Consider the following 72089-nt stretch of genomic DNA (forward strand, 5'->3'; position numbering starts at 1 on the left):
TGAAGCACATAGGAGAGAGATGAACCACATAGCTACCGGTACAGCCCCGAGCCTCGATGGAGAACTACTCCTCCTCATGGGAGCAAGCAGCGGTGATGAAGATGGCGGTGGAGATGGCAGCGGTGTCGATGGAGAAGCCTTCCGGGGCACTTCCCCGCTCCGGCAGCGTGCCGGAACGGAGATCCCGTCCCCCGCATCTTGGCTTCGCGATGGCGGCGGCTCCGGAAGGTTTCGTGGGTTTCGTCAATTGGTATCGGGTTTTCTCGATCCAGGGGCTTCTTATAGGCGAAGAGGCGGCGCCGTGGGGGTCGAAGGGCTGGCCAAACCCTAGGGGCGCGGGCCCCCTAGGCCGCGCCAGGTATGGTGTGGCGGGCCCGTGCCCCCTCCGGTCCCTCTCGTGTGTTCCGGATGCTTCCGGGGATTCTAAGATCTTTGGCGTTGATTTCGTCCGATTCCGAGAATATTTCGTTACTAGGATTTCTGAAACCAAAAACAGCAGAAAACATGAACCGGCACTTCGGCATCTTGTTAATAGGTTAGTTCCGTAAAATGCACGAATATGACATAAAGTGTGCATATAACATGTAGATAACATCAATAATGTGGCATGGAACACAAGAAATTATCGATACGTTGGAGACGTATCAGCATCCCTAAGCTTAGTTCTGCTCGTCCCGAGCGGGTAAAACGATAACAAAGATAATTTCTGGAGTGACATGCCATCATAAACTTGATCATACTATTTGTAAAGCATATGTAGAGAATGCAGCGATCAAAACAATGTGTATGACATGAGTAAACAAGTGAATCATAAAGCAAAGACTTTTCATGAATAGCACTTCAAGACAAGCATCAATAAGTCTTGCATAAGAGTTAACTCATAAAGCAATAATTCAAAGTAAAGATATTGAAGCAACACAAAAGAAGATTAAGTTTCAGCGGTTGCTTTCAACTTGTAACATATATATCTCATGGATATTGTCAACATAGAGTAATATAATAAGTGCAATAAGCAAGTATGTAAGAATCAATGCACAGTTCACACAAGTGTTTGCTTCTTGAGGTGGATAGAAATAGGTGAACTGACTCAACATTGAAAGTAAAAGAATGGTCCTCATAGAGGAAAAGCATCGATTGCTATATTTGTGCTAGAGCTTTGATTTTGAAAACATGAAACAATTTTGTCAACGGTAGTAATAAAGCATATGCATCATGTAAATTATATCTTATAAGTTGCAAGCCTCATGCATAGTGTACTAATAGTGCTCGCACCTTGTCCTAATTAGCTTGGACTACCTGGATTATCACCGCAATACATATGCTTTAACCAAGTTTCACAAAGGGGTACCTCTATGCCGCCTGTACAAAGGTCCAAGGAGAAAGCTCGCATTTGGATTTCTCGCTTTTGATTATTCTCAACTTAGACATCCATACCGGGACAACATAGACAATGGATAATGGACTCCTCTTTTAATGCTTTAAGCATTTGACAACAATTAATTCTTTTCTCATTAGAGATTTGAGGATATTTGTCCAAAACTCGAAACTTCCACCATGAATCATGGCTTTAGTTAGCGGCCCAATGTTCTTCTCTCACAATATGCATGCTCAAACCATTCAACTCAGTGTAGATCGCCCTTACTTCGTACAAGACGAACATGCATAGCAACTCACATGAAATTCAACAATGAGTTGATGGCGTTCCCAGTAAACATGGTTATCGCACAACAAGCAACTTAATAAGAGATAAAGTGCATAATTACATATTCAATACCACAATAGTTTTTAAGCTATTTGTCCCATGAGCTATATATTGCAAAGGTGAATGATGGAATTTTAAAGGTAGCACTCAAGAAATTTACTTTGGAATGGCGGGAAAATACCATGTAGTATAGGTAGGTATGGTGGACACAAATGGCATAGTGGTTGGCTCAAGTATTTTGGATGCATGAGAAGTATTCCCTCTCGATACAAGGTTTAGGCTAGCAAGGCTTATTTGAAACAAACACAAGGATGAACTAGTACAGCAAAACTCACATAAAAGACATATTGTAAACATTATAAGACTCTACACCGTCTTCCTTGTTGTTCAAACTCAATACTAGAAATTATCTAGACCTTAGAGAAACCAAATATGCAAACCAAATTTTAGCATGCTCTATGTATTTCTTCATTAATGGGTGCAAAGTATATGATGCAAGAGCTTAAACATGAGCACAACAATTGCCAAGTATCACATTACCCAAGACATTTATAGCAATTACTACATGTATCATTTTCCAATTCCAACCATATAACAATTTAACGAAGGAGAAACTTCGCCATGAATATTATGAGTAGAAACCAAGGACATATGTGTCCATATGCTACAGCGGAGCGTGTATCTCTCCCATACAAGCATGAATGCTAGGATCCATTTTATTCAAACAAAACAAAAACAAAAACACACAGACGCTCCAAGTAAAGTACATAAGATGTGGCCGAATAAAAATATAGTTTCAAGAGAAGGAACCTGATAATGTTGTCGATGAAGAAGGGGATGCCTTGGGCATCCCCAAGCTTAGACGCTTGAGTCTTCTTGATATATGCAGGGATGAACCACCGGGTGCATCCCCAAGCTTAGAGCTTTTCACTCTCCTTGATCATAGTATATCATCCTCCTCTCTTGACCCTTGAAAACTTCCTCCACACCAAACTCGAAACAACTCATTAGAGGGTTAGTGGACAATAAAAATTAACATGTTCAGAGGTGACACAATCATTCTTAACACTTCTGGACATTGCATAAAGCTACTGGACATTAATGGATCAAAGAAATTCATCCAACATAGCAAAAGAGGCAATGCGAAATAAAAGGCAGAATCTGTCAAAATAGAACAGTCCGTAAAGATGGATTTTATTAGGCCACCAGACTTGCTCAAATGAAAATGCTCAAATTGAATGAAAGTTGCGTACATATCTGAGGATCACTCACGTAAATTGGCATAATTTTCTGAGTTACCTACAGAGAATTAGACCCAGATTCGTGACAGCAAAGAAATCTGTTTCTGCGCAGTAATCCAAATCTAGTACTTACTTTACTATCAAAGACTTTACTTGGCACAACAAAACACAAAACTAAGATAAGGAGAGGTTGCTACAGTAGTAAACAACTTCCAAGACACAAATATAAAACAAAGTACTGTAGCAAAATAACACATGGGTTATCTCCCAAGAAGTTCTTTCTTTATAGCCATTAAGATGGGCTCAGCTAGCTTTAATGATGCACTCGCAAGAAATAGTATTTGAAGCAAAAGAGAGCATCAAGAGGCAAATTCAAAACACATTTAAGTCTAACATGCTTCCTATGCATAGGAATCTTGTAAATAAACAAGTTCATGAAGAGCAAAGTAACAAGCATAGGAAGATAAAACAAGTATAGCTTCAAAAATTTCAGCACATAGAGAGGTGTTTTAGTAACATGAAAATTTCTACAACCATATTTTCCTCTCTCATAATAACTTTCAGTAGCATCATGAGCAAACTCAACAATATAACTATCACATAAAGCATTCTTATCATGAGTCTCATGCATAAAATTATTACTCTCCACATAAGCATAGTCAATTTTATTAGTTGTAGTGGGAGCAAATTCAACAAAGTAGCTATCATTATTATTCTCATCAAGTGTAGGAGGCATAGTATAATCACAACAAAATTTACTCTCCATAGTAGGTGGCACCAAAAGACCACTATCATTATAATCATCACAAATAGGAGGCAAAGTATCATCAAAGAAAATTTTCTCCTCAATGCTTGGGGGACTAAAAATATCATGAAAACCAGCTTCCCCAAGCTTAGAACTTTCTATATCATTGTCAACAATGGTGTTCAAAGCGTTCATACTAATATTACTACCAGCATGCAAATAAGATTTCATAGGTTTTTTAATTTTCGCATCAAACAATCCATGTTTTAAATCGAGGAAACAGAATAAGAAGCTCACTCTTGTACATTATGCCAAACTAGTGTAAACAAGAAACAACAAGATGCAATTGCAGGATCTAAAGGAAATAGCTTTGAGCACACACACGACGGCGCCGGAAAAATACTTTACCCGAGACCGGTAGTATGAGAGCCTTTTACCTTTCCTCCCGGCAACGGCGCCGAAAAGTGCTTGATGTCTACGTTCCCCCTCCTTTCCCGTAGACAGGTGTTGGGCCTCCAAGAGCAGAGGTTTGTAGAACGAGCAGCAAGTTTCCCTTAAGTGGATCACCCAAGGTTTATCGAACTCGGGGAGGAAGAGGTCAAAGATATCCCTCTCATGCAACCACTGCAACCACAAAGCAAGAAGTCTCTTGTGTCCCCAACACACCTAATAGGTGCACTAGTTCGGCGAAGAGATAGTGAAATACAGGTGGTATGAATATAGTATGAGCAGTAGCAACGGTGCCGTAAAATAGCTTGCGGCGTGTAGTTGATGGTGGTAGTATTGCGAGTAACGAAGCAAGCAGTAGTAACTACGAGTAAAACAGTAGTAAACAAGCAATAGTAACTCAGCAGTATTTAGGAACAAGGCCTAGGGATTACACTTTCACTAGTGGACACTCTCAACATTGATCACATAACAGAACAGATAAATGCATACTCTACACTTTTGTTGGATGATGAACACATTGCGTAGGATTACACGAACCCTCAATGCCGGAGTTAACAAGCTCCACAATAATGCTCATATTTTAGTAACCTTTAGTGTAAGATAGATCAACGAGACTAAACCAAGTACTAGCATAGCATGCACACTCGTCACCTTCATGCATATGTAGGAGGAATAGATCACATCAATATTATCATAGCAATAGTTAACTTCATAATCTACAAGAGATCATGATCATAGCATAAACCAAGTACTAACACGGTGCACGCATCGTCACCTTTGCACACGTGCGGGAGGAATAAAACTACTTTAATAACACATCACTAGAGTAGCACATAGATAAATTGTGATACAAACACATTGCAATCATAAAGAGATATAAATAAGCACCTCACTATGCCATTCAACGATGAATAAGTATTCTGTGAAATCTAGCCTAAGAGACCCACACGGTGCACACACTGTCACCTTTACACACGTGGGACTAGGAGTCTCCGGAGATCACATAAGTAAAACTCACTTGACTAGCATAATGACATCTAGATTACAAGCATCATCATATGAATCTCAATCATGTAAGGCAGCTCATGAGATTATTGTATTGAAGCACATAGGAGAGAGATGAACCACATAGCTACCGGTACAGCCCCGAGCCTCGATGGAGAACTACTCCCTCCTCATGGGAGCAGCAGCGGTGATGAAGATGGCGGTGGAGATGGCGGCGGTGTCGATGGAGAAGCCTTCCGGGGGCACTTCCCCGCTCCGGCAGGGTGCCGGAACAGAGATCCTGTCCCCCAGATCTTGGCTTCGCGATGGCGGCGGCTCTGGAAGGTTTTCGTGGGTTTCGTCAATTGGTCTCGGGTTTTCTGATCCAGGGGCTTCTTATAGGCGAAGAGGCGGCGCCAGGGGGTCGAAGGGCTGGCCAAACCCTAGGGGGGCGCGGGCCCCCCCTAGGCCGCGCCAGGTCATGGTGTGGTGGGCCTGTGCCCCCCCTCGGTCCCTCTCGTGTGTTCCGGATGCTTCCGGGGATTCTAAGATCTTTGGCGTTGATTTCGTCCGATTCCGAGAATATTTCGTTACTAGGATTTCGAAACCAAAAACAGCAGAAAACGAGAACCGGCACTTCGGCATCTTGTTAATAGGTTAGTTCCGGAAAATGCACGAATATGACATAAAGTGTGCATAAAACATGTAGATAACATCAATAATGTGGCATGGAACACAAGAAATTATCGATACGTCGGAGACGTATCGAGGATCTCCGGGGGATGCACTCGGTCTAATCGGACCTTTGGCCAACATATCATCTATCCGCTTCTTCGGCTCCACAAGCTCTGTTGCGTTCATGCTGTAGGCTCTCCGGGCTATGGGTCCGAGCTTCCGGGAATTAACTCGATGATAAACTCGATATCCCGATCCGGGGGCATACCGGGTAGATCATCCGGAAACACATCAGGGTATCGACAGACGACCCTGATTTGATCCAGAGTTGGCTTGGCTACACTTTGGTTACAAGTGAATTTTCTGGGTAGTTTTTCGGAGACATGCTCTACTAGGATACCGGTGCTGCTAGTCATGGTGATGGCTTTCTTGGCACGAGTCTATCAAACCATGGTGTTTTGACATCCAGATCCATTCCTAGTACGACTTCCAAACCTTTGGTTCCCGAGAATGATGAGATTGGCATAGAATTCTACCTCATGTATTATGATGGGTACATTTTTGCAAAATTTTCTGGCTTTGGTGGTTGATCCAGGGATTTGAACTATCATAACATGCTTCAAACTGAGGGGTTGAATTTTACTTGTTGATGCAAAGTCTTCGGTGACAAAAGAATGAGATGCTCCGGAATCAAACAACACTCTGGCAGGGATGTGGTTGACAGAAAACATACCCAGTACCACATCTGGTGCTTCCTGGGCTTCTTCGGCGTTCATGTGGTAGAGGCGGCCGTTGCGGTTATTGGGGTTGTTGGGGGCGAACTTCTTGCCGGCGGAGACACGGCGTTGCTGCTGAGCAGGTGCAGCGGTGTTGCCGGCGAGCTTGGCAAGACGCTTGGGACACTCGTTGGAGTAGTGCCCCACTACACCACACTCGTAGCAAGTAATGGTGGTCTTGTCCTGCTTGTTCGCGACGGGGACGGCATTGCTTCCGGTTCTGGGAGCGGTGTTGGTGTTGTGGTTGTTGTTGTTAGGGGCTCGGGGTGGAGCGCGGTTGTAGTTGTTGTTGTTGTTGTAGTTGTTGTTGTTGTAGCCTCCTGGCTTGGAGTTTCCTCCACTCCGATTCTGATAACCGGGGCGCGAGTTCTGCATCGGTGGCTTATTGTTTCTCGGAGTGAAACCTCCACTTGAGCTAGGGCGATACTTTTGGGGGTGGCTTGATCCACTTTGATTCGCCATGCGGCGCTTGCGGTTCTTATTTGCTTGGTTTAACTTGCCCTCCATCTGGATGGCGGAGTCAACAAGGGCTTCGAGGTCGGCGAAGGGGATGTTGACGAGGACGCCTCGCATCTCATCATGCAGTCCGTTCAGGAATCTCTCCTTCCTCTTCTCAACGGTGTCGGTCTCATCAGGGGCATACCTCGACAAGGTGAGGAACTTGTCGCGGTATTCCACCACCGTCATGCGACCTTGTTTCAGTTCACGGAACTCATCCCTCATCTTGTTGATAAGACCCGGGGGTACATGGTACTTGCTGAACTTGAGTTTGAAATCCTCCCAAGTCATGAATTGACCTCCGTTCATGGCACGGGTGCTTGTCCACCAAGCGCGGGCTGGTCCAGCGAGATAGTGGGTGGCGAACAGTACTTTCTCGTTGGCTTCTACTCCGGCTACCTCTAGATTGTTCTCCATAGTCTGGAGCCAATCATCGGCGTCGAGGGGTTCCTCGGTCTTGCTAAACACCGGAGGGTTGGTGTTTTGGAAGTTCTTGAGTTTGGATCCGGGGTGGTCATGATTTCCATGGCCTTGGTTGGCGATGTTCTGCAAGGCGATGAGGTTGGCTTGGCGTTCGGCTCTTTCTGTTTCTCGGTCGGCAAGCATGGTTTGCAACAGGTTGCAAGCATCGCGTCGTTGGTGCGATTTAGAGGGGCCATCTGAAGATATAGAAGATCATGAGATAAGAGGGAACATTCTATGGTTCATTTTGGTTAAGTTTGAAAAACATTTGAAAACTTGTAACTTTTTCATGACAAACATAACATTCATTCATTCATGCAACACATGGTACAAACTAACACACATACTTCAATGGTTTTAAGAACCATTCTCTTGCTACGATACAAGGGACGGGATACAACTCACACCTACTATAAGTGAGACTAGTGCAACTACTCCTCATCCTCGACATCGATCGGGACGTAGTCGTCGGGTCCTGCCTCCGGAACTCGTAGTCCTCCTCCTCGGTGTTCTCGTCCTCCTCAAAGTCGTTGTCGTCGCTCAGGAAGGCGTCTCCTCCCTGAATGTCGATGCCTCCATCGTCATCCTCCAGCTGACGAATCTGATCCTCCTGGGCCTTGACAGTGGCCTCGAGTGATGCTATCTTGGCGCGAAGGCGCCGAATCGTAGCGTCCTTCTTGGCACGCTGCTGGCGAAGGCTCTTGCGGTCGTTGTTGAGTAGCTTGATCGCCTCACCCTGCTCGGTGATGTGAGCATGGGTCTGGTTCGCGTAAGCGCGAGTGGCGTCGAGGTCCTTCTGAGTCTGGTAGAGCATGAAATCCAGGTGCTCAGCATGGTGCCTCAACTCCGGGTGCGGCTGCAGCTCCATGGGCACTCCCGCAGCATCACGCCTCACAAGGTGTGCGTAGCGAGACGCAAGGATGCGCACCACGTTCTGTCCACAGAGGCGCGCAAGTGCCTCCTGAAGGCCACGTGCGAGTCCGTCGAGCCAGTTGCTCTCGCGGAAGGAGAAGAGGATCCTCTCCGAGGTGGGAGGCTCCATCTTGCCCCTCAAGTCGGCAGTGATCACCCACTGCAACTCTCCTCCGGCGTGTCGTCCAGCTGAACCCCGTGGAACTCGGGGTGTGGGCGCCCAAGGAAGTCAGAGACGGCGTCGAGGTCGTGCTCGAAGATCAAGCTCCCTCCGTTCCCAAGCTGATAAAACTTGGTGTTGATGGGTTCATTCGGCTCCATCTGAAAGGGAATTGGATGAGTAAGTTAGAGAGTGCAAAGTGTGGCAAAATTTCAAGTTGATTCAAATAAGATAGAACATGATTCATCAAATTTTGGCAAAGTCTCAAGACAAGAGTGTAGTAAATTTTTACAAATATTTCCTTTCATTTGATTTCAAAGTTAAGTTTTTCAGAACGCCCATTCTAACTAAGGTCTTCTAAGGTCAAACAATGGCTCTGATACCAATTTGTCAACACCCGGATTTTTAAGTCCGGATGCCTATTATGTCATACATCGCAATCCCAGGAATATTGTTGTTGCGAGGCATAATAGTTAAGTATCACAGTCATCATTCATTACAAACCATAAGTCTTACAATTTTGGAATCACATGATCCATATTACACGAATAGTTGATCTATCGATCAACGAACACACACAAGTTCATAGTTCAACATAGCGGAAGCGTAAGATACAAGGACTCTCTAGTCCACAGGCCAACGCTTGACGTCGGAAGGCGCTTAGTTGTCGTAGGCGTCCTGTTGGTCATCTCCTTGTTCCTCTTCATACTCTGGCCATTTGAATAGCCAGGGACAAAGCCGTGAGTACTTTAAGTACTCGCAAACTAATACTAATGTAAGTGCTAGACATTCTAGTATGGTTTGCTAAGCTCTAGTTTATTTGCATAAAGCTAGTTTTAGTTCACAAAGTTTGAGAAAAACTTATTCAAGTGCTAACTAACTCAAGTGGGAACATTAGTGTCATTCCCACCATTCATGTGGTGATTTCAATTCAATTCACCACAAGTCATCTCACCATCACCTTTCAACATCATTTTTCAAAGATATGACATCGGAAACTCGTATGGCCTTTCCAACCGTCCGTAACCGTGGACGCGGCTATTCGAATAGGTTTACACTCTGCAGAGGTTGCACACTTGTGCCACAACATTTGATTTCATCCGTCGGGATTACCCCGAATCATCGTAACACGATACGCGGATCATCAACCATAACCTTTCACTTACAAATCCTAGTATGAGCACCTCTCCCCATGAGCTTGGCCTCCCGAGTGAAGACCAACCGTCAACTCGGGAACTGCACAGGGCTTGGCCGTACAATTCACCTCAATTTCACATCATTACTCAACAACGGAGGCAGCCTCAAGCGTAACCCCTATGACGTGTGTTCAGAGGGAACCCATACTAAGATGCATAAACTTCCAGTTAAGCCCTACCCATAATCAGGTATTGTGGGGGTACTTGAGAATTGGAAAGGTATCGCATTCAAACCAACATCATTGTTTATCAAAAATCACCATCTTCTCTTGTTCATATTCCCCTTCAAAAATCATTCAATGGAATGCATCACCATTCCAAGGTTTCAAATTCATTTCAAATTCACATTGTTCCCATCTAGAGTAGTCAAGTTTTAATTCATTAGCACTAGCTCTAATCCATGAGGGGTGCTATCTTGCTTTGCTTGATGGAAACTACTTCACTACTCTAGTAACCAACTTGTACTTTGACCAAAGTTAACTATAAAAGTAACTTATTGAGAAAACCAGTAGAAGCTTGTAAAGTAAAAACTTGGGATAGGCTTATGTAAGAAAAGGTAAGAGTCATGGTGCCTTGCCCCAAGGGGCTTTGCACTTTTCAAGAATATTAGCTTGCCTTGGTAGTTCTCAAACTGTTCCTCCTCCTCCTCTTGGTAGCAACCTTCTTCTTCAGCGTACTCTCCGGTGCTACCGTCTAAATTTGAATACGAGTATAATTACTCACTAATTCAATGGCTATTCCACATATCACATATAAACACACAAACTATTCTATGCACACAAATAATCTACTTAGGGTGCATGGGTTGTGTTGTTTAAATAGCATTCACTTCTTTGTATTTAATATGTAAATGATAGTTTCCATAGGGTTCTTGAGAAATAATTTCCTCTCATTGAAATCTTCTTAAGATTTAATTTCCCAAACAATCATATATGAACTCATATTGACCTAAGTCAAATGTTCATCATCATTCTTTGAGAAAATGATTTGATTGAGGTAGATCACCTCATACCATTTAATATCACTACATATGATTTAAATCTCAAGCAATTCATCTAAGAGAGTTTGGACCAGAGGTACAAACATCCCATGAATGCATGTGAGACAAGTTTAAATGAAGTATAAGACTTCACACAATTTACTTTAATAGTTTTGGACAATATCAACTAGTTAAACTAGTCAAATTATCCATTAATTAAACTATGGCATGATCATGCAAAGTGACCACACCATTTTATTGCATAGACAATTAGTGTAAGTCAAATGTGAGCTATTAGAGTTGGAATTAACTTAATATCTATTTTGGTTGATTTTTAAGAATTATTTGAATAGGGAAAAGTCCATGTCTTGTTATTTTTATCACATTAATTCTACAAAGAATCTGGCCATGGGACCAGTGGCATTTGATAGATAATTTCTCTAGCTTTCCAACAATATAAAGTTCATTAAATTTGGTTGAGGCAATTTAAATCTATTGAATTTCAAAGTGGCAGCAGTATTGAAATTCATTTGGAATTAAATAAATCGAGTTTGAATTAAAATGGCCGGCGGGAAAAACTACTGGGCCAAATCATTTAAACAGGCCCAAGGCCAGCCCAGCCACGGTCCAGTGCCGCGCGGGCTGCCTGACAGCGGGGGCCACCCGTCAGTGGGTGTTTAAACCCGAAACGGTATGGGCGAGTCTGGGGCGTTGGATTAGATCGAGGATCTACGGCCGTGGTTCATCGTCGTCTCCGATGAGAACCCGACGATGCGGCGGCGGCGGTAGGGGGTCGGCGGGCTAACCAGTGCTCCAGCGAGGAATGGCAGGTGTGCGTGATGAAGTTGTGGACGACGGCGGATCTCCCGGTACCGGCGGCTCCTCCCGGAACGGCTCCAATCGACGGCGGCGACCTCCGGCATCCGGCGGCGTCGATCTTCAAATTGGAGCAGCTCCGGCGATGATTCGATGGGTGGAGTGGTGGTTGAGAAGCAGTGAGAGGTGGGGAGTGAGATGGTGTGCTTGGTTCTGTCCAGGGAACTCCCTATTTATAGAATTGAGAGAGGGTGGCGGGGCAGTGATGCGGGCGACCATGGCGCGGCTTCTCCGGCGACTGGTCGAGCTAGGCGAGGGTGTAGAGGTGTTCTACGTGTCCAGGCGAGGCGAATGGCGGCGACAGCTTGGTCGGGGAGGGCCTGGTTGTGTCGCCTCGTTTCCATGTCTGGCGGCGGCGTTCGCGGGGTCTTCTTCCCCGTCCACGGCGGCGGCGGTCTAGGGTCTGGTCGAGGTGTTGTCTGGCGGCTTCCAGGTGGCGAGCGGATGCTCAACGCGTTGCGAGCGGGGCCAGGGCGTGAGCGAGGTGGTGGCGCGGCGCGTGTACTGAGCGTGTCCGTGGCGTGCATGCGCGCGACACGAGCGGCGTCCAGGGCGTGTGCTCGGGCGCGCGTCGTCCGGCGTGTGGTCGCGCGCACCTTCGACCATGGTGAGTGTAGGCGGCGCTAGGCGATGCGGTGGCGCACGGTGGCGAAGTGGCCGGGGCAGGGTTGCAAGGGGAGAGAGGGAGGTGGTCGGGCTCGGCGACATGGCCGGCATGGCCATGCCCTAGCTGCTCTCCTCCTCTCCTTAGCACTACTATGCACCACTTAGGGTTTTAGGGGACCAGGGAACATAATGGTGTAGGTTAGGGTAGTTTAGGTGAGGTAGATTCACTATTTGCAATAGTTGCAAATAGTGCCCGAATTTGTAAATTGCAAAAATATCCAAATTTGAAAATATTCAAAAGGTGAATCTTTTTGAAATGTGTGTACTTAGATAAGTTGTATTTGACCAGAGATGAATAGAGGTGGTGGTGGAAATGTAGAATTCAAGAATTTGCAAAATTGGCTAAGTGAAGAATGTTGCATATGTTAAAAAGTTAAGACTTTGGATGAGCATTGCTCATGATCAAAGATGAATTTGGTATGGTGATCTTTACCAAAGTGGTTCACCTTGATGTTGACTTTGAAATGGTGCAAAGAGTTAGCAAGAGTTGGTTTGGGAAAATTGAATGGCCAAGGCTCAAAGTGATGATCGACTATCATTGTCAATTTTGACCATTATCATATGTGAGCTAGTTTTGTGTTTGAATTTCATTTGAAAAGTGATCCTTTGATTCCAAAAGTTGTAATAAGTGTTTAATAACATTATTCAACTAATGGTGAAGACCAAATAGGTCTAGGGTCAAAATTTATAAAAATGCCATAGGGCATATGTGAGGGTTTTTAGGGTTTTCCATTTAGTGGATTTTCTTCCTCTTTGATTTATTTGGTTGGTGATCTTAATATGATCACATTAGGGTTTTAGAGCATATCAAATACAAGTAATAACAATCATCATGGCATATCACTCAAATGCACAAGTCCTATGCAGGGTACTATATGCAAATTAAAAAGTTTTTGTTGGTTTGAAAATTTGCTCTCTGGAATTCTCTAACTTTCTTTTTATTGAAATTTGGGGTGTTACAAACCCTTCCCCCTTACAAAAGATCTCGTCCCGAGATTGAAAAGAAAGTTAGGTGCTAAAGAGATCTGGGTACTCCTTCTTCATGAAGTCTTCCCGTTCCCATGTGGCTTCATCCTCGGTATGATTGCTCCATTGGATCTTCAGAAACTTGATGCTTCGGGTGCGGGTGGTTCGATAAGCTTCTTCCAGAATGCGAATCGGCACTTCGCGGTAAGTCAGATCCTTGTTGATATCCACCGATCGGTGATCGATGTTCTTGAACACTTCGGTCTTCTCCGGAACTTCAAGGCACTTCCGGAGAAGTGAGATGTGAAACACGTCGTGCACAGCCGACATTTCTTCAGGCAACTCCAATTGATAAGATACTTCTCCTCGGCGGCTGAGGACTTTGAAAGGTCCGACATAGCGGGGTGCCAGCTTTCCTTTCAGTTGAAACCTTTGCATTCCTTTCAAGGGGGATACCTTGAGATAGACAAAGTCTCCGATCTCGAAGGTCATCTCCCGACGTCTCTTGTCGGCGTAGCTCTTCTGTCTGGACCTGCGCCGTCTTGAGGTACTCTCGGATCTTGTGTACTTTCTCTTCGGCTTCACGAAGAACATCTGGGCCAAAAACTTGGCTTTCTCCAACTTCCGACCAGTTCAGGGGGGTACGGCATTTCCTTCCGTACTAGGCTTCAAAGGGGGCCATCTCGTAGGGCCGGCTTGGTAGCTATTGTTGTAAGAGAATTCTGCGTAAGGTAGGCAGTCTTCCCACTTGGATCCGTATTCCGAGACGCATGCTCTAAGCATGTCTTCTAGTATCTGGTTTACTCTCTCGGTCCGTCCGTCGGTCCGAGGGTGATAGGCGGTGCTGAAATTCGGACGGGTTCCTAGTCCTTCGTGCACTTTCTCGCCGTAACCTTGAGGTGAACTCGTGATCCTCTATCTGACACTATCGATTTGGGGGTTCCGTGCAAGGCGACTATTCTGGAGATGTATAGTTCAGCTAACTTTGGGCCTTGATAAGTGGTTTTGACAGCGATGAAATGGGCGACTTTGGTCAACCTATCGACAACTACCCATATGGAATCATTGCCTTTGCTGGATTTGGGCAGTCCGGTGATAAAGACCATTCCTACGGAGTCCCATTTCCATTCCGGAATCTGGAGTGGCTGTAACAGTCCGGCGGGTCGTTGATGTTCTGCCTTGACTCTCTGACAGATGTCACACTTGGCGATGTAGCTGCCGATTTCTCTCTTCATTCCGTGCCACCAGAATTGTTCTTTCAGGTCTTGGTACATCTTGGTACCTCCGGGTGGATTGAGTAAAGGGTGTCGTGGGCTTCTTGCAGGATGACTTGTTTTAAGTCGGAGTCCGATGGTACGCGAGACGTTCTTTGTACCAAAGGACTCCGGCTTCGTCTACGGTGAATCCGGGGCTTTTCCTCGCGGCTATCTCGTTTCTTGATTCCGTCGATGCTAGCGTTGTCCTTCCGGGCTTCCTTGATCTGACTAACCAAGGTGGGTTGCGGTTCTATGCTGGCTAGGAATCCTTCGCTAACAAGTTCAAGTCTCGAACCGTTCAAACTCTTGATGCAAGCCGGGCTGTTCGGTTGCGAGCATGGAGTTCAACTGACACGGCAGCCTACTCAAAGCATCCGCTACCACATTGGCCTTGCCGGGGTGGTAGTGAATCTCCATGTCGTAATCCTTGATCAATTCGATCCATCGGCGTTGTCTCATGTTTAGCTCTTTCTGGGTGAATATGTATTTGAGGCTTTTGTGGTCGGAGTAGATCTCGCATCGATTACCCATGAGGTAATGACGCCAAACTTTCAAGGCTAAGACCACGGCTGCAAGCTCGAGGTCATGGGTTGGGTAGTTCTGTTCATGTTGCTTGAGCTGTCTTGAAAGGTAGGATACAACCTTGCCTTCTTGCATAAGCACGCATCCAAGTCCAGTCTTGGAGGCGTCGCAATATACGTCAAAGGGCTTTGCGATATCTGGCATGATCAGAATTGGGGCGGTTGTCAGTCTACTCTTGAGCTGTTGAAAGCTCTCTTCACACTTATCGGTCCACTCGAACTTCCGGTCCTTCTTCAGCAGTTGGGTCATTGGTCGAGCGATGCTCGAAAAACCTTCTACAAATATGCGGTAATATCCAGCTAATCCAAGAAAAGCGCGGACCTCGGTTTGGGTGGTGGGGGCTTTCCATTCCATAACAGTTTTTATTTTTGCGGGATCTACGGCAATTCCTCCCGTGACAGAGATGTGTCCCGGGAATCCTACTTCCTTCAGCCAGAACTCACACTTGCTGAACTTGGCATACAACTTGTGCTGTCTAAGGGTTTCTAGGACAGTCTCCAAATGTTGTTCATGTTCCTCTTCGGACTTGGAGTATACGAGAATGTCGTCGATGAAGACAACGACAAACTTGTCCAAAAAGTTCATGAAGATCTTATTCATGAGATTCATGAAGTAAGCGGGGGCATTGGTTAGTCCAAACGACATGACATTGTACTCATACAACCCATATCTAGTGGTAAAGGCAGTTTTTGGAATGTCGGTGGCTCGGATCTTCAGCTGATGATATCCCGTTCTAAGGTCGATCTTGGAGAAAACTTTGGCTCCGGTGAGTTGATCAAACAAGTCTTCTATCTTGGGTAGGGGGTATTTGTTTTTGATGGTGACATCGTTAAGCTTTCGATAGTCCGTACATAAACGATTTGCACCATCCTTCTTGTCCACAAACAAGACGGGGATCTCCGGGGGGATGCACTCGGTCTAATCGGACCTTTGGCCAACATATCATCTATCCGCTTCTTCAGCTCCACAAGCTCTGTTGCGTTCATGCTGTAGGCTCTCTGGGCTATGGGTCCAGTTCCGGGAATTAACTCGATGATAAACTCGATATCCCGATCCGGGGGCATACCGGGTAGATCATCCGGAAACACATCAGGGTATCGACAGACGACCCTGATTTGATCCAGAGTTGGCTTGGCTACACTTTGGTTACAAGTGAATTTTCTGGGTAGTTTTTCAGAGACATGCTCTACTAGGATACCGGTGCTGCTAGTCATGGTGATGGCTTTCTTGGCACAGTCTATCAAACCATGGTGTTTTGACATCCAGTCCATTCCTAGTACGACTTCCAAACCTTTGGTTCCCAGAATGATGAGATTGGCATAGAATTCTACCTCATGTATTATGATGGGTACATTTTTGCAAAATTTTCTGGCTTTGGTGGTTGATCCGGGGATTTGAACTATCATAACATGCTTCAAACTGAGGGGTTGAATTTTACTTGTTGATGCAAAGTCTTCGGTGACAAAAGAATGAGATGCTCCGGAATCAAACAACACTCGGCAGGGATGTGGTTGACGTGAAAACATACCCGGCACCACATCCGGTGCTTCCCGGGCTTCTTCGGCGTTCATGTGGTAGAGGCGGCCGTTGCGGTTATTGGGGTTGTTGGGGGCGAACTTCTTGCCGGCGGAGACACGGCGTTGCCGCTGAGCAGGTGCAGCGGTGTTGCCGGCGAGCTTGGCAAGACGCTTGGGACACTCGTTGGAGTAGTGCCCCACTACACCACACTCGTAGCAAGTAATGGTGGTCTTGTCCTGCTTGTTCGCGACGGGGACGGCATTGCTTCCGGTTCTGGGAGCGGTGTTGGTGTTGTGGTTGTTGTTGTTAGGGGCTCGGGGTGGAGCGCGGTTGTAGTTGTTGTTGTTGTTGTAGTTGTTGTTGTTGTAGCCTCCAGGCTTGGAGTTTCCTCCACTCCGATTCTGATAACCGGGGCGCGAGTTCTGCATCGGTGGCTTATTGTTTCTCGGAGTGAAACCTCCACTTGAGCTAGGGCGATACTTTTGGGGGTGGCTTGATCCACTTTGATTCGCCATGCGGCGCTTGCGGTTCTTATTTGCTTGGTTTAACTTGCCCTCCATCTGGATGGCGGAGTCAACAAGGGCTTCGAGGTCGGCGAAGGGGATGTTGACGAGGACAGCCTCGCATCTCATCATGCAGTCCGTTCAGGAATCTCTCCTTCCTCTTCTCAACGGTGCTCGGTCTCATCGAGGGCATACCTCGACAAGGTGAGGAACTTGTCGCGGTATTCCACCACCGTCATGCGACCTTGTTTCAGTTCACGGAACTCATCCCTCATCTTGTTGATAAGACCCGGGGGTACATGGTACTTGCTTGAACTTGAGTTTGAAATCCTCCCAAGTCATGAATTGACCTCCGTTCATGGCACGGGTGCTTGTCCACCAAGCGCGGGCTGGTCCAAGCGAGATAGTGGGTGGCGAACGGAACTTTCTCGTTGGCTTCTACTCCGGCTACCTCTAGATTGTTCTCCATAGTCTGGAGCCAATCATCGGCGTCGAGGGGTTCCTCGGTCTTGCTAAACACCGGAGGGTTGGTGTTTTGGAAGTTCTTGAGTTTGGATCCGGGGTGGTCATGATTTCCATGGCCTTGGTTGGCGATGTTCTGCAAGGCGATGAGGTTGGCTTGGCGTTCGGCTCTTTCTGTTTCTCGGTCGGCAAGCATGGTTTGCAACAGTTGCAGCATCGCGTCGTTGGTGCGATTTGGAGGGGCCATCTGAAGATATAGAAGATCATGAGATAAGAGGGAACATTCTATGGTTCATTTTGGTTAAGTTTGAAAAACATTTGAAAACTTGTAACTTTTTCATGACAAACATAACATTCATTCATTCATGCAACACATGGTACAAACTAACACACATACTTCAATGGTTTTAAGAACCATTCTCTTGCTACGATACAAGGGACGGGATACAACTCACACCTACTATAAGTGAGACTAGTGCAACTACTCCTCATCCTCGACATCGATCGGGACGTAGTCGTCGGGTCCTGCCTCCAGGAACTCGTAGTCCTCCTCCTCGGTGTTCTCGTCCTCCTCAAAGTCGTTGTCGTCGCTCAGGAAGGCATCTCCTCCCTGAATGTCGATGCCTCCATCGTCATCCTCCAGCTGACGAATCCGATCCTCCCGGGCCTTGACAGGTGGCCTCGAGTGATGCTATCTTGGTGCGAAGGCGCCGAATCGTAGCGTCCTTCTTGGCACGCTGCTGGCGAAGGCTCTTGCGGTCGTTGTTGAGTAGCTTGATCGCCTCACCCTGCTCGGTGATGTGAGCATGGGTCTGGTTCGCGTAAGCGCGAGTGGCGTCGAGGTCCTTCTGAGTCTGGTAGAGCATGAAATCCAGGTGCTCAGCATGGTGCCTCAACTCCGGGTGCGGCTGCAGCTCCATGGGCACTCCCGCAGCATCACGCCTCACAAGGTGTGCGTAGCGAGACGCAAGGATGCGCACCACGTTCTGTCCACAGAGGCGCGCAAGTGCCTCCTGAAGGCCACGTGCGAGTCCGTCGAGCCAGTTGCTCTCGCGGAAGGAGAAGAGGATCCTCTCCGAGGTGGGAGGCTCCATCTTGCCCCTCAAGTCGGCAGTGATCACCCACCGCAACTCTCCTCCGGGCGTGTCGCTCCAGCCGAACCCCGTGGAACTCGGGGTGTGGGCGCCCAAGGAAGTCAGAGACGGCGTCGAGGTCGTGCTCGAAGATCAAGCTCCCTCCGTTCCCAAGCTGATAAAACTTGGTGTTGATGGGTTCATTCGGCTCCATCTGAAAGGGAATTGGATGAGTAAGTTAGAGAGTGCAAAGTGTGGCAAAATTTCAAGTTGATTCAAATAAGATAGAACATGATTCATCAAATTTTGGCAAAGTCTCAAGACAAGAGTGTAGTAAATTTTTACAAATATTTCCTTTCATTTGATTTCAAAGTTAAGTTTTTCAGAACGCCCATTCTAACTAAGGTCTTCTAAGGTCAAACAATGGCTCTGATACCAACTTGTCAACACCCGGATTTTTAAGTCCGGATGCCTATTATGTCATACATCGCAATCCCAGGAATATTGTTGTTGCGAGGCATAATAGTTAAGTATCACAGTCATCATTCATTACAAACCATAAGTCTTACAATTTTGGAATCACATGATCCATATTACACGAATAGTTGATCTATCGATCAACGAACAAACACAAGTTCATAGTTCAACATAGCGGAAGCGTAAGATACAAGGACTCTCTAGTCCACAGGCCAACGCTTGACGTCGGAAGGCGCTTAGTTGTCGTAGGCGTCATGTTGGTCATCTCCTTGTTCCTCTTCATACTCTGGCCATTTGAATAGCCAGGGACAAAGCCGTGAGTACTTTAAGTACTCGCAAACTAATACTAATGTAAGTGCTAGACATTCTAGTATGGTTTGCTAAGCTCTAGTTTATTTGCATAAAGCTAGTTTTAGTTCACAAAGTTTGAGAAAACCTTATTCAAGTGCTAACTAACTCAAGTGGGAACATTAGTGTCATTCCCACCATTCATGTGGTGATTTCAATTCAATTCACCACAAGTCATCTCACCATCACCTTTCAACATCATTTTTCAAAGATATGACATCGGAAACTGTATGGCCTTTCCAACCGTCCGTAACCGTGGACGCGGCTATTCGAATAGGTTTACACTCGCAGAGGTTGCACACTTGTGCCACAACATTTGATTTCATCCGTCGGGATTACCCCGAATCATCGTAACACAAGACGCGGATCATCAACCATAACCTTTCACTTACAAATCCTAGTATGAGCACCTCTCCCCATGAGCTTGGCCTCCCAAATGAAGACCAACTCGTCAACCCGGGAACTGCACAAGGCTTGGCCGTACGATTCACCTCAATTTCACATCATTACTCAACAACGGAGGCAGCCTCAAGCGTAACCCCTATGACGTGTGTTCAGAGGGAACCCATACTAAGATGCATAAACTTCCAGCTAAGCCCTACCCATAATCAGGTATTGTGGGGGTACTTGATAATTGGAAAGGTATCGCATTCAAACCAACATCATTGTTTATCAAAAATCACCATCTTCTCTTGTTCATATTCCCCTTCAAAAATCATTCAATGGAATGCATCACCATTCCAAGGTTTCAAATTCATTTCAAATTCACATTGTTCCCATCTAGAGTAGTCAAGTTTTAATTCATTAGCACTAGCTCTAATCCATGAGGGGTGCTATCTTGCTTTGCTTGATGGAAACTACTTCACTACTCTAGTAACCAACTTGTACTTTGACCAAAGTTAACTATAAAAGTAACTTATTGAGAAAACCAGTAGAAGCTTGTAAAGTAAAAACTTGGGATAGGCTTATGTAAGAAAAGGTAAGAGTCATGGTGCCTTGCCCCAAGGGGCTTTGCACTTCGCAAGAATATTAGCTTGCCTTGGTAGTTCTCAAACTGTTCCTCCTCCTCCTCTTGGTAGCAACCTTCTTCTTCGGCGTACTCTCCAGTGCTACCGTCTAAATTTGAATACGAGTATAATTACTCACTAATTCAATGGTTATTCCACATATCACATATAAACACACAAACTATTCTATGCACACAAATAATCTACTTAGGGTGCATGGGTTGTGTTGTTTAAATAGCATTCACTTCTTTGTATTTAATATGTAAATGATAGTTTCCATAGGGTTCTTGAGAAATAATTTCCTCTCATTGAAATCTTCTTAAGATTTAATTTCCCAAACAATCATATATGAACTCATATTGACCTAAGTCAAATGTTCATCATCATTCTTTGAGAAAATGATTTGATTGAGGTAGATCACCTCATACCATTTAATATCACTACATATGATTTAAATCTCAAGCAATTCATCTAAGAGAGTTTGGACCAGAGGTACAAACATCCCATGAATGCATGTGAGACAAGTTTAAATGAAGTATAAGACTTCACACAATTTACTTTAATAGTTTTGGACAATATCAACTAGTTAAACTAGTCAAATTATCCATTAATTAAACTATGGCATGATCATGCAAAGTGACCACACCATTTTATTGCATAGACAATTAGTGTAAGTCAAATGTGAGCTATTAGAGTTGGAATTAACTTAATATCTATTTTGGTTGATTTTTAAGAATTATTTGAATAGGGAAAAGTCCCTGTCTTGGTATTTTTATCACATTAATTCTACAAAGAATCTGGCCATGGGACCAGTGGCATTTGATAGATAATTTCTCTAGCTTTCCAACAATATAAAGTTCATTAAATTTGGTTGAGCCAATTTAAATCTATTGAATTTCAAAGTGGCAGCAGTATTGAAATTCATTTGGAATTAAATAAATCGAGTTTGAATTAAAACGGCCGGCGGGAAAAACTACTGGGTGTTATCACCAGATTTTGGACAAATCTAGGGGTGGGCCGTAAGAGAGATGGGCTTAGAAGACTACACGTGGAAGATCTCTGAAGCGGCCTTGCACGGAGGATTTGGGCTAGTTTGCCCGTGTATCTTTAATTATAGTAGATTATATCTTAGATCGAGATTTAGAGTTTGTATCGCACACGGTGGGATATTCCCACATTAGAAAGTCCCCCGGACTATAAATATGTATCTAGGGTTTATGGAATAAACAACAACACAACGTTCACCCCAAAACAAACCAATCTCGGCGCATCGCCAACTCCTTCGTCTCGAGGGTTTCAATCAGGTAAGCGACATGCTGCCTAGATCGCATCTTGCGATCTAGGCAGCACAAGCTCCACGTTGTTCATGCGTTGTCCGTATCGAAGCGTCTTTGATGGCGGGCAATGTAGTTATCATAGATGTGTTAGGGTTAGCATAGTTCTTCGTATAACATGCTTACGTAGTGCAACCCTTGCATGTCTAGCCGCCCTCACACCTATCTCAGGTGTGGGGGCGGCACCTCGCTTGTTCATTATTTAGTAGATCTGATCCGTTACGATCGCTCCTTGCTCTGCAAGGATTAGTTTAATATCTGCAATAGTTAGGCCTTACAAAGGGGGGGAGGATCCAGCGGCACGTAGGGTGGCGTTCGCAAGTCCTAAACAGGATGTTCCGAGGATCAACGTCATGTTGGTTGTTTGGCCTTGTTTAGGATCGGCTTACGAGCACCGTGCGTGGCCGCGAGGCCCAACCTGGAGTAGGATGATCCGATTATGCGGTGAAAACCCTAAATCGTCGTAGATCTCATTAGCTTTATCTTGATCAAGCAGGATCACCAAGTATTCGTGCACCCCGCACGAATCATGGGTGGATCGGCTCTTTGAGCCGATTCACAGGTAACCCGAGAGCCGATCGAGGCTCGTATTTAATGTTTACGTGTATGCCATGCAGGAGACTAAGCGAGGCATCCCCATCACCTTCCTGACCAGGTATAGGTCGGGTGGCACGCCCTGCACTTCGCATCGCCGCGTGTGACCAGAAGAGCATTGCGGGCCGTCGCTCGGAGGGGTCTCAGCCAGCCGCAGCTCTAGGCTCTTCCCGGCTCTACCTGTGTTGACAGTCGCTGCCCGCCGGTGGGTTTTGGCAGTCAACACATTCTGGCACGCCCGGTGGGACGATCGTCTACATCAACCACATCGCCATCTACATCTGAGATGGCGGCGGACGGCACGCCAGTCACCTACGAGGAGTTACCTGCCGAGCTCAAGAAGAAATATGACGAGATCAAGGTCACCCTCGAAGCCGACCTCATCGGCTCTTTTCGCAGAACCCGTACCCATGGCATCGGATGGAAGGGATTCTCACCACAAGGTGCACTCGATGGGATAGATCTCTCCGCCCCGTCGGAGGAACGCACCCGGGGCCTACGGCAGGAGATCAACTACTTGGTGGCTCACTCGCTACACCGCCACTCGAAAACTTGGTCAACGTGTTGGAGCGTCTCGCTCGCGCGTGATCCAGGAGATCATGAGCCACCAGTACTCGCCGTCGGGACCAGCTCTCGGGACGCATCAAGGAGAGTTGCCACTCCAGTCCCGTCCACCGCTGCCATATGCGTTGGCAGCACCAGCTGAAGTGCCGGCTACACCGGCATTCGTCGTCTACAAGATCGGTGGTGACCCTAGTGACTACCAGTTCTTGGCCGAGGCGCCTAAGGAGATCCCTCAAGGATACGCGTGCACGTATGTGCCGGATTGTGGCAATCGGCCACTCTCAGACCAGGCCACAACGTCGGGGACTCCGGCGCAAACAGGAGGAACGTCGGCAACAGCAGCTTGAGAAGCGTACGTGGCTAACTAAGTACGCCACCCCGACGAAACTCCCGAGCCCGGCTCCTGCAGCTTGGCTCGTAGCTGGAAAAGCAAACATGGCTGGCTAAGTACGCCACCCCGGCGAATCTTCGCAGTGCATCTCCTGCAGCCAAGCACAAGCGGATCAGATCGGTACCATACCGAGAGACCAGTTCGGCATGGTGCCGAAAAGGAGGGCAATCGGCTATTCCAAGCCGTACCCCGACGAGTACGAGATGATCCCGCTGCCACCTAAATATCGGCTCCCTGACTTCTCCAAATTCAGTGGATCGGATGGCTCCAGCTCCATCGAGCACATCGGCCGATATTTGGCGCAACTAGGACCGGCTTCGGTGTCGGATCAGCTACGCGTGAGGCTCTTTTCACGGTCCCTCACAGGATCGGCTTTTGGATGGTATACCTCTTTGCCGGCAAACTCCATCCGGTCTTGGAAGCAATTGGAAGAACAGTTCCATATGCAATACCATTCGGAAGCTTCCGAGTCTAGCATTGCCGATCTAGCACAACTACGTCAGAAGCGCGGAGAAACGGTGACAGAGTACATCCAGCGCTTCAGAGTCTTAGGAACCGATGTTATTCGGTTCGTATAACCGAAAAGGAAGCGATCGAGTTGGCAGTAGCTGGCCTTGCAACACAGCTCAAGGACATGGCCTCCCAAGCGGATTATCCCTCACCGGCGCACATGGTTCGAAACTATCAGCATATGAACAGCGCCACCCGGACTCCGTACCAAGACAAGTTCAAGCGTGCGATAGGTCATGGTCGATACAGAGGAAGGTGAAGTGCCTCGTGGGAGACCAAGAAATAGCAGCGGCTGAGTGGACTCGGGGAGGAACCCCCGTGTCATGCAAATGGGTAAAGCCACCGTGGCCGCCTAGTGGGATTTGATTTTGACGTGACTAAGACCGAACAAATCTTCGACCTCCTGCTCAAGGAGAAACAGTTGACGATTCCCGAAGGTCTCAAGTTCCCCACGGCGCAAGAGCTAAATGGAAAGCCGTACCGCAAATGCCACAACTCGCTCTCCCATGCTACCAACGACCGGCAGGTGTGGCGTCGCACATCCAAGCGGCGATAGAGAACGGGCGTCTAATTTTCAACCGATACGCCATGAAGGTAGACACCCAGCCCTTCCCCGCCGTTAACATGGTAGAAGTCATCTACCCCGAAGGTTGCCAGCCAGGATCCCACGTTCAGCATCAACATGGTAGGACCTGGGAACCACTCTGGCAAAGATGGAGATGAGGGCAGCTTGCTCTCATAGCAAGGACACAGAGGAGGCCGCTCCACGCGATCGGCTCCATCATGATGGCAAGCGCTACGTCACGAGGGAGAGGTGAAGAACATAAGATATCAACGACCCTCTCTGATCACCTCCTCAACAAATATGTGAGTCAGTATGACCAACGCCGACGGTCCAACTATGATGATGAAGGAGATCGTCTGGCTAGAGAAGCCAGAAGACATCGTCGGCATGATCGCGATGAGGAGGAGCACGAGCGCCGTGCCAAAGAAGAATCAAGGGAGCAAGATGACAATGCCAGGCACTGGGACTGCCCCTTCTTCAGACACTGCTGGGATTCAGGAATGAGCCGATTGCCCACAATCGGCAATTGCCCAGAATGCAACCAGAAGAAGAAGGAGGCAGCCAACGTATCTGTGTTCGAGCGCCTAGGGCCTCTCCCACCACAAAGCAAACGCGCTGAGTCACCTCGTTGGGCAGATCTTGAGGATTCAGAAGACGAGGGACAAGAAGAAGAAGAAGACAGGTACCGCCGGCCAAGGTGGTGCCCTGACGGACTCAGCCGTTCCCAAAAGCGCAGGGTTCAGCGGTTGCGCGGCCTGGAGGAAGCCGAAAGGTTATACCTACATACGCTAAGGAAGGCACGACCTGATCTGGCTGCAAAAGTTCAGCGAACCCTGGATGAAGAGGGTCGTCCACGGAAAATGGAGTGGCGCCCCAAACAAAGGAAAGCCGATGATGAAACATCGGCTGGCACAAACATGGTGCTCGTCCTTCCGACAGAGCTTAGTGCTCCACGATTCTACGATGCACTCAAGGTGGACGACAGCAGTCGCATCAAGTCAGAGGTTGGGTTGGTTTTATCCAGCCTGACCGAGTAGCTGGAGCAAAGCAATAAGCAAGTATGGCGAGGCTGATCCTTGTGATCGGCCCCAAAAATTTATGAGGGAACATTACAGAACCTTCAGTCAGCGCTCCAATGGATATGGAGGCCGATTCCGGCAATCGGCCAAAATTACCTTCACCACATGTTCTGCTTGTGTTCAGCACCGATCTACCGAGCAGTGGCCACGTCGGCAGATGAAGGCAGCACGAATTTCTGTGGAGCCGACGTACAAGTGCAGTGCCCTGGCTAACCATACAAGCCGATATCTGTAGTCATCTGACAGATATCGGCTCGGGGGGCATATAGTCAGATGAACATGTGCAGATAAACATGTGTAAACATGCGTGCAGTGAAACATGTAGGGGGGCCGATTAAGAAATGATCGGCACGAAACTGTCTTAATCATGAGCCAAATAAAGAAAAAAATTTGACGCACAGAAGCGAAGCATCGATGCATGCAGCCGATAGCTCGACTCTAGGGACAAGCCAGCACAAGGACCAAGAACTCCTGCTCGGGCTATATGCTCAAAGTTCACGTCGACATGCGACGCTTGATGGAGGAAGAGCTCTGGCTCGGCGAGCTCTGAGCACTCGTCATTCGTCGCCTTGATTAAGGCTCGGGGGGCACCTCGCCCTGAAGGTTCTCCGCTCTGGAGAGCCGATTTTGTTGAAATCGGCTGGCTCTGCCACATGGCCTGGGAACCAATGGCGACACGTTTGGTTAGCCCACTGCTATGCTCGCCTTGATTAAGGCTCGGGGGGCAATTAGCCTGGCAGATGCTCGGTTTCTTGGGAGCCGATTGAAGTCGCATCGACTGATCCTGCGCCGTGGTCTTCTCTGAAAGCAGCTCAGGTGTTGCAAAAGGGGAGCTGCTAAAAGCTATGGAGAGGGGCTGGATTCTCAAATTGCCGATGAATAGTCATCGGCTAAAGGGTTGTGAAGAATTATGATTAGATATCAAATCACAGTCTGAATTTGAGAAGTACTTGATGGCGGTCTGATCGACATTTGAGTCTGGCTTCACGGGCGTTCAAAAGAGAAGAAATCCGATACGTTGCTATCGGTCCTGGCATGACAGGCGGAAGGAATGAAATTGGAGTGATTGAAGGATGCATTGAAAGAACAATTTCATTAGTTCAAAGAAGCGGCTTTACAAGAAAGAGCCGATGGCTCTCAAAAGAGGGATCTGGTGCCTAGTACACTGCTACTACTAGTCCTATGCTACTAGTCGTCGCTGTCCTCGTCATCGCCGCTGTCGGCGTCGTCGGCGCTGCTCCCCGGGAGCTCCTCGTCGCTGCCGCCCCAGCCCTTGGCCGGAGCCTCTTCCTCCTCGTCATCATCGTCATCCTCGCTGTCCGCCCAGGAGCGGAAGCGCTTGGTTGGCGGATATCCAGCGGAAGAGGAAGATTCATCTTCCTCCTCCTCTTCCCCTTCTTCGTCGTCATCTTCGTCCTCGCTATCCGCCCACATGCGGGAGCGCTTCCTTGGCGGGAGTTTGGTGGAGGGGAAGGCCTTGACCTTCGCTACTTCTCTTTCCTTCTTCTCATTGTTGGAGGAGAGGGGGTTCACCTCGGAGTGAAGGTTGTCCTCGTCCTTCTTCTTCGGCGAGGATTGGGGGAAGAGGTTTGAGAAGGAAGAGGAAGAGGAAGACATTGCTACAGAAGGGGAGGGTTTTTTGGTGCCGATGGCTGGGACAGAACAGAGGATAAAGAGAGCTAATCAGTCGGCACGGTTAAATGATGAGAAATCTGGTGGAGATTTAATGCCATTACAGTTTCCAAGGAGTCGATGCCAAAGTTATCAGAGTTTACAGGGAAGCTGAGAGGACAGGGCATAACGATGACGGATACTGCAACAGCTCTGCTCTGCCACGACATGACCCGACGAAGGAAAGCATAATGATTTTGGAAAATTATTTCCAAAACCAGGGGGGCATGTGTTATCACCAGATTTTGGACAAATCTAGGGGTGGGCCGTAAGAGAGATGGGCTTAGAAGACTACACGTGGAAGATCTACCGAAGCGGCCTTGTATATCAGGATTTGGGCTAGTTTGCCCGTGTATCTTTAATTATAGTAGGATTATATCTTAGATCGAGATTTAGAGTTTGTACCGCATGCACGGTTGGTGATATTCCCACATTAGAAAGTCCCCTGGACTATAAATATGTATCTAGGGTTTATGGAATAAACAACAACAACGTTCACCCCAAAACAAACCAATCTCGGCGCATCGCCAACTCCTTCGTCTCGAGGGTTTCAATCGGGTAGCGACATGCTGCCTAGATCGCATCTTGCGATCTAGGCAGCACAAGCTCCACGTTGTTCATGCGTTGCCCGTACTCGAAGCGTCTTTGATGGCGGGCAACGTAGTTATCATAGATGTGTTAGGGTTAGCATAGTTCTTCGTATAACATGCTTACGTAGTGCAACCCTTGCATGTCTAGCCGCCCTCACACCTATCTCGGTGTGGGGGCGGCACCTCGCTTGTTCATTATTTAGTAGATCCGATCCGTTACGATCGCTCCTTGCTCCGCAAGGATTAGTTTAATATCCGCAATAGTTAGGCCTTACAAAGGGGGGGAGGATCCAGCGGCACGTAGGGTGGCGTTCGCAAGTCCTAAACAGGATGTTCCGAGGATCAACATCATGTTGGTTGTTTGGCCTTGTTTAGGATCGGCTTACGAGCACCGTGCGTGGCCGCGAGGCCCAACCTGGGAGTAGGATGATCCGATTATGCGGTGAAAACCCTAAATCGTCGTAGATCTCATTAGCTTTATCTTGATCAAGCAGGATCACCAAGTATTCGTGCACCCCGCACGAATCATGGGTGGATCGGCTCTTTGAGCCGATTCACGGGATAACCTCGAGAGCCGATCGAGGCTCGTATTTAATGTTTACGTGTATGCCATGCAGAGACTAAGCGAGGCATCCCCATCACCTTCCCCGACCAGGTATAGGTCAGGTGGCACGCCCTGCACTTCGCATCGCCGCGTGTGACCAGAAGAGCATTGCGGGCCGTCGCTCGGAGGGGTCTCAGCCAGCCGCAGCTCTAGGCTCTTCCCGGCTCTACCTGTGTTGACAGCCGCTGCCCGCCGGTGGGTTTTGGCAGTCAACACTGGGCCAAATCATTTAAACAGGCCCAAGGCCGGCCCAGCCACGGTCCAGTGCCGCGCGGGCTGCCTGACAGCGGGGGCCACCCGTCAGTGGGTGTTTAAACCCGAAACGGTATGGGCGAGTCTGGGGCGTTGGATTAGATCGAGGATCTACGGCCGTGGTTCATCGTCGTCTCCGACGAGAACCCGACGATGCGGCGGCGGCAGTAGGGGGTCGGCGGGCTAACCAGTGCTCCAGCGAGGTATGGCAAGTGTGCGTGATGAAGTTGTGGACGACGGCGGATCTCCTGGTACCGGCGGCTCCTCCTGGAACAGCTCCAATCGACGGCGGCGACCTCCGGGTACTGGCGGCGTCGATCTTCAAATTGGAGCAGCTCCGGCGATGATTCGATGGGTGGAGTGGTGGTTGAGAAGCAGTGAGAGGTGGGGAGTGAGATGGTGTGCTTGGTTCTGTCCAGGGAACTCCCTATTTATAGAATTGAGAGAGGGTGGCGGGGCAGTGATGCGGGCGACCATGGCGCGAGCTTCTCCGGCGACCGGTCGAGCTAGGCGAGGGTGTAGAGGTGTTCTACGTGTCCGGGCGAGGCGAATGGCGGCGACGAGCTCTGGTCGGGGAGGGCCTGGTTGTGTCGCCTCGTTTCCATGTCCGCGGCGGCGTTCGCGGGGTCTTCTTCCCCGTCCACGGCGGCGGCGGTCCAGGGTCTGGTCGAGGTGTTGTCTGGCGGCTTCTAGGTGGCAAGCGGATGCTCAACGCGTTGCGAGCGGGGCCAGGGCGTGAGCGAGGTGGTGGCGCGGCGCGTGTACTGAGCGTGTCCGTGGCGTGCATGCGCGCGACACGAGCGGCGTCCAGGGCGTGTGCTGGGCGCGCGTCGTCCGGCGTGTGGTCGCTGCACCTTCGACCATGGCGAGTGTAGGCGGCGCTAGGCGATGCGGTGGCGCACGGTGGCGAAGTGGCCAGGGCAGGGTTGCAAGGGGAGAGAGGGGAGGTGGTCGGGCTCGGCGACATGGCCGGCATGGCCATGCCCTAGCTGCTCTCCTCCTCTCCTTAGCACTACTATGCACCACTTAGGGTTTTAGGGGACCAGGGAACATAATGGTGTAGGTTAGGGTAGTTTAGGTGAGGTAGATTCACTATTTGCAATAGTTGCAAATAGTGCCCGAATTTGTAAATTGCAAAAATATCCAAATTTGAAAATATTCAAAAGGTGAATCTTTTTGAAATGTGTGTACTTAGATAAGTTGTATTTGACCAGAGATGAATAGAGGTGGTGGTGGGAATGTAGAATTCAAGAATTTGCAAAATTGGCTAAGTGAAGAATGTTGCATATGTTAAAAAGTTAAGACTTTGGATGAGCATTGCTCATGATCAAAGATGAATTTGGTATGGTGATCTTTACCAAAGTGGTTCACCTTGATGTTGACTTTGAAATGGTGCAAAGAGTTAGCAAGAGTTGGTTTGGGAAAATTGAATGGCCAAGGCTCAAAGTGATGATCAGACTATCATTGTCAATTTTGACCATTATCATATGTGAGCTAGTTTTGTGTTTGAATTTCATTTGAAAAGTGATCCTTTGATTCCAAAAGTTGTAATAAGTGTTTAATAACATTATTCAACTAATGGTGAAGACCAAATAGGTCTAGGGTCAAAATTTATAAAAATGCCATAGGGCATATGTGAGGGTTTTTAGGGTTTTCCATTTAGTGGATTTTCTTCCTCTTTGATTTATTTGGTTGGTGATCTTAATATGATCACATTAGGGTTTTAGAGCATATCAAATACAAGTAATAACAATCATCATGGCATATCACTCAAATGCACAAGTCCTATGCAGGGTACTATATGCAAATTAAAAAGTTTTTGTTGGTTTGAAAATTTGCTCTCTGGAATTCTCTAACTTTCTTTTTATTGAAATTTGGGGTGTTACAAGTCACTTCATTCATCTCATGTGCTTTTTAATAGTATGATCAAGGTTATGTAAGTAGCATGTCACTACAGAAATTATTCTTTTTATCGTTTACCTACTCGAGGACGAGTAGGAACTAAGCTTGGGGATGCTGATACGTCTCCAACGTATCCATAATTTCGATGTTCCATGCTTGTTTTATGACAATAGTTACATGTTTTGCTTGCACTTTATAATGTTTTTATGCGTTTTCCGGAACTAACCTATTAACAAGATGCCGAAGTGCCGTCCTGTTTTCTCGCTGTTTTTGGTTCCGTAAAGGCCGTTCGGGCAATATTCTCTGAATTGGACGAAATCAACGCCAAACATCTTATTTTTCCCGGAAGGCCCCAGAACACCGAAGGAGAGTCGGAGGCGAGCCGGGGGGCCCCACACGACAGGGCCGCGCGGGCTCCACCCTGGCCGCGCCGGCCTATGGGGAGGAGGCCCCGTGGCCCCTCCGACTCCGCCTCTTCGCCTATTTAAGCCCTTTCGACCTAAAAACGCGATACCTTTTGACGAAACTCCAGAAAGACTCCAGGGGCGCCGCCGCCATCGCGAAACTCCACTCCGGGGACAGAAGTCTCCGTTCCCGCACTCTGCCGGACGGGGAAGTGCCCCTGAAGCCATCTCCATCAACGCCACCGCCTCCATCATGCTCCGTGAGTAGTTCCCCCATGGACTACGGGTTCTAGCCGTAGCTAGTTGGTACTCTCTATCCCATGTACTTCAATACAATGATCTCATGAGCTGCCTTACATGATTGAGATCCATCCGATGTAATCGGTGTTGTGTTTGTTGGGATCCGATGGATGATACATTATGATGAGTCTATCTATAAAGTTTGTGAAGTTATTGTTGCCGCAATCTTGTTATGCTTAATGCTTGTCACTAGGGCCCGAGTGGCATGATCTTAGATTTAAGCTCTATAATTATTGCTTAGATTGTATCTACAAGTTGTATGCACATGTCACCGTCCGGAACCAAAGGCCCCGAAGTGACAGAAATCGGGACAACCGGAGGGGATGGCGGTGATGTGAGGATCACATGTTTTCACCAAGTGTTAATGCTTTGCTCCGTGACTCTATTAAAAGGAGTACCTTAATATCCAAAGAGATTCCCTTGAGGCCCGGCTGCCACCGGCTGGTAGGACAAAAGATGTTGTGCAAGTTTCTCATTGCGAGCACGTACGACTATATATGGAAAACATGCCTACATGATTAATAAGCTGGATGTTCTAACTTAATGCTTTGAATCCTATCAATTGCCCAACTGTAATTTGTTCACCCGACACTTGTTATTGGAGAGTTACCACTAGTGTAGATAGCTGGGAACCCCGGTCCATCTTTCATCATCATATACTCGTTCCACATGACATTGGAAGTATTATCAACTATTTTCTGGTGCCATTGCTCTCATATTACTGCTACTGCTGTCGTGTTACTCGTTACTATCGCTCTCATATTATCGTCGCTTTCACATCACCCCGTTACTAGTGCTTTTCCAGGTGCAGCTGAATTGACAACTCAGTTGTTAAGGCTTATAAGTATTCTTTACCTCCCCTTGTGTCGAATCAATAAATTTGGGTTTTACTTCCCTCGAAGACTGCTGCGATCCCCTATACTTGTGGGTTATCAATAGGATTGAAATAGCATTAAGACAGAACATCAAGATTATTAATCATGTAGGCATGTTTTCCATATATAGTCATACGTGCTCGCAATGCGAAACTTGTACAACATCTTTTGTCCTACCAGCCGGTGGCAGCCGGGCCTCTAGGGAATCTACTAGAAATTAAGGTACTCCTTTTAATAGAGCACCGGAGCAAAGCATTAACACTCCGTGAAAACATGTGATCCTCATATCTAAGCCTTCCCCTCCAGTTGTCCCAATTTCTGTCACTTTGGGGCCTTTGGTACGGGACATAGACATGTGCATACAACTTGTAGATACAATCTAAGCAATAAGTATAGAGCTTAAATCTAAGATCATGCCACTCTGGCCCTAGTGACAAGCATTAAGCATAACAAGATTGCAGCAACAATAACTTCACAAACTTTATAGATAGACTAATCATAATGTATCATCCATCGGATCCCAACAAACACAACACCGATTACATCAGATGGATCTCAATCATGTAAGGCAGCTCATGAGACCATTGTATTAAAGTACATGGGATAGAGAGTACCAACTAGCTATCGCTAGAACCCGTAGTCCATGGGGGAACTACTCATGGAGCATGATGGAGGCGATGGCGTTGATGGAGATGGCTTCCGGGGGCACTTCCCCGTCCCGGCAGGGTGCCGGAACAGAGACTTCTATCCCCCGAAACGGAGTTTCGCGATGTGGCGGCGCCCCTGGAGTCTTTCTGGAGTTTTTTCAATCGGTATCACGTTTTTAGGTCTCCAGGGCTTAAATAGGCGAAGAGTCGGAGTCGGAGGGGCCACGGGGCCACCTCACACTAGGGCGGCGCGCCCCCCTCCTGGGCCGCGCCGGCCACACGTGTGGGGCCCCTGTGGCTCCCCTCTCGGTCCCCTTTGACTTTCTCGGAAGGTTCCGGGAAAAATAAGATGCTGGGTCTTCGTTTCGTCGAATTCCGAGAATATTGCCCGAACAGCCTTTCTGGAACCAAAAACAACAGAAAACAGCAACTAGCCCTTCGGCATCTCGTTAATAGGTTAGTTCCGGAAAATGCTTAAAAACATTATAAAGTGCATGCAAAACATGTAAGTATTGTCATAAAACAAGCATGGAACATCAGAAATTATAGGTACGTTGGAGACGTATCACCTACGCGCCACGTAGACATTTCACTTATAGTAAACAAATGTTAGATAACGTGTGTGAAGCGGTCGGCGGCGCGATGCAGGTGGCTGGCCCTAATGGTGCCACCATTCCTGCTTGTCGATTGATGTCTACGGGTGCTTCTATTCTTGTAGACAGTGTTGGGCCTCCACGAGCAGAGGTTTGTAGAACAGCAGCAAGTTTCCCTTAAGTGGATCACCCAAGGTTTATCGAACTCAGGGAGGAAGAGGTCAAAGATATCCTTCTCAAGCAACCCTGCAATCACAAAGCAAGAAGTTTCTTGTGTCCCCAACACACCAAATACACTTGTCAGATGTATAGGTGCACTAGTTCGGCGAAGAGATAGTGAAATACAGGTGGTATGAATAAGTATGAGCAAGAGCAATGGCACCGTAAAAGTGCTTTGCCGTCCAGGACCGGCGTGTGGTTGATGGTGGTAATATTGCAGGAAGTATAAATGCAGTAAAACAAGTAAACAAGCAACGATAGCGTATTTAGGAACAAGGCCTAGGGATCATACTTTCACTAGTGGACACTCTCAACATTGATCACATAACGTAATAAATAAATAGATGCTAGACTCTACACCCTCTTGTTGGATGATGAACACCACTAATCGTGGTAGGATTACACGAACCCTCAATGCCGGAGTTAACAAGCTCCACAATATTCAATGTTCATATTTAAATAACCTTAGAGTGCATAACGAGATCAACATAACCAAACCAAGTACTAACATAGCATGCACACTCGTCACCTTCACACTACGAAAGGAGGAATAGATCACATCAATACTATCATAGCAATAGTTAACTTCATAATCTACAAGAGATCACAATCATAGCCTACGCCAAGTACTACACGATGCACACACTCGTCACCATTACACCGTGCGGGAGGAATAAACTACTTTAATAACATCACTAGAGTAGCACATAGTATAAATTGTGATACAAAACACATTGCAATCATAAAGAGATATAAATAAGCACTTCACTATGCCATTCATAACAGCGAATAAGTATTCTCGTGAAATATAGCCTAAGAGACCCACACGGTGCACACACTCGTCACCTTTACACACGTGGGACAAGGAGTCTCCGGAGATCACATAAGTAAAATCCACTTGACTAGCATAATGACATCTAGATTACAAGCATCATCATATGAATCTCAATCATGTAAGGCAGCTCATGAGATTATTGTATTGAAGCACATAGGAGAGAGATTAACCACATAGCTACCGGTACAGCCCTTAGCCTCGATGGAGAACTACTCCCTCCTCATGGGAGACAGACAGCGTTGGTGAAGATGGCGGTGGTGTCGATGGAGGAGCCTTCCGGGGCACTTCCCGTCCCGGCGGCGTGCCGGAACAGAGACTCCTGTCCCCCAGATCTTGGCTTCGCGATGGCGGCGGCTCTGGAAGGTTTTCCGTATCGTGGCTCTCCGCCTCGAGGTTTTAGGTCGAGGAGGCTTAAATAGGCGAAGAGGCGGAGTCGGAAGGCTGACGGGGCGATGACACAATAGGAGGGCGCGGCCCAGGCCCTGGCCGCGCCGCCCTAGCGTCTGGTGGCCCTGTGGCCCCCCTCTGGTTCCTCTCGGGTGTTCTGGAAGCTTCGTGGAAAAATAGGATGTCGGGCATTGATTTCGTCCGATTCCGAGAATATTTCCTTACTAGGATTTCTGAAACCAAAAACAGCGAAAGCGGGAACCGGCACTTCGGCATCTCGTCAATAGGTTAGTTCCGGAAAACGCATCAAAACGATATAAAGTGTGAACAAAACATGTAGGTATTGTCATAAAACTAGCATGGAACATAAGAAATTATAGATACGTTTGAGACGTATCAAGCATCCCTAAGCTTAGTTCCTACTCGCCCTCGAGTAGGTAAACGATAACAATGATAATTTCTTAAGTGACATGCTACCAACATAATCTTGATCAACATTATTGTAAAGCATATGAGATGAATGCAGCGATTCAAAGCAATGGTGAAGACAATGAGTAAACAAATGAATCATATAGCAAAGACTTTTCATGAATAATACTTTCAAGACAAGCATCAATAAGACTTGCATAAGAGTTAACTCATAAGCAATAAATTCTTAGTAGAACGCATTGAAGCAACACAAAGGATGATTAAGTTTCAGCAATTGCTTTCAACTTGTAACATGTATATCTCATGGATAGTTGTCAACACAAAGTAATATAACAAGTGCAATAAGTAAACATGTAAGAATCAATGCACACAGTTTACACAAGTGTTTGCTCCTAAGATAGAAAGAATAGGTAAACTGACTCAACAATAAAGTAAAAGATAGGCCCTTCGCAGAGGGAAGCAGAGATTAAATCATGTGCTAGAGCTTTTCAAGTTTTGAAATCATATAGAGAGTATAAAAGTAAAGTTTTGAGAGGTGTTTGTTGTTGTCAACGAATGGTAGTGGGCACTCTAACTACCTCATCAACCAGACTTTCAAGAGCGGCTCCCATGAAGGACGTTATCTCTACCAGCAAGGTAGATCATCCCTCTTCTCTTTTGTTTACACATGTATTTTAGTTTCATTATTTATTTTTTATTTTTTAGATGACACTCCTCCTAACCTCTGCTTTCTCAAGCCATGGCTAACCGAATCCTCGGGTGCCTTCCAACAATCACATACCATGAAGGAGTGTCTATTTGCAAAATTAAGTTGCTTACTGATAGATCAGGGCAAAGCATGTGAAGAGAATTATTAATGCAAGTTAATTAATCGGGGCTGGGAACCCCATTGCCGACTCTTTTTGCAAAATTATTGGATAAGCGGATGAGCCACTAGTCCATTGTGAAAGTCTCATCAAAAGTAAATGACAAGATCGAAAGATAAAACACCACATACTTTCTCATGAGCTATAAAACATTGACACAAATAAGAGATAATAGCTTTTGAATTGTTTAAAGGTAGCACATGAAGTAATTTACTTTGGAATGGCAGGAAATACCATGTGGTAGGTAGGTATGGTGGACACAAATGGCATAGTTTTTGGCTCAAGGATTTGGATGCACGAGAAGAATTCCTCTCAATACAAGGCTAGGCTAGCAAGGTTATTTGAAGCAAACTCAAGTATAAAACGGTGCAAGCAAGACTCACATATGAACATATTGTAAGCATTATAAGACTTTACATCGTCTTCCTTGTTGTTCAAACACCTTAACCAAAAAATATCTAGACTCTAGAGAACAATCATGCAAACCAAATTTTAACAAGCTCTATGTAGTTCTTCATTAATGGGTACAAAGTACATGATGCAAGAGCTTAAACATGATCTATATGAGCACAACAATTGCCAAGTATCAAATTATTCAAGACATTATACCAATTACCACATGCAGTATTTTCTGTTTCCAACCAAATAGCAATGAACGAAGCAGTTTCAACCTTCGCCATGAACATTAAAAGCTAAGAACACATGTGTTCATACGAACCAGCGGAGCGTGTCTCTCTCCCACACAAGGATGAACTTATTCAAACATAAACAAAAACAAACAGACGCTCCAAGTAAAGTACATAAGATGTGACCGAATAAAAATATAGTTTCAAGAGAAGAAACTTGATAAGTTGTCGATGAAGAAGGGGATGCCTTGGGCATCCCCAAGCTTAGACGCTTGGGTCTTCTTGAAATATGCAGGGATGAACCATGGGGGCATCCCCAAGCTTAGACTTTTCACTCTTCTTGATCATAGTATATCATCCTCCTCTCTTGACCCTTGAAAACTTCCTTCACACCAAACTCGAAACAACTCATTAGAGGGTTAGTGCATAATCAAAAATTCACATGTTCGGAGGTGACACAATCATTCTTAAGACTTCCGGACATTGCCCAAAGCTACCGGAAGTCAATGGAACAAATAAATCCATCCAACACAAGAAAAGAGGCAATGCGAAATAAAAGGGAGAATCTGTCAAAACGAACGATCCGTAAAGACGAATTTTAAAGTGGCACCGGACTTGCTCAGATGAAAATGCCCAAATTGAATGAAAGTTGCGTACATATCCGAGGATCACGCACGTAAATTGGCAGATTTTTCCGAGTTACCTACGAAGAACCCTGCCCAAATTCGTGACGGACGTAAATCTGCTTCTCGCGCAGTAATCCAAATCTAGTATGAACCTTGCTATCAAAGACTTTACTTGGCACAACAATGCAACAAAATTAAGATAAGGAGAGGTTGCTACAGTAGTAACAACTTCCAAGACACAAATACAAAATAAAAGTACCATAACAAAATAAACACATGGGTTATCTCCCAAGAAGTTCTTTCTTTATAGCCATTAAGATGGGCTCAACGAGCTTTAATGATGCACTCGCAAGAAATAGTAGTTGAAGCAAAAGAGAGCATCAAGAGGCAAATTCAAAACAAATTTAAGTCTAACATGCTTCCTATGAAAAGGAATCTTGTAAATAAACAAGTTCATGAAGAGCAAAGTAACAAGCATAGGAAGATAGAACAAGTGTAGCCTCAAAAATTTCAGCACATAGAGAGGTGTTTTAGTAACATGAAAATTTCTACAACCATATTTTTCTCTCTCATAATAATATCTAGTGGCATCATGAGCAAACTTAACAATATAACTATCACATAAAGCATTCTTATCATGAGTCTCATGCATAAAATTATTACTCTCCACATAAGCATAATCAATTTTATTAGTTGTAGTGGGAGCAAATTCAACAAAGTAGCTATCATTATTATTCTCATCATCAAATATAGGAGGCATATTGTAATCATAATCAAATTTATCCTCCATAACGAAGCGGTACTAAAAGACCAATATCATTATAATCATCATAAATAGGAGGCAAAGTATCATCAAAGTAAATTTTCTCCTCAATGCTTGGGGGACTAAAAATATCATGCTCATCAAAGCCAGCTTCCCCAAGCTTAGAATTTTCCATATCATTAGCAACAATGGTGTTCAAAGCGTTCATACTAATATGTTCCATAGGTTTTTTAATTTTCGCGTCAAACCATCCATGTCTTAAATCAGGAAATAGAATAAGAAGCTCATTGTTGTCCATTATGCCTAACTAGTGTAAACAAGAAACAAAAAGATGCAATTGCAGGGATCTAAAGGAAATAGCTTCGAGCACACACACAACGGCAACGAGAAAAGTACTTTACACCGGGACCGGAGTATGAGTGCCTTTTACCTTTCCTCCTCGGCAACGGCGCCAGAAAAGTGCTTGATGTCTACGGGTGCTTCTATTCTTGTAGACAGTGTTCGGCCTCCAAGAGCAGAGGTTTGTAGAACAGCAGCAAGTTTCCCTTAAGTGGATCACCCAAGGTTTATCGAACTCAGGGAGGAAGAGGTCAAAGATATCCCTCTCAAGCAACCCTGCAATCACAAAGCAAGAAGTCTCTTGTGTCCCCAACACACCAAATACACTTGTCAGATGTATAGGTGCACTAGTTCGGCGAAGAGATAGTGAAATACAGGTGGTATGAATAAGTATGAGCAGTAGCAATGGCACCAGAAAAGTGCTTTGTCTGTCCGAGATCGGCGTGTGGTTGATGGTGGTAATATTGCGAGCAAGTATAAATGCAGTAGAAACAAGAAACAAGCAGCGATAGCGATATTTAGGAACAAGGCCTAGGGATCATACTTTCACTAGTGGACACTCTCAACATTGATCACATAACAGAATAAATAAATAGATGCTAGACTCTACACCCTCTTGTTGGATGATGAACACCACTAACCGTGTAGGATTACACGAACCCTCAATGCCGGAGTTAACAAGCTCCACAATATTCAATGTTCATATTTAAATAACCTTAGAGTGCATAACGGATCAACATAACCAAACCAAGTACTAACATAGCATGCACACTCGTCACCTTCACACTACGAAAGGAGGAATAGATCACATCAATACTATCATAGCAATAGTTAACTTCATAATCTACAAGAGATCACAATCATAGCCTACGCCAAGTACTACACGATGCACACACTCGTCACCATTACACCGTGCAGGAGGAATAAACTACTTTAATAACATCACTAGAGTAGCACACAGATAAATTGTGATACAAAATACATTGCAATCATAAAGAGATATAAATAAGCACTTCACTATGCCATTCATAACAGCGAATAAGTATTCTGTGAAATATAGCCTAAGAGACCCACACGGTGCACACACTTGTCACCTTTACACACGTGGGACAAGGAGTCTCCGGAGATCACATAAGTAAAATCCACTTGACTAGCATAATGACATCTAGATTACAAGCATCATCATATGAATCTCAATCATGTAAGGCAGCTCATGAGATTATTGTATTGAAGCACATAGGAGAGAGATTAACCACATAGCTACCGGTACAGCCCTTAGCCTCGATGGAGAACTACTCCCTCCTCATGGGAGACAGCAGCGTTGGTGAAGATGGCGGTGGTGTCGATGGAGGAGCCTTCCGGGGGCACTTCCCCGTCCCGGCGGCGTGCCGGAACAGAGACTCATGTCCCCCAGATCTTGGCTTCGCGATGGCGGCGGCTCTGGAAGGTTTTCCGTATCGTGGCTCTCCGCCTCGAGGTTTTAGGTCGAGGAGGCTTAAATAGGCGAAGAGGCGGAGTCGGAAGGCTGACGGGGCGATGACACAATAGGGGGGCGCGGCCCAGGCCCTGGCCGCGCCGCCCTAGCGTCTGGTGGCCCTGTGGCCCCCCTCTGGTTCCTCTCGGGTGTTCTGGAAGCTTCGTGGAAAAATAGGATGCTCGGGCATTGATTTCGTCCGATTCCGAGAATATTTCCTTACTAGGATTTCCGAAACCAAAAACGACGAGAAAACAGGAACTGGCACTTCGGCATCTCGTCAATAGGTTAGTTCCGGAAAACGCATCAAAACGATATAAAGTGTGAACAAAACATGTAGGTATTGTCATAAAACTAGCATGGAACATAAGAAATTATAGATACGTTTGAGACGTATCATCGATCTCCCTGGTGGTGGCTTGCATGGTGGCGTTGTTCTGGCCGGTGCCTCCTCCCTTCGATAATGACACTATTTGTCTTCCCGACCTCCATGTGATGATGGTCTTTCCAGTGACATGGTTCCCCTGTCATGTCTACACCTGCTCCAACAATTTTCGGTGGTATATGCACTTGGTCGGGCGAAATCCCTGGGTGACGACGATCGGCACTGAAAACAGCAATGCCCGAGGGCGCTGGTACCCCCATGGATGTGTTGTCATTACCTTGTATGGACCCTCTCCTTGAGCACCGGTGGAAATAATAGCTCCAACTAGCTGGACCAGACAATGACAACGTCTTAGCAGTGGCGGAGCTTGGGAGAAAACACAGAGGGCAAAATACAAGATACGAGTATTTGGGGTGGCGAAAGACCAAAAAAAATTCTTCTAAGCGGTCACAAAAAGGAATTCCTTCAGAGCTTGGTAAAAAACTAGGGGGGGGGGGGGGGGCGGCGGCCCCCCTGACTTAAACTAAGCTACGGCAGTGCGTCTTAGTGTCATTCCCTTGTTCGAGGTGCTGCTTGGGCTGCACATGGAGGAGTGCCCGATAAGGCAACTACATCTGTTGGTGAGCATGTTGCTCTGGCGAGGATTTCTGAACAGGTCACGGACCTCTAGGCGCAATGCACACCAGCGTCGACAACTCCCTATAAGATAGCTACAGTAGATTTTGCCCGATCATGCATTCTTTCTTCTAGGCACATGGGTGCGAGGTACGTTGGCCTAGGCTATACTGGAGATGTGGTGTTCTTTGAAGGCGCCTAGCAATGGTTGTGACACGGCCTGGTGAGGATGTATATGTGAGAGTATCCCTTATAAATCATGGCATCTACATCCTCCACATTTTGATATTGTACATCTCACTGCTAGCCTGGAAATAAACAACGAAGAAACATATTAAAATACAAAAATTGACTTAGATTTGTTCAGATTCACATGTGTATGTAAACATATCTTATTTGTAGATACATACGAATCTAGAGAATCCAAATCAATCAATTTGGGATGGGGGGAGTAGATTCTCTAACAGATGTATCGGGTCATCCATCCTCATATATTTGAAAAATATATATGAGTGGGAATATGTATCATGGAATTTAGATGATGTGCTTGAGATGAAAGAGATATAGATGAAGAATCATTTTGCTTGATAAACTATATGGAGACGTAGACGAGTACTTTCATGATCACGTATGTGGAGGCGGTATGGCTAGCACCAACAGTGTTGCAGACAATCCAACAGTTCTTGTTCTTGCAATATTCGGTGTTTAGACTTAACTGACAAAAAGGTACGGAACCCCATATATCGTCGTACTACTTCATGCGGTGCATGCTATGGAGAGAAAGGAAAACAATACCGCAACCGTGCTGAACATTCAAGAATGTTGCAAAAGGGGCGGCGGTCTTCCACGGAACTGGTGGTGACGGGAAGGCTGTCATCCGGTGCGATTTTCTGGCGTACCGTGCAAGTTTTTAACCGTCTGTTCCCTGCTTCATGATTCGTGCTGCCTGTTGAACATTCTTGTACCTATACCTATCTGTGACTTATTTCCGCTTGAAACTGTTTATGTAATGCACGCAATGACAATGCGTGACGGTTAGCATAGAGTTCAAGAGAAAGGTAGCAAATGACAAATCATCCACTGATAATCGGGGAGCAGCTGCTACGAAATCGTGTTTCTTCTTCAGAAAAGCTTTACATTTGACCTTCTTCCACTTCCTGTTTGGGAGTGATGTTTTGGCACATGGGAGCGTATGCTCCCTTTATTTTGAAATACATGTTAGATACATTTTAAAATGTTAAAAAAATTGAAACAAAAATTTCGCACGTACATCTTCATGTGCTACGCGCTCACAAAGTCGTTTCATGAAAAATCGACATGTCATGTGGCGTGTGTAAAAAAGACAAAATTTGGTGCTGAAACAAAGACTTGTCACAAGATAAATTTTCTCTTTTTCGCTTAGACTACAAAAAATATCATTTTTTCATGAAACTTAACGAATACACATATATTATGGAGATGTACATGTAAATTTTTTTGTCAAATTTTTTAACACTTGAAAATATGTCTTTATGGTAGAGGGATCATACGCACCCGGGAGCCGAATTGAGTTTCTCGGTTTTCCACTTCTTTTTTAGCAGAAATACCTGGTTTTCCGCTGAATAGAGAGATCCGCCGACGTATGCTGGGCCGTGAATATCGCGTTATCTAGGCCCACGGCCCATTATCAGAACGAACGTTTTTTTTTCTTTTTGCGACTAGAGCGACAAGTCACGGTCTCCGTCCTCCGCCTCCTGAGTCCTGACCTGACCGCCGGCTGCTACCTCCGCCGCCTCGCCTGCTCCCTTCCCCTAGTCCCGCTCCCGCCCGACCTCACCGTCGGCCACCAGTGTACGTACCCCCACGTCGCCCCTCGCTCTTCCCTACTTCGCCTGTCGCCGGTGTGCCCTGTCTGGTCGCCTTGCGCTCCCCGTGTCTCCCCATCCTAGGCCCCGCGGCTGCTCTTTCAGTGTTGCCCCCGCCCAGAGCCGCCGCCTGTCGACAATCTACACCCGTACACCGTTTGCTAAGATTTCATCTTCAACCGGCTGACTGATGATCGTACTATCGATCTCAACTCTGAAGGAGGCCAAGTGCACACCCCAGGTGTTCGAAGAAATGCGCCTCTGAACCGTTTCCCGCCCTCCGCGAGACGACGCAACTACCAGCAATGGCTTTCGGGTCTGCCATCGAGAGGAGCGTGGCACGCCCGCTCATGAGGCTGGTGACCATGGGCGGCGCGCCCATCATGCAGCAGCTGCACCTGGAGGAGCGGCTGCTGCGTCGAACCAGCGACAACTGGTGCATCGTCAACGACGGCACAGCGCCTCCCACCATCGTCATGGGCGTCTCCGGGTACGTCCTCATCATCAGTACCTTGCCTTTGTTCGTGCCTAGTGGAGTTCGGTTGGTTCATGTGGTTCCCGTGTGCCAACAACAGGAAGGTCTCTGAGCTCGTCGAGATACAGCCTGTCCTCCAGGATCGTGTGCCGGTGATAAGGCGGTTCAGTGGAGGTGGCACTGTCATCGTTGATCAGGGGACCGTCTTCGTCACCTTCATATGCAACAAGACTGCTGTCGCTGGGTTGCAGCCGTTTCCTCGCGACATCATGACGTGGACAGGCCAGCTGTACGGCAAAGTGTTCCGTGGGTTCGGCGAATTTCACCTGCGTGAAAATGGTATGTCAAAGTAGCAGAGTACTTCATCGCTTGCCAGTTTAGTCTAACAGTGTCGTCGTTTCTGTTTTAGTCTATGAAAATTGTCAGTATTCTTTATGATCCCTTTGACTACGCATTTGCATTTGTGCTGAACTTACTCAAATTTTCATTTTTTATTTCTGCTATACTATTTAATTGACTGTATGAAGGTTTGAATATCTTCGGCTTCGCTGTCGCCATGTATGGAATTTTGACAATCGCAGAGCAAATGTATTTAGTAGTATCTACTAAAATGATCTATGTAATGTGCAACTCTACATGCCATCGATTAAAAGAAAGCCAAGGAGTCACATATCTGTATATCACCCTAGTAGCAGTTTTGATTTTCATTGCACTCATTCATTCTTGTTTGTAAATATCATCTACAAATGTGTTTTGCTCCTTTGTAACTTTTTCCATGTATTGTCTTGCAAGGGTTCCTGAAATGATTTATTGTGTAGCTTCTCTATTGGTGCTAATTGATGTAGACAAAAGCTACTATCCTATATCTGACACATCCCTGTCCAAATTTACCATTATTGTACAATATTGATCCTGAATATATTTACTGGGTATTCTGGGATGACCTTTTGAATGTACTTGTACCGTTTTTTTTTTCTCCAGTGCACAACTTATGTATGCATTTTTTTTTTTGGCAGACTATGCATTCAGTCATCGAAAGTTTGGTGGAAATGCGCAGTCCATAACAAAAGACCGTTGGGTACATCATACATCATTCTTATGGGACTATGATGTGAAAAATATGAGTTATTTAAAGAACCCACAACGTGCTCCTGAATATCGGCAGGTACGCAGTTCTCTCCATTGTATCTTGCCTTGAACCAACCGACGTATTAAAGTTTCAAACTTTCTAAACAGAACATGAGACTTAGCAACCTTAACTCTGGCTAATTATTTCTGCATGTGAGCTTTTATTGTCTGTTATGTTGCCAAATTTAAGGCTCATCAGTATTGGTATATATGCCCAAAAGTAGGAAAGCAAGTTGAGCTATTAGTAGCCATACAGTGGCATCTTGGGTACTATTTAAACCAGTGAACAGCTGGCAGTGGGTATTATTTAGTGGTTTTTCGATCAGATGATTTTATAATTTTTACCTAACTGTCAACTGAATTCTTGGTGCAATTATTGACCCAGTTTACCCAAGAACAGATTTAACTCATCGGTTACTTCCAGTTGTAGAAACATCAGCGATAGTTGCAGTGAGGCATATTAAGAAAGTGTAAGAGCAGGATGGCAATCTACTATTATCTGATTGACACCTGAAGGATGAATAATTTGAGGGGTTTCAGTATATATTTGTTTATATACTTGTGCATATCTCGCTGAAAGCAGTGAGTTGAGTACTGCATACCGGCTTACGAAATTTCTTGAAATTTTTGCTCTAACGGAAATAGGTTCTGATTTAGAAATGTAGAAAGGTGGTGTGAAGCATATGAGTACTGCTTATTGGCTTACGAAGTTTCTGGAAATCTTTGCTCTAACGGAAATAGGTTCTGATTTAGAAATGTAGAAAGGTGGTGTGAAGCATATGAGTACTGCTTACTGGCTTACGAAGTTTCTGGAAATCTTTGCTCTAACGGAAATAGGTTCTGATTTAGAAATGTAGAAAAGTGGTGTGAAGCGTATGTCAGAAAGTGTCATGAAATATCTTGCTAACACGTAGGCCTTTTAACTCTTATGAGTCTTTGAAGGTGAGCCATGGCGATTTCCAAATTAATGCTTTTTTTTTTTCAGGCGAGGAACCACACAGATTTCCTGTGTCGCATGAGCGAGTATATGCCATCACGGTCAGATTTTACTGAAGGGATAACTGCCGCACTTGGAGACCACTTTACAGTCCAACACACAGAGCTAGAAACAGCCCTTTCTGATGACCATGAGTTTGTGCCTTCTACAAAGCTGTTATCGCCGCAGGACTTGCAAGATATTATCTCCTCAAAAGAATCCCCTACAGTGGAGAGAGTTCAAGGATGGCCACGGTCATGAAGACAACTTATTCAGTGACATTATTTTGATGCCACACGGTGAACTCACAGGTTACTAAGATGACTTATTTTGTGACATGTGAAAACTATTGTCATATGATGAACTCGACCTGGAGTTCAGACTTCAGACGGCACTTTTCTTACTGTATTTATTGCTTCAATAACCGAAGCATCTTTTGTTGGAGTGAGCTGGGAGCCTTATTCAGATTTCGGATAGTTGTACGTGCTATATTTATTCTGGGGTACTCTCTCCGTTAGGAATTATAAGGCCAGGGAGCATTTAACATTTGTTAGGAATTATAAGGCCAGGGAGCAATTAACATTTGTTAGGAATTATAAGGCATCTCTCATTTTGTTGTCCTTTTCTCTTTTAATGCATGTTTTTTCTTTCCCTTCTCATATGCATGAGTAATGCTGTGTCAGAGGTTTTTTCTTTTTGCGAGAACCAAGTTGCTAGGTTTTTGACATTACTACAGCGCCTGAAGGTAATCAGGTATGCCAACGAAGCCAGGGCCGAAAGCCAGAAGCAAGCAGTGACATGCACCTCCATGATGTGCACAATTACCAACTCAGCACCTTTTGTTTTGAGGTTTTGAGAAGAGGCGCCCTCAACCTGTTCTGAATGTGCCTCTTTCTTCAGCAGATTCTTCACATTTTTTTGTCCTTGCGACGAATCCGATCGGGTCTTCATAATTTGGAGTAAAAGGATTCGAACCTTTGCATGCCTGTACCAAAAACCGATGCCTTACCACTTGGTTATCGGGGAAGAAGTGGTGGAAGGTGGAGAAGCCGGAAGGAGTCTAGGATACTCTGACGTGCTGTGCGCCCCTGTTTGCAAGCGCCTCCTAGCGGCTGACGCCTCCCTCTGCTCATGCGGTGGCATGTTATTGTCGAGCAGAGCTGAACGCAACTAGGGTTCGACCCTAGGGGAGAAAGGGTACTACCCTTGTTGAACCTAAATATTTCTGGTCCGCCCCTGTACCCTAACGGTATCTCCAGCAAGGTGACCAATAATGTCTTGGGCAGGCTGAACATCGGTTTAATTTTTGTCTACGTCGTGAACTAAACGGATAAAATCATACCATTTAGATCGATTTTTTGATTCACCCCTTAGAGACGGCTTAATGGAGCCAAAAAAGCAGGTCCAAAGGGTTGCACCGGGCCACCTGCATCTTGAATTGTCTCTCTCGTGGCGTCATGAGTCATGACTCCTCCGAGTTCGCAACTCCAATGGCACACACGCTCGCTCGTTCGTCAGGCGTGTGCGCCCTTCTTTTTCTTCGGCAGCTAGTTGAGAGTCACATACGCCGCCCCGGCCGGCCGGGTCAATCCATCGCCCAACATGCCGCGTGACAACCACTATTCCTTCCGTGCATGCTGGGAACCGACGACGACTGCATAAGCCCCCGCTCGTGCAAGCAAGATAGGCCCCAGTTGGCACTATGAAAAATGCTGACGAAATGCAACTGCGGACTGCAAGCATGCATGGCCATAGGCGGAGCTCCAGTAGGGCGGCTGCCCTGCTGCCTTACATTTTGGGATTCAGATGCATCATTATTTTAGACAATTTAAGTGATTGTACGTAGAAAAAGTACTCTCTATATATAAAAAATGCTTGTTTTGGTAAAAACTGCGCAAAACCGATTCTAAACCAAAAACAAAAAGACTAGACCTAGCCTAGCCGCAAACATCCTCTTTCTCTTTGCAATAGCCAATTATCTATCTAACAAAATCCGACTCCAAACAATGCACTAGGTTTAGGCTATTTTGGCCAGCTTATGGAGTATAGGAATGTGATATATTATCTTTTATGGTTCTACTCTGGCTTTTGCATATTTCTTTTATCTAAAATTCTAGTTGTTTAGTCCAGTCAATGTCTTTGGATAGGGATGTGTGGACATGTTTGCTCAATTGCAGAAATAATGCTGAGAGCCCCTCCCGAAACATGCCAATTTGCGCAGAAAATGAAATCATAATTTAAAGTATGGATGCAAAGGTAACACAGTGGGTGAAATCAAAGGAAGGGGAAGACACTAGGTCGGTGTTGATTATTTTTACAGCGGGACAAGTTCTATATTGCTACATACTACCTCCATTTCAAGGAATCAGGCGCCCTCGTTTTACGAGATAAAAATTGTTTATATGAAATTAATATCATTAAAAAGTGTTTTTCAATACAAATCCAACGATACTAATTACATATAATATAATCAAGATTGTGTTGCTTAATTTTTATGGTCAAAGTTCGTTTTGGAATACTCGTGCGCCTTATTTCTTGAAACTGAGGTAGTATACTGTATTGCAACCGGCTTTGACCATCGCTTTAATGAGCTATCTTTAGAGTAATTTAAGAGCTTCTCCTGTCTTGAATCAAGAGACTCATTGTCTACATTCAATTTTGTTTCCGAAATGGGGACATTTTCTAGGTTCAGTTTTCCCCCCGAAATGGAGACATTTTCTAGGTTCAGTGGAAACTAATTATGAGCATGAGCATAATACAAGATACTATTAAGTTCATTATTGATACATGGGAAATTAAAGAATTTAGATATTGTCTTAAAATTTAAAAGGTGTGTCATGTTCCCTATGGTTTATCGACTCATTGAATTGGCATTGATTTTAACTGTGGCGTTGCCAACATTTCAATGGTCTTCTCGGTGACGATGATCATCAAGATCGAGTTGTGCAACAAGATGTAAACATTTGCTTCCTGATGACTTAATGATATGCTATATCCAACGAGGGATATTCAAATGACTTGATCGATAAAGTTATGAAAGATACGTTACTAAAGATTATTGTTGTGTTTTTAGATTGTATTTATATTTGAAATCACCCTTCCTCAAATTCATTTCGTCCTTTGACAACATGGCCTGTAATGATCAAATGAGAACACATGATTGGAGAGGATTTTCCATGTTCTTAGATTCTCACTCATGAACTAGTTTATGATTTGTGCAAGGGAAACCTACTCACTGGTTTGTGGTGTGACATCTTCGATGTCTTTTAGGTCTGCGGCAAGGTCCATTTTCTATAATCCTTTAGATTGGTGGTGGAAATTTGCAAGCATCTGCTGCTTGGGGTGTGTCCCCAACCGATTTTTTTTATCGGTTATTTGATTTTGTTATTTGCGGCCAGTGTCTATTGTAGTCTTTACTGTCTTGGTTGGCGAGGGCGTTTGCAAGTGTTCCAATCTTTTTTTTCTTGTACAGTGCATGTTTTAAGCTTTGCAGTCATCAAACAATTGAAGGGAAGAAGACGCCCCGTATGGTTTCTTTTGTGTATATTCATTTTGTACTCTTCGGTATTGTGTCGAGTATTATCTCTTGTGTACTGCTTTAGTTTCTCTTGATAAATATTAGACATAAGATGCCTTTGGCTGTCTTTTCTCACAAAAAAAAGATCCACTGGTAAAACTTACCATATCTTTATCATCTCACTATCAAGAAACATAACAGATGGTCATATTAATTTGACGAAAAAAACACATGCCTAAGTTCAAACTATCAAGCAACCTCTTCTTTTTGCTCAGATCACTAGAGTAACCTCGACGGCCCGAATCACGAATTTTTCCATGAACTGCGATTTTGAATCCAGACGTCCCTAGAACTACTCCCTCTGGTCTAAATTAATTGACGCAACTCAGAAATAGACTTGTAATAGAAATAGTATATGGTTGCGCCAATTAATTTGGGCCAGAGGGTAGCATTTTTGAACACATGATAGTTCATACAATGCCGCACAAATCATGCCTGTTTTAGTTCACGTCGTCAGTTCCAAAGCCATTTTTACCGGGAACTAAGGCTGGTTATAGTGGGGAGTAACTTAGACTAGTAACATGAGTCATGTTACTAGTTTAAGTTACTACCTTCATAGTGGGTAGTAACTTATAGGTGGTGTCATGCATTGTGTCATTTATTATGTTGTAGACTCATTTTGCCTTGGGGTATGTGATGTTATGGTAACATAGCTAGTTACCACCTCCCTCTCTTTCTTCATTTATTGGCATGCCATGTCACCAAAATGCTTTGGGATGTGTGATATTACTAGCTATGTTACTCCCACTATGAGCAGTCTAATGTGGATGCGAGCAATTGAGGAGGTCTACACCAATTGGCATGCTGTTGGTGACAGTTATGCTTGAGAGAAGTCTCAAATCAACTGTGCGTGCGTGCGCGTCCGTAGATGGATCACACGTCTGCCCGGCCACGCCCGTGTGTCGTGTCGTCTAACACTGATTGAGCAAGCGACACCGACATGTTTTTCCCACATGTGATCGACCGATCTAGTGAACCCAAGCGCGCGCCGCACCAACACACATTCCGTCCCCTCGTTAACTCCACGTCAGGCCCGATGGCTACGGGTATCCGCATCACTGTTGGTCCTTAACGTAGAAGGTCGCCGGTGTAGAAAAGGGAGATCCTAACCGTCCGCGACGGAGCCGGGGGTCCAGATCGATCTCTATCACACGACTCACCGAGGGTTACGTGCGCATGCTTGGACGGATCGCGTATTGACGCGCAACTGCACGGCCACAGTGTTCCGGTTAGTGACAGGTAGTGGCCATGAGACGAGACGCATCACGCTAACTCATACCGCCCAGCAGAAATTATTAATTAATTAACAAGATCGAAGGCAACAAGTTTCATTTTCTTATTGACATTCGTGCGAAGAAAATTGCAAACGATCGGCTGAGGAAGAAGACACAGGCTGGCTATATCGTTTTTCAGCAGAGCTGAGACTGAGAGTGGAGTGGAATGAAGCGACCCAGCAGTCCAGCACTAGCAGAGCTGTTGCTTAATTACACATGAATACTACGTACGTGATGATTCATCGGGCCAAATTAACTAGTCCATGTCCATCCTCCTCACTGCTTGATCCTTCGGTTCGACGGTTTCGCCGGGATTATCCGGATCCTCTTCGCCACACGGACGAAATCTCTGAAAAACGGCATGGCAAATGTCGCCTCAGTTCATCACTACAAAGATCAATATCAGAGAAGTGACCTACTGGGCCCAGTGGGCAAGGATGATTACTTACTTCCAGTTGAGGTCTCCGGCGAGGAGGAGGTCGTCCTCCATGTCCTCGTACGCCACCACGTGCCCCGGAACCGCATTGGACAGGTCCAGCTGGAGGCCCTCGCCGCCCGCCTGCGCGGCGTCCGCGTCATCATCGTCGACGAACATGCGCCGGAGCGCGGCGGCGAGGCTGCGGTACCCGGTGTGCGTGCTGAGGTGGACGCGGTGGCAGATGCAGCGCCCGTCCAGGACGACCGTCACCGGCGGCACCACGCCCGCCGCCAGCACGTCCTCCTCCTGCACGGACGACAGCCGCAGCAGCTTCCTCCTCTCGCTGTCCGGCGCCGGCGGCCGCCGCTTCGTGTGCCGCTCGAAGCTGGAGCTGCTGGGTCCCGCACCATTGCCGCCGCTCATCATGGCCGGACCGCTGAGGAAGAAGAAGAGGTCGCCGGAGTTTGTGGAGGGCGGTTGCGTGTGGGGTTTTCGGGAGGGCCTGGTCTTGCTGATTTGTGTTTTGTTGCGGCCGGAGTGCGGGCGGATTTATAGGAGGCCGGTGATGATCCATGATGGGACTGAGGAGCTAGCTGATACTCCACTAGGCTGGTGCTAGGGTTACTGCACACTGCATTCAATAACACCGAGCGTTCACCGAAATATTCCTACACATAAAACGCTTTCACGTACGCGTACGACTTGTGCGACCACCACTTCTGCCGTGTACGAGTGTATAACGGCATGCCTAATATCACGAATGTCCTAGTAGAACTAGCATTTCACAGCTCATATTCACACATAAATAAATATATGTTCCGTACTCCCTCCGTACATGTACTCCTAATCAACTTTATAGTAAAAAGTAGAAACATATATAACATCAAATTAGTATATTACTCCCTCTGTGTCCGATGCAGGAAGTTTTACATTATTTTTAATTTGGATGTATCTGTGTTACAAATTTTTATGAAACGGAAGGAATACGAAACTACATTTTAAGGAGGAATCACTAATATTACCAATTTAGTGTCATAAATGATGCTTTATGGCACTAAATTGGTATTAGTGAATTGGTATCTATATGATAAGCGTTTTTGCTTGAGAGAAAGAAAAAAAAACCTAGCCACCATATGTCTGACTCCTTCCTCTCCGACCGGGAATCGATGGATCCCTCTGCCTCCTCTGATTACCACTCTGATGATGAGAGTGTTTGCGATCGGGCTCTAGTAAGGTCCGTAAAGTTAGAGGTTGGTCAACTGACAGCTCCTTGGCGGCAATCTCGCTTGTGGCACCGAGGAGGATGGGAAATTTATGGTAGCAAGCAATGAATCTTGTTCAGTCAACGCATGTTGTAGGTTTAGTTTCAAAAGATTCGGTTTAATTTCAGGGTTCAACGGCAATGACTAGGAAGCTAGTCCTTTGGGGCACATGCATGGCGAATTTCCAACTGTCATCAACAACGTGAGACCACCAGCAATAGCGGCGTCGGCGGCTCGTTCTGGCGGCAGTATTGGTTGTTAGATGGCCCAAAAACCTCTATCCAGTATTTTTTTCTCAAAAAAGGAAAAAAACGGATGCATTCTGAAACAACACCGGGGAACAAAACCAGGTAAAAGAAGTGATGGGTTCGTCCTCCTCTTCTTAACAGCTGAAAAGAAAATCGATTGCCAGTAGGGTTGCTTGCAAGTGAGAAAAGGAGAAATTAACAAGGGTACACACAAATATATATTGTTATCTTGCGGTGTAATCCGAGACACTGAAGTAAACAAAAGGGACGTCCAGATCGGCTACAGCTTCTGGCTGTTGCTGGGCATAGATGGCCGTGTGTTTGCCGGGCATAGATGGCCGTGCCATGCGTGCGTTCGTGTGTGCGAGTCCAAGACCGGCGCGAGGTGCGGCAGTTTGTTCTCGTGAGAAGCGACGGGACGGGGCACACGACCGCGCATGCAGCTAGCGGTTGCCGAACGGCTCGCGCGCCGTTTGACCCGGCTGCCAGGCCGTGCATCTCGCCCATCCAACCGGAGTGATGGATCCGGCCGGACCGGTGCCGGTGAACGCATCTCCAACACGCGACACATTTGCTCTGCGCATGTTTCAATGAGTCGTCACGGATAAAAGCCATGGTCTAACGAGGCGGCATAATTGGCCGTCTCTTGTCTGCCAATCCATGAGGACCTATCCAAGGCTTAAATCTTGGCCTGCTTCGCATCTACGCGGATAGAAGATGGACATGCGGCATGTCCTCTCTTGCCGGCATGTCTATCTACCTGGGTCCAGGTGTTGGCGGAACATCACCCCCTCATGGTCCTATTAAATGAGACCGTGGGCCTTAAAGTCTCCACGAGCAACCCTTTTCCTTGTTCCAGTGGCGGCGCGTCATGGAGGCCAACCTGGGTGGTGGCCCAGTCTTCTCAAAGTGAAAATTATTTTTTATTAGCTTATCTCATTCACAGATCTGCTAAATAATTAGCTAATGACAAGATTTAGTTTCACTAGTCTATACTACCACAGCAGTTGATAATTGGCCCAGACTAATATTTTAGTTACGCTCCGTGATACGTCTCCGACGTATCGATAATTTCTTATGTTCCATGCCACATTATTGATGATATCTACATGTTTTATATACATTATATGTCATATTTATGCGTTTTCCGGAACTAACCTATTGACGAGATGCCGAAGGGCCGGCTCTCGTTTTCTGCTGTTTTTGGTTCCGAAATCCTAGTAAGGAAATATTCTCGGAATTGGACAAAATCAACGCCCGCAGTCTTATAATTGGACGAAGCTTCCAGAACACCCGAGAGCCGCCAGAGGGGAGCCCTGGGGGCCCCACACAACACCCTGGCGCGGCCAGAGGGGGGGCCGCGCCCCCCTAGTGTGTGGGCCCACCAGGCCCCCTCCGAGGCTGCCCTTCCGCCTACTTAAGGTCTCCGTCGCGAAAACCCTACGACGTTCGACGAAACCAGAGAAAACCTTCCAGAGCCACCGCCATCGCGAAGCCAAGATCTGGGGGACAGGAGTCTCTGTTCCGGCACACCGCCGGGACGGGGAAATGCCCCCGGAAGGCTTCTCCATAAACACCACCGCCATCTTCATCAACACCGCTCGTCTCCCATGAGGAGGGAGTAGTTCTCCATCGAGGCTCGGGCGCATGCCGGTAGCTATGTGGTTCATCTCTCTCCTATGTACTTCAATACAATAATCTCATGAGCTGCCTTACATGATTGAGATTCATATGATGATGCTTGTAATCTAGATGTCATTATGCTAGTCAAGTGGATTTTACTTATGTGATCTCCGGAGACTCCTTGTCCCACGTGTGTAAAGGTGACGAGTGTGTGCACCGTGTGGGTCTCTTAGGCTATATTTCACGTAATACTTATTCACCGTTATGAATAGCATAGTGAAGTGCTTATTTATATCTCTTTATGATTACAATGTGTTTTGTATCACAATTTATCCGTGTGCTACTCTAGTGATGTTATTAAAGTAGTTTATTCCTCCCGCACGGTGTAATGGTGACAAGTGTGTGCATCGTGTAGTACTTGGCGTAGGCTATGATTGTGATCTCTTGTAGATTATGAAGTTAACTATTGCTATGATAGTATTGATGTGATCTATTCCTCCTTTCGTAGTGTGAAGGTGACGAGTGTGCATGCTATGTTAGTACTTGGTTTGGTTATGTTGATCCGTTATGCACTCTAAGGTTATTTAAATATGAACATTGAATATTGTGGAGCTTGTTAACTCCGGCATTGAGGGTTCGTGTAATCCTACACAGTTAGTGGTGTTCATCATCCAACAAGAGGGTGTAGAGTCTAGCATCTATTTATTTATTCTCGTTATGTGATCAATGTTGAGAGTGTCCACTAGTGAAAGTATGATCCCTATGCCTTGTTCCTAAATATCGCTATCGCTGCTTGTTTACCTGTTCGCTCGCATGTTTACTTCCTGCAATATTACTACCATCAATTGCACGCCAGCAAGCACTTTTCTGGCGCCGTTACTACTGCTCATATTCATTCATACCACTTGTATTTCACTATCTCTTCGCCGAACTAGTGCACCTATTAGGTGTGTTGGGGACACAAGAGACTTCTTACTTTGTGGTTGCAGGGTTGCAGGAGAGGGATATCTTTGACCTCTTCCTCCCTGAGTTCGATAAACCTTGGGTGATCCACTTAAGGGAAACTTGCTGCAGCTTCTACAAACCTCTCGCTCTTGGAGGCCCAACACCTGTCTACAAGAATAGAAGCACCCGTAGACATCAAGCAATTTTCCGGCGCCGTTGTCGGGGAGGAAAGGTAAAAGGCACTCATACTCCGGTCCCGGTGTAAAGTACTTTTCCGTTGCCGTTGTGTGTGTGCTCGAAGCTATTTCCTTTAGATCCTGCAATTGCATCTTTTTGTTTCTTGTTTACACTAGTTAGGCATAATGGACAACAATGAGCTTCTTATTCTATTTCTTGATTTAATACATGGATGGTTTGATGCGAAAATTAAAAAACCTATGGAACATATTAGTATGAACGCTTTGAACACCATTGTTGCTAATGATATGGAAAATTCTAAGCTTGGGGAAGCTGGCTTTGATGAGCATGATATTTTTAGTCCCCCAAGCATTGAGGAGAAAATTTACTTTGATGATACTTTGCCTCCTATTTATGATGATTATAATGATATTGGTCTTTTAGTACCGCCTGTTATGGAGGATAAATTTGATTATGATTACAATATGCCTCCTATATTTGATGATGAGAATAATAATGATAGCTACTTTGTTGAATTTGCTCCCACTACAACTAATAAAATTGATTATGCCTATGTGGAGAGTAATAATTTTATGCATGAGACTCATGATAAGAATGCTTTATGTGATAGTTATATTGTTGAGTTTGCTCATGTTGCTACTGAAAGTTATTATGAGAGAGGAAAATATGGTTGTAGAAATTTTCATGTTACTAAAACACCTCTCTATGTGCTGAAATTTTTGAAGCTACACTTGTTCTATCTTCCTATGCTTGTTACTTTGCTCTTCATGAACTTGTTTATTTACAAGATTCCTTTTCATAGGAAGCATGTTAGGCTTAAATATGCCTTGAATTTGCTTTTTGATGCTCTCTTTTGCTTCAACTCTTATTTCTTGCGAGTGCATCATTAAAACTGCTGAGCCCATCTTAATGGCTATAAAGAAAGAACTTCTTGGGAGATAACCCATGTGTTTATTTTGCTACAGTAGCTTTGTTTTATATTTGAGTCTTGGAAGTTGTTAATACTGTAGCAACCTCTCCTTATCTTATTTTATTGCATTGTTTTGCCAAGTAAAGTCTTTGATAGCAAGGTTGATACTAGATTTGGATTACTGCGCAGAAACAGATTTCTGTCTGTCACGAATCTGGGCAGAATTCTCTGTAGGTAACTCAAAAAAATCTGCCAATTTACGTGCGTGATCCTCAGATATGTACGCAACTTTCATTCAATTTTGGCATTTTCATCTGAGCAAATCTGGTGCCACTTTAAAATTCGTCTTTACGGACTTTTCTGTTTTGACAGATTCTGCCTTTTATTTCGCATTGCCTCTTTTGCTATGTGGGATGGATTTCTTTGTTCCATTGACTTCCAGTAGCTTTGGGCAATGTCCAGAAGTGTTAAGAATAATTGTGTTATCTCTGAACATGTGAATTTTTGATTATGCACTAACCCTCTAATGAGTTTGTTTCAAGTTTGGTGTGGAGGAAGTTTTCAAGGGTCAAGAGAGGAGGATGATATACTATGATCAAGAAGAGTGAAAAGTTTAAGCTTGGGGATGCCCCGGTGGTTCATCCCTGCATATTTCAAGAAGACTCAAGCGTCTAAGCTTGGGGATGCCCAAGGCATCCCCTTCTTCATCGACAACTTATCGAGTTTCTTCTCTTGAAACTATATTTTTATTCGATCACATCTTATGTACTTTACTTGGAGCGTCCGTTTGTTTTTGTTTTTGTTTTTGTTTGAATAAATGCTTGTGTGGGAGAGAGACACGCTCCGTTGGTTCATATGAACACATGTGTTCTTAGCTTTTAATGTTCATGGCGAAGGTTGAATCTTCTTCGTTAAATTGTTATATGGTTGGAATCGGGAAATGCTACATGTAGTAATTCTAAAATGTCTTGGATAATTTGATACTTGGCAATTGTTGTGCTCATGTTTAAGCTCTTGCATCATATACTTTGCACCCATTAATGAAGAAATACATAGAGCTTGCTAAAATTTGGTTTGCATATTTGGTCTCTCTAAAGTCTAGATAATTTCTAGTATTGAGTTTTGAACAACAAGGAAGACGGTGTAGAGTCTTATAATGTTTACAATATGTCTTTTATGTGAGTTTTGCTGCACCGGTTCATCCTTGTGTTTGTTTCAAACAACCTTGCTAGCCTAAACCTTGTATCGAGAGGGAATACTTCTCATGCATCCAAAATCCTTGAGCCAACCACTATGCCATTTGTGTCCACCATACGTACCTACTACATGGTATATCTCCGCCATTCCAAAGTAAATTGCTTGAGTGCTACCTTTAAATTTCCATCATTTACCTTTGCAATATATAGCTCATGGGACAAATAGCTTAAAAACTATTGTGGTATTGAATATGTACTTATGCACTTTATCTCTTATTAAGTTGTTTGTTGTGTGATAACCATGTTCCTGGGGATGTCATCAACTACTCCTTGTTGAATATCATGTGAGTTGCTATGCATGTCCGTCTTGTCTGAAGTAAGGGAGATTTACCACTCATTTAATGGTTAGAGCATGCATACTGTTAGAGAAGAACATTGGGCCGCTAACTAAAGCCATGAATCATGGTGGAAGTTTCAGTTTTGGACATATATCCTCAATGTCATATGAGAACATTAATTGTTGCTACATGCTTATGCATTAAAGAGGAGTCCATTATCTGTTGTCTATGTTGTCCCGGTATGGATGTTGATACGTCTCCGACGTATCGATAATTTCTTATGTTCCATGCCACATTATTGATGTTATCTACATGTTTTATGCACACTTTATGTCATATTCGTGCATTTTCTGGAACTAACCTATTAACAAGATGCCGAAGTGACAGTTCCTGTTTTCTGGCCGTTTTTGGTTTCGAAATCCTAGTAACGAAATATTCTCGGAATCGGACGAAATCAAGACCCGTGTTCCTATTTTCCCCGGAACCATCCGGAACACCCGAGAGCCGCCGGAGGGAAGCCCCGGGGGCCCCACACCACACCCCGGCGCGGCCGGAGGGGGCCGCGCCGCCCTATGGTGTGGTGGCCCCGTGCCCCTCCGAGGCTGCCCTTCCGCCTATTTAAAGCCTCCATCGCGAAAACCCTATTACGAAGGACGAAACCCACGTAAACCTTCCGCAGCCGCCGCCATCGCGAAGCCAAGATCCGGGGGACAGGAGTCTCCCGTTCCGGCACCCTGCCGGAGCGGGTTAGTGCCCCGGAAGGCTTCTCCATCGACACCGCTGCCATCTCCACCGCCATCTTCATCACCGCCGCTGCTCCCATGAGGAGGGAGTAGTTCTCCATCGAGGCTCGGGGCTGTACCGGTAGCTATGTGGTTCATCTCTCTCCTATGTACTTCAATACAATAATCTCATGAGCTGCCTTACATGATTGAGATTCATATGATGATGCTTGTAATCTAGATGTCACTATGCTAGTCAAGTGAGTTTTACTTATGTGATCTCCTGGAGACTCCTTGTCCCACGTGTGTAAAGGTGACGAGTGTGTGCACCGTGTGGGTCTCTTAGGCTATATTTCACAGAATACTTACTCACCGTTATGAATGGCGTAGTGAAGTGCTTATTTATATCTCTTTATGATTGCAATGTGTTTTGTATCACAATTTATCTATGTGCTACTCTAGCAATGTTATTAAAGTAGTTTTATTCCTCCCGCACGGTGTAATGGTGACAAGTGTGTGCATCCGTGTTAGTACTTGGCGTATGCTATGATCATGATCTCTTGTAGATTGTGAAGTTAACTATTGCTATGATAGTATTGATGTGATCTATTCCTCCTACATAGCGTGAAGGTGACAAGTGTGCATGCCTGTGTTAGTACTTGGTTTAGTCGTGTTGATCTTTCTTGCACTCTAAGGTTATTTAAATATGAACATTGAATTGTGGAGCTTGTTAACTCCGGCATTGAGGGTTCGTGTAATCCTACGCAATGTGTTCATCATCCAACAAGAGTGTAGAGTATGCATTTATCTATTCCGTTATGTGATCAATGTTGAGAGTGTCCACTAGTGAAAGTCTAATCCCTAGGCCTTGTTCCTAAATATCGCTATCGCTGCTTGTTTACTCGTTTTACCGTGTTACTACTCGTCGCAATACTACCACCATCAACTACACGCCAGACAAGCTATTTTCCGGCACCGTTGCTACTGCTCATACTTATTCATACCACCTGTATTTCACTATCTCTTCGCCGAACTAGTGCACCTATTAGGTGTGTTGGGGACACAAGAGACTTCTTGCTTTGTGGTTGCGGTGGTTGCATGAGAGGGATATCTTTGACCTCTTCCTCCCCGAGATCGATAAACCTTGGGTGATCCACTTAAGGGAAACTTGTCTGCTGTTCTACAAACCTCTCGCTCTTGGAGGCCCAACACTGTCTACAAGAATAGAAGCTCCCGTAGACATCAAGCACTTTTCCGGCGCCGTTGCCGGGGAGGAAAGGTAAAAGGCACTCATACTCCGGTTCCGTGGTAACAGTACTTTTCTGGCGCCATTGTGTTTGTGCTCGAAGCTATTTCCTTTAGATCCTGCAATTGCATCTTTTTGTTTCTTGTTTACACTAGTTAGGCATAATGGACAACAATGAGCTTCTTATTCTATTTCCTGATTTAAAACATGGATTGTTTGATGCGAAAATTAAAAAACCTATGGAATCTTATTTGCATGCCTGGTAGTAATATTAGTATGAACGCTTTGAACACCATTGTTGATAATGATATAGAAAGTTCTAAGCTTGGGGAAGCTGGTTTTCATGATCTTTTTAGTCCCCCAAGCATTGAGGAGAAAATTTTCTTTGATGATACTTTGCCTCCTATTTATGATGATTATAATGATAGTGGTCTTTTGGTGCCACCTACTATGGAGAGTAAATTTTGTTGTGATTATACTATGCCTCCTACACTTGATGAGAATAATAATGATAGCTACTTTGTTGAATTTGCTCCCACTATTACTAATAAAATTGACTATGCCTATGTGGAGAGTAATTATTTTATGCATGAGACTCATGATAAGAATGCTTTATGTTATATTGTTGAGTTTGCTCATGTTGCTACTGAAAGTTATTATGAGAGAGGAAAATATGGTTGTAGAAGTTTTCATGTTACTAAAAAACCTCTCTATGTGCTGAAATTTTTGAAGCTACACTTGTTTTATCTTCCTATGCTTGTTACTTTGCTCTTCATGAACTTGTTTATTTACAAGATTCCTATGCATAGGAAGCATGTTAGACTTAAATGTGTTTTGAATTTGCCTCTTGATGCTCTCTTTTGCTTCAAATACTATTTCTTGCGAGTGCATCATTAAAACTCGCCGAGCCCATCTTAATGGCTATAAAGAAAGAACTTCTTGGGAGATAACCCATGTGTTATTTTGCTACAGTACTTTGTTTTATATTTGTGTCTTGGAAGATGTTTACTACTGTAGCAACCTCTCCTTATCTTAGTTTTGTGTTTTGTTGTGCCAAGTAAAGTCTTTGATAGTAAAGTGAATACTAGATTTGGATTACTGCGCGTAAACAGATTTCTTTGCTGTCACGAATCTGGGTCTAATTCTCTGTAGGTAACTCAGAAAATTATGCCAATTTACGTGAGTGATCCTCAGATATGTACCCAACTTTCATTCAATTTGGGCATTTTCATTTGAGCAAGTCTGGTGCCCTTTTAAAATCCGACGTATCGATAATTTCTTATGTTCCATGCCACATTATTGATGATATCTACATGTTTTATACACATTATATGTCATATTTATGCGTTTTCCGGAACTAACCTATTGACGAGATGCCGAAGGGCCGGTTCTCGTTTTCTGCTGTTTTTGGTTCCGTAAATCCTAGTAAGGAAATATTCTCGGAATTGGACGAAATCAACGCCCGAGTTTTATAATTGGACGAAGCTTCCGGAACACCCGAGAGCCGCCGGAGGGGAGCCCCGGGGGCCCCACACAACACCTCGGCGCGGCCGAGAGGGGGCCGCGCCCCCTAGTGTGTGGGCCCACCGAGACCCCTCCGAGGCTGCCCTTCCGCCTACTTAAGGTCTCCGTCGCGAAAACCCTACGACGTTCGACGAAACCAGAGAAAACCTTCCAGAGCCGCCGCCATCGCGAAGCCAAGATCTGGGGGACAGGAGTCTCTGTTCCGGCACGCCACCGGGACGGGGAAGTGCCCCCGGAAGGCTTCTCCATCAACACCACCGCCATCTTCATCAACACTGCTGTCTCCCATGAGGAGGGAGTAGTTCTCCATCGAGGCTCGGGGCTGCACCGGTAGCTATGTGGTTCATCTCTCTCCTATGTACTTCAATACAATAATCTCATGAGCTGCCTTACATGATTGAGATTCATATGATGATGCTTGTAATCTAGATGTCATTATGCTAGTCAAGTGGATTTTACTTATGTGATCTCCGGAGACTCCTTGTCCCACGTGTGTAAAGGTGACGAGTGTGTGCACCGTGTGGGTCTCTTAGGCTATATTTCACGGAATACTTATTCACCGTTATGAATGGCATAGTGAAGTGCTTATTTATATCTCTTTATGATTGGAATGTGTTTTGTATCACAATTTATCCGTGTGCTACTCTAGTGATGTTATTAAAGTAGTTTATTCCTCCCGCACGGTGTAATGGTGACAGTGTGTGCATCGTGTAGTACTTGGCGTAGGCTATGATTGTGATCTCTTGTAGATTATGAAGTTAACTATTGCTATGATAGTATTGATGTGATCTATTCCTCCTTTCGTAGTGTGAAGGTGACAGTGTGCATGCTATGTTAGTACTTGGTTTGGTTATGTTGATCCGTTATGCACTCTAAGGTTATTTAAATATGAACATTGAATATTGTGGAGCTTGTTAACTCCGGCATTGAGGGTTTGTGTAATCCTACACAGTTAGTGGTGTTCATCATCCAACAAGAGGGTGTAGAGTCTAGCATCTATTTATTTATTCTGTTATGTGATCAATGTTGAGAGTGTCCACTAGTGAAAGTATGATCCCTAGACCTTGTTCCTAAATACTGCTATCGCTGCTTGTTTACTGTTCTGCTGCTTGTTTACTTCCTGCAATATTACTACCATCAACTGCACGCCGGCAAGCACTTTTCTGGCGCCGTTACTACTGCTCATATTCATTCATACCACTTGTATTTCACTATCTCTTCGCCGAACTAGTGCACCTATTAGGTGTGTTGGGGACACAAGAGACTTCTTACTTTGTGGTTGCAGGGTTGCATGAGAGGGATATCTTTGACCTCTTCCTCCCTGAGTTCGATAAACCTTGGGTGATCCACTTAAGGGAACCTTGCTGCTGTTCTACAAACCTCTGCTCTTGGAGGCCCAACACTGTCTACAAGAATAGAAGAACCCGTAGACATCACTCCGCCACTGCTTGTTCCCCACTATATATGGCCACAGACACAAGCCCTAGCGACCATGATCCCGAAGCGATGGTTCGGGATGAACAACCACGAGGCATAGTCGAGTCGCCACTGCGCTCACACGCATGTGACCGTGGGTCAGGCAATGTGTGAACGTTTCCATCAAGGTGGCACACACATTCTAGGAAGCCGGGACACCAATGCCATGGAGCGATTTCAAGATCCCGTTGGGATGCCACCTAATCCCTGATAGAGTCTGGTGCCACCCGTACCTTAGATTGGTCGCACGCACCAGATCGAGATCTAGCGCCGCCACACCCACCTATCTCGTCGGACCTGCATGATGACCCCGTGTACGCAGAGGGGTCTATCATCCGGGACCATTGGTTCATGTGAGAGAACAACCATCGGCGCACACACTTCCGCATCCTGGGTGGCGGAGCCGGTGCCAATGATGGACTCCACCAGCTCTTGTTGTCCGATCAAGGATAGGAGACACCAATCAAGGATGAGGTGCTCTAGCTACCGCCACCACCGCCACCTCCGTCACAAGCAGCGTGGGAGGGCGAAGACTAGTGGTCACCATGCAGCCCAAGGAGCTCGACTAGTGACCCCACCTTCCCGAGACAATTATCCTCTCCGCTCTCCAGGTGGCGACGCAGGCGAGTACTGAAGCTACCGAGAGAGAGACCTTCCTCGAAATGGTGATGGCACACAAGGAAGATGCTCAACGGGTGGCTGCGTCCAGGGCATGGACGGGGCCTAGAAGTAGGCCGCGACGAGGAGGGGGGCCAGGTACCGGAAGGAGGATAGCCCTCTAAACATTTCTCCCCATGGGAAGAGGCACAATCACCATCGCGGACCTCGTGCCTGCCTTCTTCGGCCCCGCAGTGGTCACCGGCGACCATGTACAACCGCACGCCCGTTGTCATCAAGGTAGGGACTAACGACTAGCGCAACTAGGGCCCTAGGGGCGGCCGCAGGCCAACCCAAACCAAGCCTAGGGTTTTGTTAATGTAGTTAATATTAGTATAGGTTTATATTGCTCGTTTATTAGGGAAAATTAGGTTTATATCGCCCATCTATGGCTTAAATTAATAAAATTTTGTTTAAATATTATTTTAGATTTTGAATCAAAATCAATGAAAATAGGTACCTGCGTTGGGGTCAACAGACGACCCAAATAGACAAGGGTGATAATGTGTCCATACATATTCACTCAACCATGAATACATATCAAATCGAAACATTCGAATTTGGCGGACGCTTTGATGCCCTAAGATCATCCCCACCGGCATCCCCAAAATGGTGTCTGGCAGTAGGGACAGACAATGGCTTTCGGGGCGCCAACAAAAAATGTTGCGGGTTTTTGCACATATTCATTGATGGAATTACCAATGGAGTGGGTCTTGTTAGTTTTTGTATAGGAGAAGGAATTAAATATGTAGGAGGAGGGCGAATCTCGTCTTATTTATTCTTTTTTTTATGTTATGTATCCGTTTTTTTATTTCTTAACTTAAGCTATTTACGATTATCTTGTCTAAATAACCGTTTTTTGCTTTATTTGCTGGATTTTACTATTGGGTCGGTAAAATATTTGGTCGGACATATCCTGAGACTTTAGGCCAAATCCATTTTTGGATCACTTTTTTCGGGGTTAATCTGACCTTCTTTCCGATGCATTTCTTAAGGCTTTCGGGTATGCCACGTCGTATTCCAGATTATCCAGATGCTTACGCCGGATGGAATGCTCTAAGCAGTTTCGGTTCTTATATATCCGTAGTTGGGATTCGTCGTTTCTTCCTTATTTTATTGGGCATAGTCCCCCTTACCTACTCCCGAGAGTAGAAAATAAACATTTATGTCGTTCTTAATAAGAAAGAGATGCTCGGGTAGCAAAGTAGCCTACCATTAGGTATTGTTTGAGCCCGTAACTTCCATTAGGAGAGGCATCCTCGCTCAGTTTCAACTGGTGGTTACTTAAGCTTGCGACCCCAAAGTGAACTCCCCAAAGAATTTCGGTTAAAAATGTAAAATTAAATCAAAGTCTTCAAACCATAGTTCAAAGTCCCCCATGAAGGTGCCCACATCCAAATCGAAGTCTCATCGGGCATGTAAGATCAAGTTCACTAGCCACGAAGCCGGCTACCAAAACACCATGAAGATTTGGCTCATATTACAAACCAGGGGATATGCAGATATAAATCAAATGGAGGTGGTGGGCAGGTTGTCGGTCACAAATCGGTGTGCTAGCTGCTCTGCCTCCAGTGTTGCGTGGAATGTTGCCGGTGTACAGATAGCGTATTCATTTCTTGCATGACGCGCGCCTGGCACATTTTGTACCACGCCGTCAAGATCTTGTATTATTCATTCACTATTGTCATCGTGGCTTGCGAGGCTTCGTTCATGGCTTGTAGGAGGGTGGCATGGGCGGCAAGGGCGGACCCAGAAAGAATTCTGAGCGGGGGCAAAACATTTGACTGGGTGCACATAAAGCATAGATTCACACAATTTAAACATTTTTTTATCCAAGTATGAACAAATTCTAGAGGATTTGAAAAAGTTGAGTCCCCCACTCACCTATACATGGTTCCGCCCCTGATGGGCGGCGATCTTGGCTGCTTCGAGTATAGCCTCCTCAAGCTTAATCTTTTGGTCAGCATTGTCCAACAATGCCATCACGAAGCCTTCGTTGAAGTAGGCCGGTGGCGAAGGCGAGGTGCTCCGGCCTGCTGTGGTACTCCCCCCGTTCCCTGGATAAGGGTGTTGCCTCCTTGACTCTCGATGTACGTCACATGTGCCTCCATCTTATTGGCCACTCTGATAATGTGACAGCCTTTGCGGTCGCCGGTGGCAAAGGACTTTGGCAGAAGCTCCACCGCTGAAGCCTCATCCGACACCCCCTCCGACTACTTCGTGACACGCTGCGGCAAGGGTTGTAGACGGCAAATATTCGCGTGGGGGTGGGAGAGAGAGAGAGAGAGAGAGAGAGAGAGAGAGAGAGAGAGAGAGAGAGATACGGGTAGAAACGATAGTGGCATCGGGAGTGGAAATGGGGGATGATTTTTGGAGAGATATTGGGAAAGGGTATAGATTTCCTTTGTGTCGGTGAAGAAGGGGGCCATGTGGCCTATCCAACGTGGCGACAATTGCTGGCGAACCCGTAAAACCCCTAAAACCCGTGCCAACACAATATGATAATATTTCGGGGCATGACTCGTGCCGGCACGGTTTAGTGGGTGCCCGCGTGGCGTGTTTTCGGGCCGGAGCCCACCAAAGCCCGTTTGAGGGGGATGCTCTAACGTGCATGCATGTGAGAGACCTTAACGCCAAAACCCGTACAAAACGGCAGCTCCATCGATGTGTACATGCACCGACAGTTGTGTAATTCAGTTGCATTGCATGCATCATCTCCGTTTGGTGGAACAGTGCCCAATTAGTGACCCCTGACACGCGTGTTCCTCTGCCTCTTTTCCGTTTTGTTTCTTTTGAACAACGGGCCGGGCCGGTCGGCGCTGTTCATGTGTTGGCAATGTGGACTGTGGAGGATGCGCGTGCACTACGGGAGAGCTCCAGTCTGCCGACGGCCGCCAGCCGTCGGCACAGCAAGGAAGGCCGTCGGCACAGGCTGTGCCGACGGTGACCGTCGGCGTAGCGTCGTCGGCATAGTTCTGGTCGGGGACTGCCCGATCACCGTCGGCACAGACTGGCCGTCGGCACAGATTGTTGTGCCGACGGTTATACCGTCGGCATAGTATTTCAAAATTTTCAAAAAAAAAATTAAAAAAAGATTAAAAATATTTTTTTGAAAAAATATATTTTTTATTTTTTTCAATTTTCTTCTTATTCTTTTTTACTTGTTAATCTTTCACAATCACACTTACACTTAGTATATCTAACCTTAGGTCAAATTGCACTTGTAGTCAAACTTCCCAGGTCACCCATCCTCACACTACTCCTGCCCCAGCACGCTTAACTTCTTGGTTCTCTTGAGATGAGCTTCCATGAAAGAAATGACACCCTTGTTGTTAATACTACCATATCAATCATATTAACCCTTTGACCGTGCTGCCACATCTCTATATTTTTGAATTCTAAACAATTACTTAAGTAAACAACAATGAATATATATAAATAATAATAATATAGAATTTGAAAAACAATTAAATGATTTAATTTTTGTATTTTTATTTAATATGGAATAATTAATATCACTAAATACGAATTTGGCAAATAATATGTCTAAATTGATCAGAAAAATAAGAGGAATACAAATATGACATCCATATCATATTTTGAACCTACAATTTAATTTACCCAAAAATCATGAGCAATAGATCAAGTACCTCTAGTTTAAATCTGGTTGACTTTATCGAAAATGAGGTGGGAAACGGCCTCGGCATGGCATAGTTTGCCGAAATAAGGTCATATTTGGCACGTGTGTGGGTCCTAGGATGGGAAGCAAGACCCTGGACGCGGATTTCTAATCCGACCCACGGGCGACCATATTTTCATTTTTTTAGCGTGCCCAAACGGTTTTTATTTGTGAAGCAGCTACATGGGGCACATTTTAGTATGACGTGAAACCTCCGTGCGATGATAGTAGACCACCTACGCACCACCTATCACATGGCATGTACACGCGTTAGCTATTTGAGAACCCATGCGGCTTCCGGCGGTGTCCCGCCGATTCCGCTGGAAACTGACCGGATTTGAACTAGGGCTCAACTATCCGTCACTCCAGAAATTCCGGAAAAAATATTTTTAGTTCTACGATGCATCATTATATGTGCTAATTTTTTTCCGTTTAGTTTGTTCGCGAATGGGTGCACCCGCACGCCCGGTACGGCGATACCGCATGTCCCGAGGGTCCTGTTTTGGCCAGATGGCAATTTGAACAAAGTCAAAAAATCTCACGGAGCCGCGTGGTGTCATTTTATATGTCATGGTAACTATTCCGTTTATCAAAACTGGGATACGACAATTATTTTGAAAAACCCTTCACGAAAAGGGCTATCATGTCCGGAGTTCTATGAATTTCAGGGGAAATGAGGTGGGAAACGGCCTCGGCATGGTATAGTTTCCCGAAACAAGGTCATATTTGGCACGTTTGTGAGCCCTAGGATGGAAAGCGAGACCCCGGGTGCGGATTTCTAATCCGACCCACGGGCGACCATCTTTTCATTTTTAGCGTGCCAAACGGTTTTTATTTGTGAAGCAGCTACATGGGGCGCATTTTAGTATGACATGAAACCTCCGTGCGATGATAGTAGACCACCTACGCACCACCTATCACATGACATGTGCACGCATTAGCTTTTTGGGAACTCATGCGGCTTTCGGCGGTGTCCCGCCGAATCCGCTGGAAACTGACCGGATTTGAACTAGGGCTCAACTATCCGTCGCTCCAGAAATTCCGAAAAAAATGTTTTTAGTTCTACGACGCATCATTATATCTGCTAATTTTTCTCAGTTTAGTTTTTTCGCGAATGGGTGCACCCGCACGCCTGGTACGGCGATACCGCATGTCCTGGGGGGCTGTTTTGGCCAGATGGCAATTTGAACGAAGTCAAAAAATCTCACGGAGCCGCGTGGCGTCATTTTATATGTCATAGTAACTATTCCGTGTTTCAAAACTGGAATGTGGCAATTATTTTGGAAAATCCTTCACGAAAAGAGCTATCACGTCTGGCGTTCTATGGATTTCAGGGGAAATGAGGTGGGAAACGGCCTCGACATGGCATAATTTGCCGAAACGAGGTCATATTTGGCACGTGTGTGGGTCCTAGGATGGTAAGCAATACCCCGGACGCAGATTTCTAATTCGACCCACGAGCGACCATTTTTTTTTCATTTTTGGCGTGTGTGAAAGCCATGAAACCTCGAACATTATAGCTTATTTATAAGAAAATTTATTTAGGTATTTGAAATATTCCATTTTTGATATTTTTCTATGATAGATCTTGTTTTTCTGCAAAATTTGATATATTATACTTATTTTTCTCAGTTAGAATGATTTAGTTATGCTTTTTTGAAGACTGCCGTTGAGAAATAGGAAAAACCTATGCCGACGGTTTAACCGTCGGCACAATTCTGTAGTGGAAAAAAAAAAGGAAAAAAAAATTTGTGCCGACGGCCAGACTGGTCCTGTGCCGACGGCCAGAACTGTGCCGACGGTGACCGTCGGCACCTCCAGCCTGTACCGACGGCCAATTTAACGCCGACGATCATCCTCGTTGCCGCGCTCCGGAGGCTACTGTGCCGACGGCCCAGACATTTGGCCGTCGGCACATCGCCTGGCCGTCGGCGTACGACAATTCTCCCGTAGTGGTGGATCAGTGGATGTAGTACGAGGAAATTAACCGAGCTAGGGAAAGTACACGCGATGCCATCCATTCCCAAATAAGGTGATACTTAGCCGCAAGTTTTGTCTTAAAAAATATAATCCCACCTTTTTAATGCACTCTAAATTACGGAAAAAAATTATGATGTGGAAATCAACCCCAATAACATTTAACACATAATCTCCTAATATTGTACATGCACTTAGATCAAGTACCCACCGTCTCATGAAACATGTCGGAGATTTGTCTAAATTTTGATTTATTTAGACACTAAATAATATCAAATAAATCTAAATTTTGATAAACTTTGAAATGTTTAATGAGATGGAGGGAGTATAATAAGCTCTACTCATCTATTTGTAAAGATTTAAAAAATTATTTTTATCTAGTTGAAGGATAGGGAAGAGGAGAGAGAAGGTAAGCGGACTCTCGTGCAAAAATCAGCTCTATCACGTGGTACTTTGTGAGAGTAAAATGTGATCCATGTATTAATAAATTAGTACATTTTTATAGTAGCCATGTTAGTTACAACTTGACTCCTGCAACGTTGAAGTAATCCGTGCCTTTAATTAGCAAATTAGGTTGCAACTGAGATTTTTTCAATTGATAGTGGGGTTGCAACTGAAAATTTCCAGTTACAAGTGAGCTTGCAACTACGAAAAATACCTTCAAACATTATTTTCAAACATTATTGCTTATGGCACCGTGTTAATAATGAGTTGCAACATGGTTTACAACTGAGATTCAGTAATATTATTCTATTGAAAACTAAGTTAGTTCTCGGTCGCTAGATTGAGAACTTGTCACGTCCTTAAAAATATTGAGTAATATTTTGAAGTTTTAATATGTTCAGGGAGACCAAGGAAGAGTATGGTCGTAGCAGTAGCACAGTAGGTGCCCACTGATTCGGCGAGTGTACGTGCCGCCGGGCTGCATGCCGGGACAGCAGTGTACTGTGTACAGCTCTCTTCTACGTACGCACAGTGCGCCTGTACGCACGCAGGCACGTACGCCGGCCTCTTCGACGACTATGTGTCGTTCCGCATAGAGCTTCCAATGGCGGAGGGCCCGTGGCTTCGGCGATCGCTGTGTTCGGCGCCGCTGCGCCGAACGTACGTGTGCCCGGACCGCCTTACGTTTCGTGTCGTTTTCTCCCAATTTGTAGCTTGCAACCCATGTCAACAGGAGTGTGCGGTACCGCGTACGACACTGCATGCATTGCCTCGTTGAGCATCTCAGATAACTTACATCTCAACCCGCGGCAAAAAAAGATAACTTACATATCTACTACCGGTCCGAAAAAATGTCAGGCAGGTGATTTTGCAAAACGACCCTCAAGTTTATTTTTTCATCAACCCTCACTCCACGGCTCCACTCCACCCTATCTCTACTCGCCCACACCCACACTCCCTCTCTCTGCTCCTCCGCCGCCGCTCATGGCTCGCCCTCTCTGCTCCTAGATTCCCATATTCCCAAGATCCAGGAAAGCGGCACCGCCGCCCGGTACTCCTCCTCCAGTCCCATCTCCGGCCGGCTGTTCTCTGACAACCCATCTCCAAGCCCGGCCTTCCTTATCACCCACGGCCACAGATCGAGGCGCAGGAACGGAGGCGAGCAAGCTGCATGGAAGTGCAGATCGATCAGTTGCGCGGAGGTGCAGGTAGTCAGCTGCGGGAAGGTGCTGATCGATTAGCTGCCGAGAGGTGCAGATCGATTAGCCGGAGAAAATCATGCTCTCGAACGCGGAGGCGGGCAAGCGCGGAGGCAAGAGGAGAAATGCGGTTGTGCTTCTTATCCTAAATTGACAAGGGCTTAATTGTAAGACATGATTACTTTAGGCTGCCGACTCTTTTTTTCGGATCAGAGGGAGTACGTATTTTGTTCCTTTCAACATGGGAAGGACCCAAAGGGTCTAGCTGAATTAGACAGTGGGATATAGTTGTCAGAATCATGATTTTACTATGCGATTTTACGACTTTACGACCTAATTAAGTGGAACGATTCAATGATTCTGCTAAGTAGAATCTAAGATTTTACGATTCGAAAAGTTATCCTACGATTTGCAATCCTACCATGGGGGTTCGATCCGATTTAAAATCACGATTCTGATAACATTATACTCTTACTCCTGTGGGGCAAAAGCCGCCTCATGGTTGCCTTTGGCTTGTGCTTGGTGACTTCAACCAGATTCGGAGAGCGAGGGACAAAAATAAGAGAAATGTTAACCGGGGTCGCATCATTCGCTTCCGGGTTGCGCTCCAAGCCCGTGAGCTGAATCAAATCCACTTGAAAAACAGGAATTTCACTTGATCTAATGAGCGGGCAAGCCGAACTCTTTGCAAGCTAGACGCTTTCTACTCCAACTTCGAGTGGGATCTTTGCTTCGACACTCACATCCTCCATGCCCTTTCATCCTCCTTGTCGGACCATTGCCCGCTCCTTCTTGCCGATGACAATGGTCCTCGAAGACCGAGAACATTCAAGTTCGAAAACTTTTGGGTGAGACTCCTCTTCCACAAGTTGAGGCACACCGGTAGGGTGCTTGCTAAATGGGTCCGGAGACGTTTCTCCAACACCAAAGTCATGATCCACGCGGCTCTTCTCATCATCCTTCATCTTGACTTAGCCCAAGAGAATCGCCTTCTATCCAACGAGGATATTGATCTTTGCAAACGGCTAAAAAGGAAGGTCCTTGCCCTCTCGGTGGTGGAAAGATCGAGGAAGAGGCAATGTGCTCGCATTGCCAACATCAAAGAGGCCGATGCTAACACGAAGTTTTTTCACATGCGGGTTAATGTGAGGAGGAGAAAGAACCACGTTTGTAGGCTTAAACACAACAACGGTGTTTTTACCGAGCATGAGGCTAAGGAGCAAATCATCTACGACCACTTCCACGAGACTATGGGGCCGGTGCAACCTACTCGCTTGATTTTAATTGGGATGGCTTACATTTCACTACAACAGACTTGGATTGTGTTGGAGAGCTTTTCTCCGAGGAAGAGGTCAAGGAGGTCATCAACCAAATGCCTAGTGACAAGGCCCCGGGTCCGGATGGTTTCACCGGCGCTTTCTTCAAGAAATGTTGGGACACGATCAAGGTGGATGTTATGAACATCATCCAACTATTTGGGAGCCTCCACTCTGAGAATTTCCATTGGCTCAACTCCGCCAACATCGCCCTCTTGCCCAAGAAAGATGGGGCCGAAGCTATCTCCGACTACCGCCCCATTAGCTTAATTCATGCTATTGCCAAGATTATTACCATGATGCAAGCCTTGCGGTTCTGGCCCCTTATGAATGACCTCGTTTCGAATGCGCAAAGTGCTTTCATCAAGAGAAGAAGCATTCATGACAAATTTGTGTATGTCAAAAACCTCGCTACTAGACTCCACAGGAACAAGATCGCGACGCTTCTTTTCAAGCTTGACATCTGATACGTCTCCAACGTATC

At 45.6% G+C, this 72089-nt stretch overlaps 2 protein-coding genes across 2 annotated transcripts; one reads left to right on the forward strand and one right to left on the reverse strand.

Annotated features, from left to right (window-relative positions):
- The first annotated feature begins 43123 nt into the window (after nt 1-43123).
- On the forward strand, nt 43124-45934 carry LOC124677682 (lipoate-protein ligase A-like). Its single transcript, XM_047213644.1, has 4 exons — nt 43124-43287; nt 43373-43611; nt 44289-44437; nt 45386-45934. The coding sequence occupies exons 1-4, from the start codon at nt 43148-43150 to the stop codon at nt 45635-45637; spliced, it is 780 nt and encodes a 259-aa protein (XP_047069600.1). The 5' UTR covers nt 43124-43147; the 3' UTR covers nt 45638-45934.
- A 4569-nt stretch (nt 45935-50503) lies between these two features.
- Nucleotides 50504-51071, reverse strand: LOC124670982 (auxin-responsive protein IAA33-like). Its single transcript, XM_047207437.1, has 2 exons — nt 50677-51071; nt 50504-50576 (listed from the first exon to the last, which is right to left on the reverse strand). The coding sequence occupies exons 1-2, from the start codon at nt 51069-51071 to the stop codon at nt 50504-50506; spliced, it is 468 nt and encodes a 155-aa protein (XP_047063393.1).
- Nucleotides 51072-72089: the final 21018 nt, after the last annotated feature.

Source organism: Lolium rigidum, chromosome 7, assembly GCF_022539505.1.
Source record: "Lolium rigidum isolate FL_2022 chromosome 7, APGP_CSIRO_Lrig_0.1, whole genome shotgun sequence".
NCBI classification, from domain to species: domain Eukaryota; kingdom Viridiplantae; phylum Streptophyta; class Magnoliopsida; order Poales; family Poaceae; genus Lolium; species Lolium rigidum.

Bases quoted from the DNA above. Each gene is read 5' to 3' on its own strand.
- LOC124677682 (XM_047213644.1), top strand. From the start codon at position 43,148: ATGAGGCTGGTGACCATGGGCGGCGCGCCCATCATGCAGCAGCTGCAC. The intron at 43,612-44,288 runs GTATGTCAAAGT...TTTTTTTGGCAG, and splicing joins ATTTCACCTGCGTGAAAATG to ACTATGCATTCAGTCATCGA. The intron at 44,438-45,385 runs GTACGCAGTTCT...TTTTTTTTTCAG, and splicing joins GTGCTCCTGAATATCGGCAG to GCGAGGAACCACACAGATTT.
- LOC124670982 (XM_047207437.1), bottom strand. From the start codon at position 51,071: ATGATGAGCGGCGGCAATGGTGCGGGACCCAGCAGCTCCAGCTTCGAG. The intron at 50,577-50,676 runs GTAAGTAATCAT...GCCGTTTTTCAG, and splicing joins GCCGGAGACCTCAACTGGAA to AGATTTCGTCCGTGTGGCGA.